Below are 72,089 nucleotides of genomic sequence, written 5' to 3' on the forward strand. Positions count from 1 at the left end.
CTGACGGCACGTGAGGAGCGCTACATCAGCGCTTCGCTGCATGTGAGAGCCGGCCTTTAAGGTGTGCGCTATACTCACTCACATCTTGCCACTTTAAAACTATGAAAAAAAAAAAAAAAGAAAACAGAAAATATCAGTTACTGGCAAAACATTTAAAGTGTGCGACAGGACCCCGTAGCGGAATGCCTTGCAAACCAATCGTGAACTCTCCTGTTCGCAGGGCCAACTTCGTTGGAGGTTCGTAGATGTGCTGAATTCAAAGAAAGATTGTTTCAAACATATTGTTCCTTACTTTTTGACGGTGCAGGTGAGCTTTCGTGATATCAAGACCGCCTGGATTTCACCCGTCCAAGTCTGCTTACATGGCCCCAGGTATGGCGGTGCCTTATGCGCTCGCAAGGTACACTGTACAATGAAGTTACGGAACGCAATAACCTTGAATAACATTAACTTATGTGCTCAAGGAGAGTGAAATCAGCTGTTTGTAGTGGCCGGGGGGGGCCTTATAAACGGACCTCACAAGCTCTGCACGAGGTGGATAGTTGGGTTGGGACTGGAACTGGTCACCATTACTTTCCTTACATAACACTGTGCCTTGAAAGCCAACCCCTTTTTCAGTTGCTTGCACGACGCAACACTGAAGTGACGATTATGTGACCGAGTCGACGGTACAAACTGATGCTGCGTTGGCGGTCTGTACATTTTTCAAGGTATGAAGACGAAAGAGGTCATCTGTATCGTAGACAGTGGGTTTCATTAATCCTCCAGGGCATCGAACTGAAAAGAAAACCAAACATCAGAAAAAAAACTTCAATTTGTGTACAAGCCGGAGTCAGACTGAAACATTATAATTTTTTTCATTCTGGAAAAAACTTGAAGTGGAAACTGAAAAATAATCTTTGAGGTTTCCAGTGGAAGGGGAAAAATTGGGTACGTGAAACATACAAAAGTTTGACGAAGTGTGAAGAAACTTTACCCAAATCATATAAGGTCTTAAATATTAGTAACACAAAGATGTGATGGTGCCACCAACGACTCGCTTTGGGGTGGCAGCCGGCCTTGTACCTGGAAGTTTTTTCTCCTGCTTTCGCACAGAGCCTCTACCGTGTAAAACTGCGTAGGTTGCCCCAAAGTAACCTGCAGGTTTCTTGTCTTTAGGTTGGAAATCCGACAAAGGCACTTGTCTGGGTCATTGTTCATAACCCTAGCTGCTTTTTAATGCAAGTTGCCCGATCTCCTCCGGTTAGTGGCTGGTTGGGGAAAGGCGCGCACTGAAAGTGACACCGACTCGTGAGAGGCAACACTGGATAGGCACTTGATCCGTTATCAACAGTATCCGCTTGCATTTTAAAGCAACTAATATCTACTCTTGTTTTCTTATTTTTCTAAGAAGGAAAGCGCGAAGAACCAGCTATGCAAAATCAAATCTGGGTGTTTTACAAGCCAAACCGACGACAAGCATTTGGAACACCTCAGCAGATGACTGACAATTAATTTGGACCACCTGGGGATCAGACGTGCAACAGAAAGCTTGATTACATGACCTTTTCCGCAATAAGCCTTTGTCAAATTACAGGCACCTGGGCCGGTGTCAGAATCCGCCACCTGGTGTCTGTAGGCCGGTGCCTTGCCTTGGAGCCACTGAGGTGCCAAAGAAACCGGCAGTGTAGTGAGCCTGATGCACGACCGGTCATTACCTCATCAGCTGTATCTTGGGGGGCGGGGGACCTGCGAGCTTTTCTGGTTGCATGCTCCTTGGCCTCGAGCTCTGTCGGGTGCTGTACCTGCGTGGAGTGTTCTCTCTGCTCCACGGGCCATCCCACTGGAAATAAATGCCCAGAGCAACTACAAACTTTCGTGAAGCAAGATGTTTTTGCCTTGGCGACTTTGTCTGCACGCATCAACTTGTTTATATTTCGTTGTCTCATGCCAGCATCTCATTTAGGGGTATTCAATCGCATTGCTTCCAGTTTGCAAAGAGGTAGCAATTCCTGATGCATACTAGACCGCCTCAAGGCTTGTCGCTGAACCATTCAATTCAAGGCTTGTTTCATAAATCATGATAAATAACGAGAAGTATCACGAGAACCTGATACCGAGAAGAAAGTAGTGTTTATGGTACAAAATAAAATGTGCAACATTTTTAGTCAATTTTGTAGCACTTTCACGTTTTTTCCACTTGAGTCCTTAAAATCTTTATTTTATATTGTGGTATTTGATCTCGTTCCTCGAGATTCAAAAATTTAAATTCGAATTCTTTGAACTTGAATAGCTAAGAAATTAGAAATTTTCAAACTTTTCATACTCAATCTGTAAAGAGAGTTGGAATCTTCAAACCTGAACTTTCAGAAACTTGACATCTTCAAACTTTTCAAATTCAAAACACAGCAGGGTTTGAAATTTGCAAACTTTTCAAGTTCAAACCTTAACTCCTGCAATCTCAGCAGGTTTGCAACATCCCTAGTTACGATTTTATCTAGTCAGCTAGTTGGGCTGAATGGATGTAGAAGTTGCGACAGTAGTTTTTCCGTCTGCTGCTAAGTTTCCGATGTCTGAAAATAGCTAATGACACAGCACCGTCTGAAACCACCACGCTGCAGTGACGTTATTGAGTAGCAATCGTCGCTCAGAATAAAGCAGTGGGGAATATGTTTGGCTGGACAGCAAATTCGCATGTCGAGACATTGTACATACGCTCAGATGTCATCATAAAGTATATATCTGTCGCATTATCTACATCTGGCTCACAACGCACTCATTATTATACATTCCTAAATGACACGTTTCGTGCACATTCACCCCTGTGAGAGGTTCATTCTCCGGTCTTAGACAACTGAAGGTTCTTCAGTTGTCTAAAATCGTGTCCTTCTTTACCCTGTCCGTCGTTTTTGCGCTGTTTCAACCTTTTAAACTGAAGGAAGTTCTGTGCCTTACTCACTTTGTGCTGCTGGGTAGCCTTTGACAAAGAAATGTTCTAGCACTGCTAGGCATATAGTGCTTCATTATAGACATTCAGGAGAGAAACCAGAATTTAACTCTCCTCACGTAGACATGGTACAGGCTGTAACGTGGGTTCGCTTTACAGAATTGTTTTGATCTATAAAAGAACCTCAGATTATGCCTGTAGCCTCCTTGTCACTGCCAAAATAAAAACATGGTCTGCCTTTGCAATGCAAAACTATAGAGACCGCATAGGTAGATTGTCCCATTTCGTCTGAACTTGCAAGTATGCACACATCACGTCTTGGTCAACGCAGGGCTAGGGAAGAGAATTGAGATACACAGCCCTGTAAAGGCAATGTTGCATTGCTTTCATTTTTTTTTAGTCTCCTTGTGTAGAATTGTGTGGCATGTAGACTAGCTTGTCTGACTGTTCAATTTTTTGGCTAATGTATTTATACTCTTGTCATACCAGCTGCCATGGCGATGGGCTACTCTCTGACGGGAATATGCACATCTGAAAGAGACCTGGCCCAACGAGCATCACAGCTACAACATTGCTGCCATAGTACAACTAGATACAATAGTTAACGGCTTATTCAAGTGACCAAGTGGTGACAAGGGAATCTCGTGGCCACCTTCAGCAGGTAGGTTTGTCAACAAGGTGGCAGATTTCACTCTTTGTTCAATTCTTATGGTGCTGTCACTGCCGTTCAATGAAATGGAATGAGGAAAGAGGTACTGTAAAAGCCTTGAATCAATGTTTTTTCAGCACTCAATTTTGATGAACCTAAATAATGGGGACATCAAGCGGCACACAAAAATTCCAAACAATATTTTTTACAAAACCATGCTGCTAGTTGCGAATCAGTTTTCTCAACTTAATGTGCGGGTTATTGCAGAACCACCATGCACTTTAACAGATATTAAACACAAGCATGATGTTGTACTGCTTTGTCATTTAATGGCATCACATATCGCCATCCCACACCTTCGTTTCGGGTGCTGCGTGTGTGTCGTCATGGATAAAGGTTTTATGGCTATTTAGTTCCATTGTAGCTCATGAGGGAATTAAATGTATCTCATTTCCTTCCAGTGGGACCACTGTGAATCGTGTCGGAGAAAAATGAGATGGTCTGGCTCCTTCCTGGGTTATGGCAGAGCTAAATCGCCATAAACCTAGACGACACGGGTTCTGACCTGGCCTATGTACAGTCGCACAACTGGTATTTTCCGTTCACCCCCAAGCTGACGGTGCATAGGAAGCTACGTGCTTGCTGGACCAGTTGTACGCCCATCATTTGCCATCTGATCACATTGCCCCGCCTACATCCATGCGCCAGGAGCAGGGTCCAGTGACGAGTGGAAGGCGGTCGATAGGTCCAGTGAATGTGTAGCTCCCACCGCACTGTCAGCTTGGTAGTGAACAGACCATAGGAAACAGCTCATTGCATTAGCACTAAATGACAGAGCAGGTTTATATGGTTTGTAGGCTTATATGAGGCCTCTTATTGAGTGCCACATTGGAGACCTGTGGCCAGAATCAAAACATTTAAGATGGAACCAGTAATAACTAACTGGATTGATTCCCACCTAACAAATTGAAGCCAAAGTGTGGAAAGCAGCGGTAATGTTGCGAACCCTCTGCCAGCATATTCGGCTGTAGCTCACAGTTCTGTTTTGGGGTCAGTCTTGACATATATAAATGACGTACTACACAGCATACCCCCAGAATCACAGGTCAGGCTCTGGGGATGAATGTATTATTTACTCACTGATGAGCACTTTTGGATAAGCAAGCATCATTAAATAGGTATGCTAACCACATAAAGGAATTGTGTCTAATATTTTCAAGCTCTCAAAGTCTATCATATAGGCGAGGGGTGGCCAAAGTGACATGGGGTTAGAGCCGCAGACAAAATAACAAAAGTTCAAAGAGCCACAGGAAAAGTAAAGGGGGGAGGCTACTTAAAAAGAAAAAAAAAAAAAAAAACTATGTGGAGGGAATAGTGCTTTCCAAAAAGGACAAGTATAATTGTTGACTACAACAAATAACACCAAGCAGCAGAACGTTACTTTAACCGCTCAGCAAAAATTAAAGCTTCGGCTGGTTTGCTAGCCAGCCACTGCCCCTGACGTTTGTTATGCGTATACGGTTCAAAATTTTCTCTAGAACAATAAAGGAAACAGTGTCACTGGACACATCAATGTGTCAAAAACCAGCCCTGCTCTATCTACGCAGTGTAATACAAGGGTGCCAAGTCTGTGAGCTTTTTCTTATAATTCTAAAAGTCTCTTCGTCTTTGGGACACAGGAGTTGTAGGGTGGCACACTTACCCAAAACCAGCGAGCCACACTTGGACCCGCAATGAGCCGCATGCGGCTCGCGAGCCGCAGTTTGGCCACCCCTGATATAGACTAACCAGATTTTTATTTAGCAAAGTTTACTGCAAGGTAAATATCACATCAGCATTCACCAAGTTCCCTTTCCTTTCACATATATATATATTTTTCTAATTCATGCTTTGTTGTCCATCTTTTCACCCTGGAATAGTGCTTTACCCTTAAAGCGATAGTGAACAGAAATTTCGAGCTCACAAAACGAAGCTGGACGGATAGGCGGGACGCTGCAAAACCCCAAAACAACACTCTTACAGCGATATCTCCAACGGATCACTGTATTTTTGGAAAAAAATTGTGTGAGTGAACACGGCTGACGAGACAGGTCTCGTCACGAGTCCCATTCCCTCTCCTCGCTACGTCCCTTCGAGCTAGTGAACCGAAGCGAGGAGGAGAGAAGCGAGGCTGCTTCCCCTCATTCTGAAATTCTGCCGGAGGACAATGAAGTCAAAGACCTCGCTCGATCACGCCCTTCTTTTCCAAAAGTGTGGCCATCCGGTTGAGATATTGATGTACGAGTCATGTCTTGAAGTTCCTAGCGTCTTGTTCAACGCTCATGCATCCTTATTTTGCAAAATCCAAATTTCAGTTCAATATCCCTTTAATGGGGCACTAAAGTGTGTTTTGAAAGTCTCGTTCTATGGTCATACCTCAATCTACGAGCACTAATCATCCTAAAAAACCAGAAATTACATTCATTTGTGGCCAATTCGTATCTTAAGAAAGTGATGGTTCCAGACACTTACCATCGTCGCAGAATGACAGATGGCGCTACCGAACCTTGCTGAATATGGTCGAATGACGGACGGTGCGTGTCAGCCACTCGCGAGCGATGGGTTCTTGCGTGGACGAGCACGATTGGTCGGCAGCTCGTCCACGGTGGACCCAATTGCCCGTGACTAGCCGACACGTGCCGTCCGTTGTTTGACCGTATTCACCAAGGTTCGGTAGCGCCATCTGTCATTCTGCGCTGACGCCAAGTGTCGAAAATTTTGATCAATTGTTTTAGTATGAAAATTGGCCGCAGATGAATGTAATTTTTGTTTTCTTAGGGTGGTTAGTGCTCGTAGATTGAGTTATAACAATAAAACGAGGATCTCAAGAAGCACTATAGTGCCCCTTTAAGACAAGGCTGCGCTGCGGCAAAGCGACATATGCAGAATTGCAATGCCTACTTTACGGGTGTAGCTTCTCGGCAGTGCACCAGTGCGTGGTGTGAGAAGCGCAATCAATGGAGATAGACTGCTGAACATACCACTTACATTGAGAGATATCACGAAACATCCGAGTACTGAGTCATGTTCGGTGTGTAAATCTAATCAAATCACACGTTATTCTAAGCGATAACCGGAAGTTCTGAACGATTCGCACAATGTTACAGGAACAATCTGGCAGTACTGCGACGCCTGAACTATTAGTTTCGGTAGTTATAAACGGAAACTCCCTTATGGTGCAATGTAGGCATAAATTCATCACATTTTGGTGAAATGTAGCAGGGTAAGCACTTTGGCGGAGCATACACATCAATACTTTTCGCCTTGGAAGGCATTCTTGCTCATTCCGATCCATATTTCCCATCTTCAACTTTCTTCCTAAGGTAGCATGCAGCAGGACTTCAAGGGATAACTTGCTGGTTGGGAAGTAACTTTATGGCTAACTTAAAAGACCGCTGAAAAGAAAAAAAAAAAGTTTTTTTTAAACAGTCTAGTGGGACACATGTGCTAAAAAAAAGTGCATGAAAAAAAAAAAAAAAGATTTTCTAGAGCAATATTGATTGCGAGATTTAATTGAAATTGTGCGCGAAATCCATGACGTCACGGGTCATTCCAAAGTGACCATCTTGGTCGTGAAGGCGAAGGCGATCTACCTCTGCTCCACGCGCCTGAAATGCCGAGAGAGAAAACAAGCAATAAGGGACGTGACTGCCGACTAAATCGCGTCTTGCGCCGTCAATATTGGTCTAAAAAATTTTTTCCCGACGTTAAATTTTTTTTGACACACGTGTCCCAACTATAGTCGGTGACAGGTCAAGAACGAAGTGGAATCTCCTCCCATCCCTTTCCACTTGAGCGGAGCGAACGGTGGAGAGGAGGTCGCCCTCTCTCCAGCATTCGCACTGCTAAAGTGGAAAGAAATGGGACAAGCTTCCACTTCGTTCTTGACCTGTCACAGACTATAGATTGTCAAAAAATACTTTTCTTTTTTAGGGGCCCTTTAAAAGGGCGTCTCCCACTCCCACCTAATGGATTGATCAGGACACACCCAGAACAAGCAGAGCGACCTACAATCTGTCTTGACTACAGCATGTTTCATATCTCTATGTTTGAATTTCCTTTTCTGCACATTGGTTCAAGAGTGGCTTGGATTGACTGCTTGGTCTTTCTTGCCCCATCAGGCTGGCAGTCTGCTGTACTTCAAGCATCTGCAATGCTACACAGTAGAGGGTATGTGCCAAAGGCCTGGTTGATGGGCAGGATCAAGCTGCACCATCCGGTTCTACGCAATCGACCTCTGGGAAGCAAGTGTCTGCATGATCAAGTGTGGTTTCTTGGCAGATGTTTGCCTGCAACACTGGTGTTCATCAACCTATGTTGTGAATGTCTCGAGAAATATTTCTTGGATGCAAGACCTTGAACTGCACATGGACCTCTGACGTAGCTTGTGCATGCTGTTTTGATTACCTTCTGAAGACTGTGCCTAAAAGAACTGCTGGAGAATGGCGGTTGAGATGAAGGCGTTACAAGATGGGTCATAGGAGCTGCCATGTACTGGTGCAGATTGTCTCGATCCCGGTGTGGCTCGTTCTAGAAGTTCAAGCAGAAACCAAGCAGAGGGGGGAAAATGTTGCTTTGGTCGCAATGTCCCAACTTGGAGTTCCTTGAATCTCCCTCGACTGACTTGCTAGTGAGACGCAGCAGAACAGGCATCTGCGGTGCCCACCTTCCACTGCTGTAACACTTCCAGGATTGAGACCAGGGGTTCATCCATGATTGTCAATCTGGGAAGGTGTTGCTAATTCTGGGAAAGGCCTCCCGAGGGATAGATTTGCGTACTTTGAGTAGAAAATTCTTATAGCGTCGTCCCACTAGAGCAGGGGTGGCCAAGCTGCGGCTCGCAACTTCGCGTGTTAAAGTGCAGCTCGCGGTCCCCCCCCCCCCTCCTCCCCCTCCCCCTTGCCCTCCTCCCTCCCTATCACACGAGCACTTCCCCAAAAAAAGAAATGGAACACGTTTTAAGTCGAAAGACAGGTTGCAGTTTGGTAGTCTTGTGCTGCTGCTACCTTACGACCAGTTGGAGTGCTTTTGACTCGGATAGATTGAAAGTAGTTAAAGTTTCGTTAATTGCTCTAGACAAAAGCCCCCCCCCCCCCCCCCCCCCGCGGCTCTTGAAAGTTTCGTAGTTTTGTTTGTGGCTCTTAGGCCGGGTCAGCCTGGCCACCCCTGCACTAGAGCGACAAACACTGATTTTTGTCCAGCAACACCACAAAGGTTTGTGTTGCTGATGCTGTTCCACTGCAATGACCAGCACCCGCAACAAACGCCGACAAACCATCGACGACGTACGAGTTGTTGTCTGTCGTTGAACTTGAAGCGCAGCAAGCAGTCCCACCGAGGAACATCACTTGGGGACAAACTTAATTTTCTCGCCCGCTTGTGCCTTCTGTTGCTGTCTTCCCCACCCTCCTCCTACCCTTCCTCCCATTCCTCCCTTGACTCAGTCCTTGGCGGCCACTGATTGTTCCCGCTCCCGCAGTTTCGATTCCTGGATTGCTCGTTGTAGTCGCGGGCCCGGCTTGCTTGCTAGATGTCGTGTTGCAAAAGGGAATTTGCTGTGGCTGGTTTTGCTCACGAAAACTTTGTGCGCGAGTTGGTGCTTCAAGATGCCGAAGTCTGCGCCCCTGCATCAGGATGGATACACCCACGTGTGAGGACTGACCAAAGCAAGACCGCTTACCATGAAGTAGGACACGACGTTCCGCCAGTTCTGTGGCTAGCCATTCCGGCAAATTGAGAGACTTGTCATCCATTCTGTGATTGTCTCCCATAAAACGCCTGCCATTCGGTCATTCGGATATGAAATTAAAAACGTCCTCAAATCGACGTGAAATCCCGTGGCGCTCACCTTGAATGCTTCGAACGACCCAAAAAAAGGAATGATTCAGGAATTCTAGTTCGGAAAAAGTTGGGTGTCGATTGTCACGACTGTTTTCAGAAAGCCGCCAACGGCAAATGAAGACAAGTGGAAGCTTTAAACAAGGAATAAAGTAATCGTCTCCACTTTCATAGTGTTTGTTGGGGCATTTGACGCCCAGAGAGCAAAACAAGAAAACCGCTTTGCCATACTCTGTCTCTGTATTTTGAAGTGTTTTGTTGACAACTCCAGTCCCACTAGCAAACAAGTTTCCTTGTCCCCGTGTTCTGTGTCGTGTCTGCCAGGTGGGACAGCGGACTCCGACAAACAGGCCGTTTGTCGGTGTCGTATGTCGCTTGTTGCTCTAGTGGGATGCGGCTATTAGGGACTCGACCTGGGGCATGTTAGGGGTGTGTGCGTATAAGTCGCTGGTCGTAAGAACCAGCAGCATTGCATTCGTTGTGCTCAGTGTTGTGGATCTTGTGTGGATCTGCCTGTAATTTATGGGGCCTTTAGAACTTCAGCATTACACAGTGATGACATCAGCAGCTGGAAATTGATGGGACCGAAATAAAGATGACAAAACTAGACTGTAGCTGGAGTCTATCACTAGCATGGAGAAGCTATCAATAGCATGGACTTCAGATTCACACAAGAATGTCCCGTGGGTAACAGGATTTGATGCACAAGTAATTCTGAAGATGGCATTAATGCTTCTGTTCTAATTCCCATGGACCTCCACAGGCTGAAAGGGAAGGTGACATTCCAGGTAACTGAACAGGTCACTATGTATCAAGTGCAGAGAAGGGAACAGTGAACAAAAAGGCACCAGGAAAAGGTCCCTATCTATTGAAACCGAGTTCTGTATGGGTTTTTATTCTCTGCTCCTTGGGGTTAAAAAGACATTGGAGCAGTCCTAGCTCACCTCCAGTGATGATCAAAATAACACGACGTGAAATCATGATAGGCGTAAGAAACAAACAGCTTGAAACCAATTCGCTTCCTTTTAATTTCACAAAACTTGGTATGCGCCAAATAGCCTAAAACCGGTACAAATCAAAGCAGTCTGTGCAATAAAACGTGAAAATACGGCAGAAAAAGTAAACATTTGCGGGGCGTAAAACCGCGGAAGTAAATCCGTTCATGGCAATCTTGTTCAGCACAAACAAGTGTTCATTCAACTGTGAAGCATTGAAATGGATATAAAATCTGCATAGCGTTTCAGAGCAAGAAAAACAGCGAATTAATTGAGCAGTACGATTGACAACATTGCGGGCGCTACGCGGGCGCGTAGGAAGGCGACAAGGCTTACTTTGATAAGAGCCACACGGAAAACGTTGACACCAGCCACACGCTGTGCAGGGCTATCGTTCTCGCTTCTTGAATAACGGTTGAAAAGCACTGCGCATTAGCACTGCAAGCACTCCACGTGTACACGGTTTCAATTACGGAACAGAGCAGCGAGGCCTACTTCATTCGAGCTTGGGTAAAGAATCGCCGAGGTTGGAGCAGTCGAACTGTGGACATCGGCATGCTCGAAACTTCTGCTACCGACTTTTATGCGCGTGATATGCGGAATAACTCAATGGATATGCACTGGCAGACGAAACAACACGTATTCTACACAACAGCGTGCCCACCAAGTCACCACAACACCAAAGTTATCCGCCGGAGTGTAGCAGACGCTCCTGCCGGCGACCGGCGCCGTATGTGCGTCGCCGTCAATATTTTTTGCGGCGGTAATCTGGCCAATCAGAGCACACCGCTCCGCGGCAGATCTGGAAGGGCCAGGTTTTGGAAATACGCCGCCGGGCCGTTAGGCTGCTCTGATAGTACCCGCTGCCACGCGCTCCGGCGTTCCCGTTAACTGTGATCAAGGTAGTACCCTCTGAGAGTCTCACTATAGCTCAGTAAGTTGTCCACTTTTTTTTATGCTACCACACGCTCCTTCAGGACGAATGAGAATATCCTGCATACCATGCTCGTAAGCGTCAAGGTACCGTATCTGCGCAGGTGCTGATAGACTCTCTCCTCCTTCGGGTACAGGATCACACGGACGAGTTTCCAGTTCGGTGGTGTCTTCTGTTCCACAGAGAATGCCAAGGATAGGAGCTAACTGCTGTTAGGAAAGCCTGTCTCAAAGTCTTGAAATATTTTTTGGGGGATACCATCCAACCCCTTGGACGCATTTCTCTTCATGTGAGTCAGTGTGCGTACCACACTCACTACGCCGATTTTCTACTGATTGGCAACAGAGGGGCCTTTGGCTGTCCATTGAGCTTTTCTTGCAGTAGTTGTGATTCTTGAAAAACGTATTATTTTTATGAACATCGTGATGCATGCGCCCATGCCTTCCACTTTCTTTTACTGTACATTCATCTAGGATGAAAATGCTCTGCCCTCGGCCCACCCACAACTTCAGAATTTCCCCTCGGCATACTTTCCACTGGACCGGATGTCTCTGTCAGTTTGCAAGAAAGATGATCTCACTTTCTCCTGTATGTTGCTTGGCGTATTTTGTTTGTTTTGTTTTTAGAATATTTTCTATTTCTTGTGTTCATGCCGTCATTATCCACCTATTAAGAATACACTTACTACAAAAACGAATGTTACGTACGATTGCTAGAGTGCCGTTCTGCTCGCACACAAAAAAACCTCTTCAGAATGTATAACGTATATAGTATCTATAACCTGTATAATTATATGCTTTCTAGAAGAAATGTTTAGTAACCGTACTTACATAATTGACTGTCTCGTTTAAACCGACGTGTTCCCAATTATCAATTTTACAACCCTGAATACTGGAATATACCTACTTGCTGATTAAATTTCCTAGGGGGAAAAATGTCATCCTACAAGTTACTAACTGCTTAATTGTTTTGTTCTCAGTGACGTTCACTTACATACCATAAACATGAAAGAGTTGAGTGCTTTGATGTCTCATTTTGTTGTAGTCGACTAATGCTTTTGGTGTGTGTGTGCGTGTGTTCTTAGTTCTTTGTCACCCTGTCACTGCTGTAGAATGCGATTCGGGGGCCGAGAGCTCGTCAAGCCGTTTCGTGTGACATTGTTCTCTCGGCCTCCACCGTTGCAAATGGTAAATAAAGATATTATTATTGTGATACATCCGAAGCGACTGCCGATGTTTCCCGTTAGCGGCCCGCCAAGCTTGAATGGCTTTTTTTATAATTTGTCATGGCTTTCCCTTTTACTGTAAAGTCTATGAATTACGCAATACTATTCAATTGGAACCGATATTCGCACACACCTATTTTATTAACTTCAGAGCCTCACCAGTGCTTACTGCGTCGGTTGGGGCGCGTTTTCAAATGCCGCTTTGTATGTAGTACGCTTAAAGGCCGACGACCAGACTCGAGATTCTGCAAGGCAGAAGATCCTCCTCACCTTGGGGGAGGAGGAAACAGACAACGGTGGACAGGGTGGAAGGGGGAGAAGAGAAAGCGAGGGAAAAGTGGAAAGCGCGAACTGGTCGTCGGTCTTTAAAGGCATCCAGCTCCGGCGGTATTTATTTTTAGCTATCCTAATTAGGCACGTCTTTTGAATGTACTGGCCTTGCTCTTCCTGGAGCAATATTTATAACATCTGAATCTATAATAGCTATGGAAAAAAAACGTCAGAGATACATTTACTTTTTAAAGGCCAGGGCCTGGTTTAGGTAGAACAAAAAGAAAAGTCAGCAAAGCAAATGAACATACATCCAGATTCAGTCAAATGAGTGGGCAGTTTAGTCCTTGGGGAAAATATACCCGTCACGCCTCCGAGGCAACTCGTTCCACTCGCAAACGGTACGCGAAACAAAAAAATAATTTAAAACATCTTTGCTGGAACGAACTTCACGAATCCGTTACTCGTGCTTTTGCCTTGTGTCACGGCTCACGTGGTACTGAATGTAGACAACAAAATTAAAAAAAAAAATGCTTTGTGATATATTAATGCATGTAAAATGCATGTAAAATGCTTTACTTTCTTTTGACACGACAACACCGGCAGTCCAGACGCAACATATACAACAGTGAGATACGTGATTCTTTGCCATACAAATTATAAATAAACCTAAGAGATTTTTAACACGCTCCAAATGGTCTATATACGATTGTGAATGAGCGTCCCATAAGTTGTCTCCCCATTTTAGTAAAGGACGGGTTAAATATTTATGCGCAATTAGCATCGACTCGAGCATTAGTATTCATTACTGCAGCAAGATTATGGACCTTGTGGAGAAGTTCTGTCACAGTCCAGCACCCTCTCCGGAACCCGTGTTGATCATTTATTCTAAACGCTGCAGATCCTAGAAAACGTGTGACGTGTTTGAAAATTGAATATTTAAGAACCTGTACTACTTGCACTGAACAACGACACTGGCCTATAATCGCAACACTTTTTTTTCTCTCTCTCTCTACTCTTTTATATATATATAACGGGCATGGTGGCGGGAGGCCGAAGGCGTGGGTATATAACTAAGAAAAAAAAAAATATACATATACATGGTGTTTTTTTTTAAGCTTAACAGATTTGTTTAAAAAAAAGCCGTGAAAGTTACACTTATGCCGCTTGTGGAGGTGAGTTATACGGCCAGGGGGACATATTATAGGGGGCTAATCGTAACAATCAGTCGACTAATTAACTAAAATTCGTTAATTAACTTTTTAATTAATGAAGATAGACATATGGTTCCAATTAGAAACTTGCTCAGCGTCATCGTAAACAACTAAATCGGTCATTTTCAGAAAGACTGAGCGCGTCAGAAGCGTAGTAGTCCACTAAAGTTACCACTTGTGGAGCAGGTACAAAAAAAGCTAGCGGTTGCGATAAGGCGCCCGCGCGATTTTTCCGACTCTTATCTAGCCCCAGCCTTGTACCTGCTCCACGAGTGGTAACTTTAGTACAATACTACGCTTCTCACGCGCCGAAAGTCCCTAACTTTAATGCAAGAAATTCAATAATCACCTTCTCCCCTCTTCGTTCACAATATATATATATATATATATATATATATATATATATATATATATATATTGTGAACGAAGAGGGGAGAAGGGGACCATTGAATTTACACACACACACACACACACACACACGCACACGCACACGCGCACGCACACGCGCGCACGCACACGCGCGCAGGCACACGCGCGCGCGCACACACACACACACACACACACACACACACGCACACGCACACGCACACGCGCACGCGCACACGCACACGCACACGCACACACACACACACACACAGACACACACACACACACACACACATATAGATGAGCGCTACTTTGGTTCCTCTCCAATCTTGTGGCACCTGACCCGTTTCTGCAAGAGTAAATCATATGTCAAGAAACTCGGAACACCATTCGGCGTACCTTTTTTTTAGGAAAGTGTTAGGAATTTTATCCTGGCCGAACGACTTTGTAATGTCCATCCATAGTAGACTGTCAAGGATCGCTTCTGTAGGGTCTGCCAAGTCACTGATTCCATGATTATCAAAAGTGAAGGATGGCAAGACAGAGTTACCAATGGTGTATACATAAACGAAAAAAAAAAAAAAAATTAAAATCTCAAAACCAACATATTTTCCCTAGCACTCAAGTGCGATGAGGTCACATGTTGTATCACTTGCAAGTCGAGCAGGCAGTCTAAACACCACGGCATTTTGATTATAATGCAATTAAATGCAAAGGGGCAAGCGAGCTGGACAAGAATGATGAAAATAATCCCTGGAGAAGGGGAACAAGAGGGACAAAGGACATTGCACTTTTTTGAAACTCTGAGTTTTAGCAAGACTAACTTCACACCATCAAACATTTTCTTACATGTGGGGAGCAATCTGTACTGCCCCCATATTACAACATCTGACGTCATGTTCTCAGGGATGCCGATAGAGCCTCTCAGCCTCTCAAACCAAATTCACAAATTCAATACCCTCGCCAAAAAAAGAAAAAAAAAGTTTTGGTGATTTTTAATTTGGGATAATAGTTCAGATGTATCTATCAATATGTTAAACCAATTTTCAGACAAATCATTTACTATCGAAGTTTCACCGGAGCAGCGGAGCAGCTCGATCTTCTAGAAGGGATATACAATTTTTGCTACCATGTCCTCAGTAACGTACACCCTCATAAAATCCTTGCGATCTTTCTCTTGACGTTTTCTGAGTTGCCCTTCTAAGCACCGGCTCCAGCCGGTTGTGCTAACTGTTAAGTCTATGCTCGCCATACTCTTGCTTCCAACGCTTCGAGCGATCGGACATGTATACTCTGTACATATTCTGTCCCTTGCACACCAGGAATATTTTTCTTTTCATGGTTCTGGGAGGTTCATCACTTCCAGCTGTAGATCCTCTGCTAGTCTCTGGTTATTGGCATCTAACTAATAATTAAATGAGTTGATATGTTCATTAAAATCATTAATTATGAGCACGTTCTTGTCCTAGAACAGTCACATCCCTTCCAACATGTTCCATGGTGTCCTCATGTCTTTTCTGTCTCGCTCACTTCTCGGAAAGAAACAAAAGCATGTAAATCGGAAATGTAAACGTAATATTTATTCCGTATAATCGTTTTAACATTTTATTACGTATAATCGTTTTAACACACTAAGCCTCAAAATAGCTCTAACGAAAAAGCTGCCTCCAGATAGTGAGCCACTAGTACGGTTATCAACGCACCTGTAGTTATCTCGAGGCTTGACGCACAGGCATTCTTGGCAACGAATAGAACAACACAAGAAAAATGCAATCTTTCGACTCACAATTGGTATCAGGATTCCAGGTATTCTAGCATCCCTGTACCCATGATCGGTGTCACAAGCAGCATTGTCTCACAGCAGCATTCGAGGAAATGGAGGGCAGCACACGTAGATAACGTACTCTTTAAAAACACCACCAGAAGCGGCAAATTGGGTACTTGGACTTCAGTCACCATGATTTCACTACGGTCAATTATTTCGCCTCTGGCGCTAGCTTTTCTTTTTTTAGTTGCAACCGGAATTTTCATACCTACCTCTAAAGCCCAAGCGAGTGCCGACGGCAAGCTCTGGGCCCTACTGGTGGCAGGGTCTAATGGATATTACAACTATCGCCACCAGGCAGACGTATGCCACGCGTACCATGTTCTGCACAACCATGGCATTCCAGATGAACGCATCGTGGTTATGATGTTCGACGACATCGCTCACAACCCCGCCAATCCGACGGACGGAATCATCGTCAATCACCTGAACGGCTCCGACGTTTACGCAAGAGTGCCCAAGGACTACACGGGAGACCTCGTCAATCCGAAGAACTTTTTGAGCATCCTGCAGGGTAAGAAAATCAAAGGAGGCAGCGGGAAGGTAATCGCAAGTGGTCAGAACGACCACGTGTTCGTCTATTTTTCTGATCATGGTGCTCCTGGAATAATTGGTTTCCCGTACGACGAGCTCCAAGCGACAGACCTGAACCGCGTCATAAAACTGATGCACGAGCAGAAAAAGTTTGGAAAGCTGGTCTTCTACCTCGAGGCTTGTGATTCCGGGTCGATGTTCGAAAACCTCTTACCAGACGACATCAACTTGTATGCGACGACGGCGTCCAACAGTGACGAATCATCCTACGCCTGTTACTATGACGATTTCAGACAGACATATTTGGGAGATGTGTACAGCGTCAAATGGATGGAAGACTCGGATCGCGAAGATCTGCACAAGGAAACCCTCCTGAAACAGTTCAAGATCGTCCGGTCTGAGACCAACACGAGTCACGTCATGGAATTCGGTGACTTGAAGATAGCCAACCTAAAGGTCAGTGAGTTCCAAGGCTCCAAGTCTGCTGCCCCCATAGTTTTGCCCAGAGCACCCTTGGATGCCGTCGACAGCAGGGATGTGCCCATTGCCATTGTTCGCAAGAAACTTCAGAGGGCGACGGACCCTCAGATCAAGCTCTCACTGAAACACGAGCTCGACCAAATGCTTCGAAACCGTGCTTTCCTGAAGGACAAGATGACGGAGCTCGTGTCGTTTGTGACGCACGGTGACGCTGAGAAGACTGAGCAGTTGCTCAAGGCGAAGATTCCGCTGAGGGACCACACCTGCTACGAGCAAGCCGTGCGATACTTCGACACCACGTGCTTTGAACTCTCGGTTAACCCTCACGCCCTCGCCCACTTGCGCTTGCTCGTCAACATGTGTGAAGAAAAAATATCCGTTAGTGAGATTCGCGAAGCGATGGACAATGTCTGTACCCATCCAACGGTCGTCGGCATTGTCTAGTGTTATATTCCCGTTGATTCAGCCTTTTCATTTTTCAAGTTGATGTAACATACTAATCAGTAAATTGTCCACAAGCGCTAGGGTCCCTTATTTTATGCCTTCGCTTTGCTAATTGGGAAAGGCAATTAGGTGAATTATTTAGAGCGTAATCTGCTTTGAAAGAATAAGTCTATAAACTCCGTTTTACTTTAGGTTCGACCGCAGCAGACGCCACCATCCGTTGGAGCCAATCAAGCAGCGCCAAAAGTGTGACGTAACAGCGCTGATCGCGTTTGTCCGTTTGTTTGTTTGCTATCACCAACTGGACCAATCACGCACAGGCAACGCGCAGCAATCCTGCGCCAATTTTTTGTGCGTGATTGGTCGCCAAGACCGTAAATTGTGGGCTTTGCGCACGCGCAATGAGGAACACGCAATGTTAACGCAAACACACGGTGCTTGAGTTCGCTGGTATACGCATTACTAAAACTCGCTACTTTTTCACCGGTCTTCCAACGCCAACAGAACGTGCTGCAGTGAGCAGACGAGCCAGCGTCTAGGCGTTCCTTCGAACTGCGAAGGCTGAGATTGGCGAAACGTTGGCGCATAAAAATAAAATAAAATAATTTTTATTTATTTTTTTTAAATTTTGTAATACAAAAAAAAAAAAAAAGCGAAATTCATTTTTATTGTAACATTTTTATTTTGGGGCACTTGGTCCGGTAGGTTTGGAGGCAAATTCGAAAGTTTTGCCGATTGTCAAAAGTCACGACTTTGATAGCACCATATGCTATACCCACAATTAACATCATTTTACATGAATTTATCCGACTAGCTAAAATGTTTTCATTGATTTTACACTATTTTTATTTTCTAACCTGTTAAAATTAAAATGCTAGAGTTGGCACCAGTGATGATAATTTGGCAACTTTGGAATGCCATAGTTGGTCGCGCCTTTGAAATTATATCATAAGCAACAAACTATATTAGTGCTTCCAAAACTACATATTAAAATCGCTTAATTGTTTTAATAATAATGTAAATTGCGCTAATTTAGGCCCCCAATTAAACGCTACAATCACGAAAATACGCCATCTAACCATAATGATCTTTACAAAGAGGTATCGTTTTTTTATCATGTGAAAAACTCTGACATCGTTATTAAGATAGATATAAATACTTGATGTAATATAAAGTTCTATGCGTCAAGCGTTGCCTTAAAAAAGCAACAAAAAAAAACTTCTGTTGTCTCTTTTAATTTTTGGTTTTGAGTTTTTGGAGTAAGAACAGTGATTCTTAATTTATACGTTTTCTGAACATATTCTGAACTCATCACTCGAGGCGATATTTCGTAAAATTTTGATTGATTCTATTATTCTTTTGCTGGGAATAATGCTAAAGCAATTAATTATCTAAATCCCCCAAAACCCATTAAGGGGCCCGCAGTCATTATTTCACATTTCCTTTCATTTCATTTATTTAGTTCAAAGACAATCCTTACAGGTGCAATACATGAGCGAGGATTTTACAACGAAAAAAAGAGTACACTATAAAAATAACTTTATAAAGAAAACAAGAACGGCAGAGTAACAAAGTTCACATTTTCTGGTTCAAACATGGTACCACATCATCATTCACATTCAAGCATAATCAAGATTGCAAATTTTTAATTTCAAAAGTCAAAAAGCTCATGATAGATCTAAGAGGGAAAAGCCACGAGAAGCAAGAGAGACTGATATCGCGTGAGAAATTCACGTTGGCTAGTCCACACATAGCACAACATTATTGGCCACGTTCAATGATTCCAAGTTTTGGAGTACGTGTAAAAACATATGTTCACACTTCTTTCTAAACAACACCTCATCTTGTTCGGCTGGAACAGATTCTGGCAGGGTGTTTTAGTCGGAAATGCACAATAACAACGGTGATGAAGAAAACAGATTCATACGAGCTGTATAAGGTTTCACTTTCTGTGCGTTATCAATTCTGGCTGAAATACGAACTGCGGGTCTACATATTGACTGTTTGAAGGGGGAAGCACTGTAATAAAGGCGATGAAATAAGCACAAACGAGTAATTTTTCTTCGCATCTCTAGAGAAGACAAACCGATATTTTGTTTTATGCAAGTAACGCTGGTATGACACGAATAATTTCCAGAGATTCGCGCGGTTTTATTTTGCAGTGATTCAAGACTTTGACTAGGTAATTTTGATGCGGATTCCAGATTATATTTGCGTATTCAAGCTTGGGGAGTACGATAGTTTTATAGGCAAGCAGACACGGTACCCTGGGGTGCCTGGCGCAATGTACGCCTTAGAAAGCCCAGTTTCTTTGATGCGCTTTTTATGACATAATTAATATGTACGTTCCAAGTTAAATTGTGCGCAATGTGAATGCCTGAATATTTATATGACGTGGCACCTTCAAGTTCGAGAGAAGGAAGGTTGTATTGAATCGATTCCACATCTGACCTTTTGGTGACTCATTTGCTGACAGTTTGTAATATTGACGTTGAGTTGCCATTTCACGCACCATGTGCCAATTTTATCAAGGTCATCCTGTAGGGCGAGACTATCATCGAAGTGGGCTATTTTCCGATATAAGGCGCGGTCGTCCGTAAACAACCTGATGGTGGACGTTAAGGTTGATGGAAGGTCGTTGATGTATATCAAGAATAGGAGGGGAGGCCTATCACGCTACCCTGTGGAACACCTCTTGTATGGGACATTGGGATCAAAGTGTGTTATTTAAACTCGCTGACTGCGTTCTGCATCGTAAAAAGGCTGCTATTCAGTCTACAATAAAAGGGTATATTTGAAGGTGTGAAAGCTTTAGCAGTAAGCGACAGTGCGGAACTGTGCCGAATGCCTTAGCGGAGTCGATGAGGATGACGTCAGTCTGGGTGCCAGCATGGCTGTTGAAGTGCAGATCAGTGATAAATTCGAAGAGCTGAGTATTACATGAGAAGTTTTGTGTGAAGCGCCATGCTAATACGGGATTGTAAGGATACTATTCTCCCATTCTTTCTTGTGCACCGGGGGGTCCACCAATGGAAAATTGCCCTCTGAGAAGGGGGGAGGGGCGGGGGTCAAGTTTGTTTAAGGGCGGCCGCCCAAGTCGCCCCCCCCCCCCCCCCCCCTTCTTGGATCTGCCACTGGGAGGAAGGTGGTCACCCCCAGGCATCCCGCACAGCTTTCTAAAGTAATTAAATGGTTTAAAAGGCGTGGCCAAAACGAGGAGAAAAATCCCACGAATACAATAGTCTTCTTTGTCTTCGTCTTCGTGTCTTTGTTCTCGTTTCGTTCGTGCTTTTCAAATCGTTTAATTAGTCTACCCAAAACCAAATAGACCTTCTGCCGAATTACCCAAGCATCAAAGAGAATGCCGGGAACGTAGGTACAGCAAGCACGTTGCGCGTGCTGGCGTGTACAGCTGTAACTCTTCAAAAGCAAGAATCTAAAACAAATAACATTTCGCACGCCCGTTCCAGAAAGTCTTTATTTTGGTGATTTACTTCGAATCTTTTGTATAAGGAAGGCAAGCGCGCGAAGCGCTTGCACCTGCGTTCCCAGCATTCTCTTTGATGCCTGGATAATTTAGCGAAAAGTCTATTGTTTTAATGCTTTCTAAAGTAGTCGTCACACTTGCACTGGTTCAAGAGATTCAATACCCAAACCTGCAAGATATAAAACAGATATATTTTTGTATATTCGCAGGTTTATTTATTTTGTATTTCGTTTATGTTATATTCCGGTGTGAACTTTTGCCTGGGAAGGAAAAAAAAAAAAGAACGGGTGAGCATTTGTACGGTGAAAATTGGGTGAGGTTTTGGCCACAAAACTTCTGTCCGATTACCAAAATTACACTCTACCGAAATGAGCGGCCCTAGAAAACGAATGCCGGCGCAGCATTAGCTCGCGGTACGTGTCTCGCGCGTTCGCACAACAATTGTTGTTATCGGTACTTGTAAGAAACGCCGAGTGTAACTTTTATCAAGGGCTTAATTCGGAGTAAAGTGCCTCGATGCTAGCACCTCTTCCAGTGTGAAGACACCCATTGACCAGACCATTGACAAATCCTGAGTAAAGCCCCTCCACCGTCGTGTGTGCGTTTGTCTTGCAAGTAGCGTCAAATTCGCCCGTCCAAGGAGCCTTTGGAACCAAATCGTGACACAGCACTAAAATGAGCGGCCGTTTTGATGGAGTGTACAGAGCGCGACACTGTTAGCGCGAACAAGCGATCGCCGGTTTTCCCAGTTTTTCTCTTTGAAACCAAGGGATGTCATCCAAGTTATTATTGCTACGGAAAGAGCTCATTTAGCTCTATAATGTAAGCGATAAAATTTCATGCTCGCTAATACTATCTAGAAGTAAAATGCGAAAATCCGCCGACGCCGTGTTCGCGCTAACAGTGTCGCGATGTATACCTTGGAAGCGAAGGGCGGACGAGCATCGTACTGGCGTGTGGTCGTGCACCACGACCCCAGGCTAGCGGTTGTACTGCAGTGGCTAAATTGCTCATCTACAGCGAGTGACTCGTCCCAACTTTGAAATGGCTGTTCATTTCAAAGTTGTACACGGTGTATAAATATCCACACAACCCCAATTATTACTAAGCGAACGGCGGCGGAGAACCCGCTCGTGGCACGTGTCTTGCGCATTTCCACAATAATGGTTGGCAGTACTTATAAAAAAACGCCTTCATCGAAGGGGTTTTAATCCCGAGTAAAGTCTCTTGATAAAATTCACAATTTCAAGTACAGCCAACCATTATTGTGTCTTTGTCTCGAGCGGCCCTTGGAAGCAAATGGCGGCACAGCACTGAAATGAGCAGCCCTTGGAAGCGAATGGTGGCGGAGCACCCGGCCCGTGGTGCGTGGCCTAAGAATCGTGAAATATTAGCAGCGCCTTCTGTCGATAACAGTTGTAAACCGGCTACTTCACACCGCTCCTCATAGATGGCGATAGTAGTCCAACGGTGGACATAAAATGCATTCCCCAAAGCATGCTAGAATGAACGCGCACGTATTGTGAGTTATCGCCATCCTATCGGCCATCCATAAGATTGGTTCTGTATAGCGTTTGTTGCCGACCGAGGACGGTGTTATTCCAGTAAAAATAAATAAAGTCGTCATAAAATGACTAGCTTTAGATTCCTGTGATATCTTGGGCTGAAGCCTTCCTCCTGGTAAAGTGTAGGCGCTCAACTACAAACTCTTCACCCATGAAAAAAAAAAAACAAAAAAAACGAATGCATGTATTTAAGAGATTTTCTAGGTTACAAAAAAAAAAAAAAGACATCGCAAAAAAATTTGTTGCCGACATACTTAAAAAAATATATTTAGGTAGTTTTAGAATGGCCAATTGCAATTTTTATTTCATTTCAGATCTACGAATTCTGTACTCAAAAATAAGTAATGACATCGACAACTACTCAGCCTTTTTTTGTACATGTTGGACGTGCTCAAAACGGTCAAACTCGAATTTTATCCTGCACATTTATACAAAAAAAAAAAAAAAAATAGAGAATAGGGTTTAGATGGAAGTTTTATTAGTGTGTATTTGTTCTAGTTTCCCACACCGATTGTAGTATACTGAAAACCTTCGCAAAGGGAGTACTTATTTCTGTTTTAAATATATTGTAACTGCGAGTATCCACCCTCCCAATAAAAAAGCAAATAAATAACTGTATAAAAATTAAATGCCACAAAAAAAAGCTAAACAATTTATTTTTGTACGAACTCCCGTGATTTATGATCGGTTTTCAACTACGCGTTAATTTTCTCAAGTTTCATGTAAGTATATTCCTTAATAAAATGTTGAACCTTCAAAACTAACTATGGGAATCTGTGGTCTGTATTCGCAGTGTAGAATACACGCGAGGGGAGGAAGGACGGTTAATGTTTCATCCGACAGTTGCAACACAGATAACGTTCACATTTAAAATTTTTGCTCTGCCGATTTGACTAGGAAAATTTACGTCCTACCACAATTAATGCTTGCTACGTACAGATGTCATGGGTGTGGTTCGGGATACGTTGCGAACTTGATTTTCAGACGTGCGGTCCATGTTAGGGCGCACGTACCAAAGTTTTTTTCTATTATTATTGGACCCTGTATACTCTGCCAATAGGAACACGTTTCTGCTGTTTGACGCGCTATGTACGTTTAGCACGATTTAAAGTTTCATTTGAGATGTCTGACTCCGTGTTCCCTTATGTATAGCCCTTTTTCTACATGCACTCCTTTACAAGGGTAAATAATAAGTATAAAGGAATGGGGGGGCTGGGAAGCATGGCGTGAAGAAAATGCCACATTTTGTTTCACCATAATCATCTTTGAAGTAAATAAACGTTAAGGACACCGATTCAAACTGATTCACTTTCTCAGCAAAATAAATTGAAATTTTTTTTTTTTACATTTCACAGTTTGTTTAGGAACTTAATGTTCATTTTTCGCCTGCCCTAAACAAAGTTATTTTTAAAATAACTTTGCTAGATAGCTAAGTTAGGAAAAATTCGGGAATTCAATGATAAAGTCGCATTTCGAAATTTAGTCAGGGTATCGTGGTCGCTGAACTAGACGTTTGAAGAAAGTTGCAGCTAAATAAAATATTTGCGAAATGATTTGACGACACGGAGTACATAACCAACGGTATTTTGTACGTTGTAACATGAGAACCTTTGCCATTCCACATTGCCAGCGCCATATACACGTATAGGGGGCGCTGTACGCCCGGTGCGGTAGGTGACTCTCTTCTTGCTATGTGGCTCTGGCGGTATGACTAGGCCACCGTTCGCGTTTTGCTGACAAATCCCTCAAAATTTCCATCCACATGTAACTTTTTACATGAACATTGTGAATTATAAAGTCGATGTCTGTCTAAGAATTGAGGTCTGCTCTAAATCCGACTCTACCGATGCTTCCAGAGAAATAAAGAACGGAATTCAAGAACGATCTGGCAAATGTCGGGCATACGCTTTGGGCGTAGAAAGATGATAGACATTCACATGATTACCGGGACGTATTCGTTGTCTAAGTTTGTAACCTGAGCTTACAACACAATACAGCGCTTTAGGATTCATACTTGGGCGCAAAAAATAAGATATTACATTGTATACTGACTGCTTCGAAGAAGCCAACATTCCACGTGTTTGCATTTTATTTTTTTTTCTCTCGCATTTTTTCAAAGCTGGTAGCAGCAGTAGTAAAAATTGATGACATCACCTTTTGTTGCAATTGCACGGCTGGGTGATGGTGCGAGCAAAGTGAGCACGAGAGGTTTGAGGGGGCAAAAAAGAATACATAAAATTTTAGGTAACGCTATTGATATGTTTCAAGAAGTGAGCGTATCGTTAAAGATGATTCTAGCTTCTGACGTCCACGTCCCTGTTTTTCTTTGTTATTCCAAATTTGTTCGCAAGCTCGCAACAATAAATTTTTTCCTCTTAGACTCGTTTACTCATCTAGCGCAATATCTATTTAAGTCTACCTCAGATTCACTCGCGATTCTACCGTCACGAATTCAAGATTAGCAATCGCCGAGAGATTGACAACTATGACTGTCCAACAATGTTAGCGGAAGCACTCCGTCGGCGATTTTTTGTTTTGTTTCATTTTTACTCAGAGGGGTTGTTTACAAGCTCCAAATGGTTGCCTTGTAAATTGTTGCCTATGATTTGCACATTCCAACACACTACTAACTGTGACGGCAGCATTTTAGGAGTGACAAAATTACAAAAAAAAAAGAAGAAAAAAAAAATTGGCGGTGTTTGGTTGTTCACGTTGTATCTGGCTTTGCACTAGCGTCTCCCTCCGCGACGGCATTTTCTTTGAGTCTTTTCCGAAGAAAACACAACACCATACAGCAAAAATGATCACACAAAAATAAGTAAATAAAAAGGATTGGAGAGCGTTCATTGGACCTTCTTAGTCGTCATCCGGGCATCAATCAGGGCCTACAGTAAGAGGCCAAATCGGCCTTAGAGCCATTTTGGAGGGTACTTCTTTTCTAACGATGACCTGCCTCTCTCCTCTTCCTTGACTGGCTGCGACTCCGCGTAATCTACTGCACACGTGTGACGGAAGTTTCACTCTTTCTCTCTACGCGCAGCTGGTGCGGTTGCGCACTCTTTTCGACAGCGGAGGAGCGCACTACTTTGTCTCTGTTCGGAGTGCTCTCCATCAAAAAAAGGGAAGTGGCGGAGAAACACATTCTGCTCGCGCGAGAAAACAAAACAAAACATAAGAAGACGCCGTAGAAAATGAGAAGGGGTCGCGGGGAAGGGCGGGGTGAAGGCAGCCTGTACTTCCATTTGCTCCGTCAAACCTCGATCACGTTATCTTGTTGCCCCTGCCGTCTCTTGTTTTTTTTTTTCTTTTTCTTCTTTTTCCTTTACTACGTTTTTGTGCGACACTCCTGTCTCTGGAAGTAAACGAGCTGAAGAGGCGAAAAACGGTAGATTAAATGAGCCATAAATGTGCACGAAGCAAAATATTCTTCCATCGGCCCCCTATTGTCTTCGTATTTCTGGTACTTGAAAACGGACAGTGTCGAGTCGTAATAGCGTATTTTTTGTGTCCACGTCAGTTAAAATTGTATTCTTATAATTTTGTCAGGTCTTATTAAATCTTAGAAATGCCATATGCAAGCGCAAGTTTTGGATTAAGCGTAGTAGGTTGTTAAAATTTGTAGCTCCTTTTTCGGCTCTCTAAGGAACAAGTACGAAACTCTAGTCAACCTTTTACTAGTAGATCCCAACATTTCGGAAGAAACTCTGGCTCGGCTATTAATAAATTGGTAAAAGTTTGTTCTGAACAAGGTTAAATTACGTACCTTCATAAATGGCTGCTGCCACTGTGACTTCAGTTACTTTTCTTCTTGGTTGTGCATCAGCGCAAAGTTCAGAGTTACTGAGTAGCACTGAGGTAGAGCTGTGTTCGATAGAAAATCATAATATTTTTGTATGTTCTCCCGGCAAAAGACTCTAACAAAACCCTTCTTGAACACTGAAAGCTGCTACCGCCGACAAACAGGAAACATAAGCCTCGCTCTGGTCTCTAAGCTTGACCCGGAAAGTACAGATCAAACCACCGTGCACTAGTCAATTGAAGAACGACAAGCGTTTCCAGCCTGCACTTCAAACTAATAGCGGAAATTACGTCCAGGGTTTGCAATTACGTCGACACCGCTAAAAGAAATGCGGGAACCACATAAAATCATAAGCTTAGACACACAGAACAACGCAGATAAAACAAGAAGCAGATGGTTTTCCATAACTTTAATACGTGATGTTGCAATCGTAGAGTTGCGTGCGTGCGGTATGTCGGCTACCCGCTAAAGGAGCTGATAACGTCATATTAATACCTGTTTCGTAACGTTTCACAGGTCCATTTTTTTTCCAACACCCCTGACTGTTATCGTGTTATGTCCACCTAAATGAGTATCGGACATTTTTCTTTTTAATGTAATCTGAGTGGAGTTGTCCTTTACGCTTCCCAACTTTATTAACGGTAATGATGTTAACCCTTTCTGGTCGGTTAATTCGCCGATTATATGTCAAGGTTTAGTAATCGGGCACAGATAATCACTATTAATAATAACGAAAAAAAAAAACCTTTTGCAGAATTATTTCTAATCAATAACTCGACCATAGACGGCGTGACAGAACATGATATTCAATTGTTCAATTACCCCAAAATAGATATATGCACCATAATAAACCGAACGCCGCACGTTTCTAAAAAAAAAAAAAAATGAAAGCAACTTTTTAATGTTCACGCATCTTGATAGTTTACGAGGGACGAATAAAGTCAGAACTTAGCGAGATATGTTAGCAAACTACATCAGTTACTAAAGTCAGAATGATAAAACTATATATTTACAAGGACGTAAATGGGTTTTATATGTTTCCAGGGTTCTGGAACCTGAATACATGTAAGTATAGAAGCCACTTTTACGTGATATCCGAGAAACTCTTCCTTATTTTTTCTATTTATAGTTTCTTCCCGAATCTTAAAAACGTATCAAATTTAAGTAAAAGTCAGAAAAAAAAATTAATACATCCAAAACACAAAACAACACAAAAGGCTTCTTTTTTTTTTATACTTTCTGCATTCTCCTCTTTTTTGTTTTTTACATGTTATTCCATTCGGTTATCGGGGCAAGCGTACCCGATGCGTAATATTGCAGATCTTATGGGAAGTGTATTCGGTTTCAGAGGGGTGAATGTTGATAACAAACATTATTAAACAAGAAAACTCGCTACATTCAAGGATACAGTTGAACCCGATAGGGGTTTGGTGCACCAAAACACAAAAATAAAAGTAAAGCACGAAATTCCCTCATTGCCGATTTGACGAAAGCCAGAACCCCCCTGCAGACGACGAAGCAACCCTACGTCCCCCTTTCTCGGGTGGGGTTCTTTTTCCTTTATTTTTTTGTTTGTTTTATTTTTGACACTAATGATAACTGCTCCTCGTTCAAAATAATGCTTAAAATATCTCGCTTTTTTTTTTTTTTTTTTCTCCAAGCGCACATAGCGCTTTCGTATCAAGTCGGAAACTAAACAAAAAAAAAAAAAAAAAAAAACACGTACGCAGTTGAGTTTGAGAAAATATTTTATTTCTCATTATGATAACACTAGAAACAACCCAATTCAGTGTCATAGAAGGTCTAGCAACGCGCCACGATATCACAAAGAAAGGAGTAAAATTAAATAGAAAATAATAGAAATTCCTTCCCGAATATTTACCGCATTTCGATGTGGCGTCGCTGAGCTTCTTACAGGATTCCTTTTTCATCTGGTTCATGTACAACACAAAATCGAGTGCCGAGGCGTCACTTTGTTACTATTTGATCAGTTTCACGATATGTTAGCCAAATCTCTCCTGGAAAAGCTACGCATCACAAAAAAGAAAAAAGGGTAATGTCATATGATTTTTTTTTTTAAAAGGGCCCATTGAAAAAATGAATTAAAATAGAGGTAATTAGGATAATAAGTATTTTTGAGTATAATTAGCTTATTAGTGAGTAAATTTAAACTAATATATATGGCTTCGGTTAGAAAATTTAGGCATTGCGAAACATCACAAGATCCGTCCACTTTAAATAGATATAAGACACTTGGAGTAATTTACACCATTCAAAAGTTAAAACAAACATAAAAACAAACAAACTTACATTTGAATGGAATTTTGGGTTTCGATTTCCTAACGGAGCGGCATCTTGGCGCCAGGGGCCATGATCCCCGTAGCCGAAACGCGCAACCAATGTTTGCAGCCACGCATTTTTGGCATGGCGAAGGAGATCCCAATGGTCAAGGCTTATATTAGGAAGTTTTTCGTAGACCGCGTTTTCCCCACCGCTAAGCCCTCCGCAACGAAGAAGCCGAAACTGCGCCTGGGCGCCAATGGCCTGGACGGTAGAGTTCCGGGTACCGTAGCGGGTTGCGGTGACCGTTACGGGACGGCCATAACGATTCTCGAAACTTATTCCTAATAGGTCGTCGATTTCACCGGCTCGCGGCACACTTCCTTCTTTCCTACCAGGTAGGCGAGGCCATAATTGCGCTCTGTGGCAAAAAAAAAAAAAAAAAAAAAAGAAGAAATAAAAAAGCTTCTTAGGAAAATAACTAATTTAAGAACGCGTTTAATTGAGTTTACTATACACAACCAAAAACTGAAAATAGAAAAATAAAGCATACGTTTATCGTTAAAAAATGTGAGACGGTGATTGTGTGCATGTCCGTTTTTTTAGATCTATTTCTAGTTTTGGATTTTTCATTATGGAGTTAATTTACCAGCTTTCACCTTCACCAAATTGAGTGTTTTTTTTTAGAACATCGTATATATATATATTTATATATATACGATATATTATATTTTTGCAAAGTACGCGGTTGTAGTGATTTTTCATAACGCCCAAAATGTTTCTAATTCAAATCCTACCTTATAATTTTTAAAGCATAAAATGTTTTTAACGCTACTCTAATCCCACAATTTTATCCACCCGTCCGTCCGTCCGTTTATCCGTGCATTTTCCGCTAAATTTAGCGGAGGAAAGTGGCGCCACGTGACGCCACGTAAGGTATACACCTTGGGGGAATCGACGGCACGTGACCTTTACGGCACCTCAGTTTCCCCCCTAAATTTAGTGAGAAAATTCACGTCTTGTGGCCAATAGGTCAATTCAATTTTCCCGCTAAATTTAGCGGGAAATGAACGTCATGTGACTTGTACACCAATTCAGTTACCCGCTAAAAGTAGCGGGAAAATTTTCGTCTCGTTACCTCAGACACCAATTCAGTTTCCCCGCTAAATTTGGCAGGTGAAATCGACGTCACGTGATCTATACAACTATTCAGTTTCCCCCGCTAAATTTAGCGAAAAAATATACGTCACGGGACACACTAATTCGCTCGCCGATTCCCCCATAAGGCATTTCATGCATTATAGAAGTTTGAAAGTAAAAGTCGCTACCAATTATTTTTTTTTAATAGTTAATCATTCAAATGTAGTTTTTAGATTTTCAAACGCAAATATCTGGTAAAAACAAAATTATAAAAAAGGTTACCAAATGAAAGGTCACGGAGTGTACAAAAACTATATACCCACTGCCAGCTAAGAAACACATGGCGCGGCTTATTGTGTTCATGCTTCTCGCTTCGTGATTGGTTGAAATGTCCCTTATCGATAAATGTCGCAATTTCATTGGCTGTTGAACGATAGCATATATATACGTTTGCAACGTGCGGCCTCGGGGCGCACCCCAACCGAGCAAGATGGCGGCACACTGAGGCTGCACTTGCAAACGTGTACAGGATGTTCGGAGCTCGCCATATCCTGCAGTTGTCAGTGACTCGCCACCAACTCCACTCACGCTGTGGTGGCGCTGCTGTCGGTACTGCGCAGACGCTTCCTCTCGCGCGAATCATAGCTTCTGTTTTTAGACAGTATTTTTGTAGACAGCGTGTTGGCGCATGACCTGCACGCCAATTCAACTTCCCCGCTAAATTTAGCGGAGAAACTGAATTTGTGTGTTGGTCTGAGACGTCCATAATCCAACACTGCGCGCTTTGCATGATGGGACGTCACAGGCGCCCCAGCTTTCACGAAACGCGGCTTGACTCAGACCGGAGCAACTAGCCAATGATCGTTTTACGTTAAAATGGCCGATGCTTGCTTACATACGTATCGACGTAGACGCAGGTCGGTTGCTATACGCAGATAGACGCGTACACGCAATACAGCGAGAAAGAAGCACAAAACGCCTTCAAGCACTAAACGCCTCAGACGCTTTGGTGTTCGAGGCGTTCGGTGCTTGAAGTTTTATCTGTACTTTAATGATTGCATATAAAGAGATTTATTGTACGCCACTGTATTCTTGCGTTGGTTGCTAAAATAAAATTATACATATAAAAAAAGAAATAAATGGTAGCGAAGAGCGAACACCACACCGTAGACTCAAAACAGCTCCCTTGAAAAAAACTTGGCTGTACTCTATCGGAAAGTGTTAGGAAATCTTTCTTATCAACCCGTTTTTTTCTATTTCTTTGTTATTACTTAGTGAAAAAAAGGGGGCTTTTACAATTTAGCTGTTTCAGACGTCTGGCGCCCTAACATCATTAAGAAGGGGGCCCAAAGATTGCGGGGCTTCACCAGTTATAAGCCCAGAAGTCTCGTCAGGGGTGTGTGCAACAGCTATCGCCATACTCCCCCGGTTTAGAGTGTGGGGATTAAATCTTCAAAAGGGAAATTATCATTTACCACCCCGCCGTTAAAATTCACCCTTCTTCTCGATGGTATGTAGTTTTGTAGCTTTCGGGTGGGATATGCCTTGTCTTGTTGTTACATTTGGCGTACACATTTTTTTTGTTCTAAATAAGAAGCCTGCGCGGACCGGAGACGCCTCACTCGTAGCGTTGTAGTCTGATTCGTGTATATAATGGTATATGTAGGGGGCGCTGTGACTCAATCTAGATCGTATTTTTTGTCTAAGCAACATTTGCGGAGAATGATACTATGGTTTCCAGCCGTCGCAGCTGTCCCGACCTATCCAGTATTTCCGGCGAATTTTGGTTTTCATACCGGGAAGGGCAGCAACGCATGGATATATTCGGAGTTGTCAGCGACGTTGTCGCCACCTCGCGGATTCAGAAAGAAAGATCAAAATGGTATCGCGGAAATGCAGTTCCCACGTCGTGTGCGTTTCGGAAATGCACTAGCATGTTTACTATAGCGAAATTATACAGTGCGCACTTTCATGGTGGTATTCGCTAAACATACCGGAGTAAAAATATATTAGGACACATCGTGTGTCGTGACATTCGACGCAATACGTGTGACGCAGTAAGCAGTACTCATTTCCTACATATCAAAGTAAAGAAATTTCATCCGATTCCGCAGTTCTGTAGTCAAATATCTCCTTAATATATAAGTAGTATTTCGACGTGACTACTTTTTAAGGGCCACGACATATACACTATCCAGAAGGTTCGGGCGGGAAAGCTATCAATGTTTGTAACGCAGATAAATACGAATTACGTACCTTATGATGACCTGCGGAAACTCTGACAAGAGCGTAAATAAAAAACTGACGTTGGTCGAATAGCTTGATTGTTTCATAGCTCGCCATAGAAGCCGCACAAGATGTTTGAGTCTTCCTACCAGAAGTGTTGCACGCCGAGAGCAGACATTGCGAATGTGTGCAATGCCTTTTGAAAAGACAGACAAATGGAAATAGGCAGACGTGAAGGTGAGGATTAACAGTTCGTGAAGAGGATTAGCGATGAAAAATGAACCCGCACAAAAAGAAAGTCAGAGAACACGAGGAGACTTTCATGCGGTCGCATTTTGGGCGGAGATTATCCGGTCGTCCGCTAATCATGTGGGGATTGGATCCGGCACGTAGGTTTTCGAACGGCTTAGATAATGCGGGGATTAAATACGAACGAGAAAAAAAAAAAAAAAAAGAATCTCCACGAATATCTTTGGGGTGCTGTATTGTTTTGTATGTGCATGAATGGTTTAACTTTTGATAAGTCGCAGATATTACGTGAAAGGTCAGGTAAAATATGTTGCCCGTAAACTTAGGAACTCTAACTTTATATTTGAAGTGCCAGAACAGGTTGAGCTTAAAGATTGACAAAACATAGTAATAAAAGAAATATAAATATCACAAAACATAAGAATTCAATTTATCTGGTGGACGTTAACAACACAAACAGACAGACGTAAAAAAAGAAATCGATAGTTGTTTTGTGTTGTCTGCACACTAACCAGTTTTGATTACGCTATAGCGAATTTAATAAATACGATGCAACAATCAAAAGGGCAATCTTATGCGAAGCTAAGTTCTAATAAGTTACTTTAAATAATTTTATGATAATTTTTTTTTACTAATTTGAAAGAAGAACTTGTCTATATAACATGGTCGTTAACACGACGAGCAATGTTCTTACAGAAACCGAGTTCCTCAAAACAGCCAGTTCATCGTGGGTGTACCTAACACGGTTTTTGTTCCTTGCGCTCAAGGTTAAAATACACTCGAAACAGAATAACAAGAAACGTACGCTTTTTGTTTTTCTTAAAAAAAATAGTGCGCTAGAACCTTCGCGTGTTGCAATTTCCAGTCTGCTGCAGATGTTTTTTTTTTTCTCGTTTTTTTCGCGTTGCACGAAATTTCTGAAGTGTCATGATTTGTCGCGTTCCTTTTTTATTTGCTGGATACCAAATGCGTTGCGTATACGATTGTACACCTTTTCCACAAGGGCGCAGCCATCTTGAAAATTCGTCACTTCTGCTACGCGGTAAAACATCGTTTAAATCTCTCCAAGCCGCTGGAAGGTGTTTCCGTAAAACGCGTAATTTTCACACATTCTTGTTTTGTCTCACCTATATTTTCTCGCAAGTTCCGGGTCGAAATGTTTTAATATTTTTCGTCCCGCATTCCAGATACGAAACCCACGTGACCGAGAACGACAGGAAACAGGAAACGTCTATACGCGCGGTTCCGACGTCAGACCGCCATAGTGGCGCTTCCGTCATTTTCAGTGTGGCCAGGGCGTGTGAAAAAAAAGAAAATTGTAGCCGTGCTTTTTACGCAGACTTCTCAGAACATTCAACGCCTGGCGTAATAGTGCGATGGAAAGGTAGGGTCAGCGCGGGTGACTAACACACCTGCGTAATAACCCGATGACCCAACGGAGTTTTCGTAACGTCTTTAATTAAACCTTACCCACGTCAAATACGAGATTCTCGCTTGCTTCCTTGTTCAAGGAGGAAGTTTTCAGCCTAATTAAAAGAGCCCAGACATTTTCTGTCATAAATTTTTTGATTCAAAAGAGAGAAGGCAAAATCCAAAGATCAGAGATGTGAAAATGTTTTCACTATTCGCAACTACCAAAAAAAATAACATCTACGGCAAAAAAAAAAAAAAAAAAAATTGTTGATTGCTATAGAGAAGTAGCCGCGCCTGTCGGAATGAGCAGCCAAAATGTCCACGGTCTGGCGGCGGAAATGTGAAACAGGGGAAAGGGGATGAAATGCACACCGGTGGGGTCGCGAAAATCGAGGTTCTCCCAGCGCGAAGGTGCCACGTTGGTTACGGATACTGGGCTGTCACAGAGTGATCACCAAGCTTTAGGCCGGAACATTAGAATTTCTAACTTTACCACGGTCGCATGTACATGATCCTAATATCTATGGTACAGAGCGCGACGCATCGTGTTTTGTCCTACAAGAATCGCTATGAAATGTTAATTAAAACAACGCGCAATTTTTATAAATATAATTTGAAGCAAATCATTCATGGGTAACGTCACCTAGTGTCCTTCTCGATAAAGTGTTTAAGCTGACTTGTCATGTGTTCCAACTCACACATATATTCATTTTTAGGAGGAAGTTGCAACGAGGTATTTATGTCATTGGGCGTTCAAATGACTAAACCTCAAAATCCCCAGGGCTCAAACATCGCAGGAAAGCACGTACTGTGCCGGACTTCAGAAGCTATACCTCCAAGCGGTTATCGCTTCGTATTTGCAGCACGGAGCGCTCGTAGCTCGCATGTTCTAACCAATAATCTCCCGCATAGTAGAGTACACGCAACGTTTAAATCAGGTTCTTGAGTTGCGACAGTATCTGGGTTCCAAGCCGCCTAATGACAACAGTGGGTGCGAACCACGATCACACCAACCCGGTACGCAAATTGTCCCCTCGGCTACCACTCACACGTTCCAGTTAACAGCCGCGCGCAATGTAGAGACTGTTCCTTTGACTGAGAGCGTGTAACGCATAAAAAAGATCAAGCTAAATTTCGAAACTCTCGGCCGCTTTCATTTCCTGAAGCTATCTGGGATTTCTCAATCCTCTCCGAGACGAGCGAGCAGCGAAGGGGCTCTGCACGGAACGAGGCATAGGCGAGTTACGGCCTGACACAAACTTTATCCAAACTTAGTATACCGAGCAGGGCTTCAAATCCACCAACTCTACTTCCTACCTTCTTTACTTCGCATAAACAATAAAAAAAAATGCAAAAATAATTGGTTATGTTACGGTATTTTACATCCGGGTAAGCGCGCGGAAGCGCCTTTTTTTTTTAGGGGGGGGGGGGGGGGGGTTCTTATTTCGGTGTCTTACAGCGCAAAACGCAGCTCGACTGTTTCCGAGTTCGTTCTGCAAGGAAAGGGTCGTTTAAAGTTCTATACCATTTCGCGCGCACTGACTTTTCATGTTCTTGCTCCCTGAAGGAAGATCGCGCGTGTCTGCCATCGCAAGGGTGGGAGACTGCGAGGGGCGAAAGTAATTTACGGTCAGCGAAGAACTCGTGTTGGCGACACACTGGGTTCTCTTGTGTAAACATTGAACGTTTCGCAGCGTGCCCCGGACGAGTCGCGTTGAATTACTACCACGTCGTCCACAATGGCACCGTATAATTTTATGGACGCGTGTTAGAGGCAATTTTCATACACTTTTGTTGTCTCGTACATTAGACGATATACGGCTCCAGTCTACTCTTACGCTGTTTACACTTTTTTTGTTGTCGTTAAAGCTCTAGGAACGGTGTTATTTGAAGTATTGTTTTGGCTGGGGACGATGTATGTCTTACGAAAATAGGCTCAGTAATTGAAGCTGGTTTGAAGTTGGACTCGCTATATTGTTTTGAGGATTTTTTTCCCCATGGGGAGCAACACACATCAAAAGGAGCAGTTCGAGATGATAAATGCTTGCATAACGTAGAGCTTCACTTTTTACTCTCTGGATAAAGTGTCTGGAAAGTGAAAACTGGATGCGGTTTGAATCAACCGAGGCATTCGACCGCGATCATGGGCATAATGCCTTACCTCCCACAATGACAGGATAGCGTGGACGTTGACCTCGAGCACAACACGGACTCTCCGTAAATATGAATACTATGTTTGAGTACCTGATGGTAATTTTAGTCTTTACCTGTCAGACACAAGAACGTGACACGAACAGCCATGGTTACATGCTTCACAAGTCAAATGACCATACCGTGTGCGTCACGGGGTGGCATAACGTAGCATTGCGTGAAGCGTCACATAACCACGTCACGTGACCACGACGCAGAACTTGGTATGCCGTACAGGTGATGACGTCATGCTGACCACGTGATGTGATGCAGCATGGATCTACAGGTTTTTGTCTCGCCAACGCTGGTGACGTACCCTATACATACTAGGTACAATAGGTTCGTCAAAAATGACCAAAACGGGGTGTATGTTTTCTAAAGCGTCCGTTTTATAGACTGACGCGCAGTTTACAAACAAGGCCGCATTAGCCCGGCCGCACCAGGTGTGGGCACTGCGCAAGTGCAGAAACCAGATATACGTGAGGTGAAGCTTCTGCGCATGCGCCGTGGCAACAACAGCGCCACCGCAGAGGCGTGACGTCAGAGGCGCGTGCTGGTCTATAGGTTCACTCAACCTCAGGGGTCACGTAAGCACGAACGGTGTACGTTAGCCAGTACGTAGCCGCTAAACGATCTCGAAAGAACGCCAACCGGTGCCAGGGATCGAACCCCCGTCACCAGCGTGGAAGCCGAGTGCGCTGCCGACTGAGCTACGGACCCAGCATGCAGGAACGGGAGGAGCAGAAGCAGGTGGAGGGAGAAAGCGCGAGGATCGGAGAGGGGTGGAAAGGGCAAGAAAGAAAGGAGCAGAAACAGGTGGCGTAGAAAGAATGCGAGTAACGAGGAGGAGGGAAAAGGGAAGGAAAGCGCGCTTCTACTCTTTAGGTGAACCAGAGAATTCAGCGCAGAGGCTTTGTATCTGGGTGGTGCTGAAGGGAAGCGCGCACAGCGTCACAAAGAGACAATTGCGTGACGTAATTTCTTTCCACACAAAACCCTTCCCTAGGCATTCTCTAAACTAAGAGCACCAACCACCCTAGGCATTGAAAGACTAAGTGCCATCCAGCCCCAGGCACCACCCTAACTGAGAGCACCACCCACCCTATATGGCTACCGCATTTAAAGGCGTTTAGCAACATGACCAAACATGAAGCCATTTTTTTTCTTGTACCTCCCACTCTCCACTGAAGAGAAACAGCAGTTTTTGTAGACCACTCTTCTCATTCCGCTGTGCTATCAGCAACGAAAACGTCGCAACTGCGCAAGCGCGCCGCTGGCCTTATTTGCATAGTTCCGGATGTCGAAGCGAGTTTTTGAGGGCGTTGCAGGACAGTGGAAACAATCTACAAAAACTCCCCAATAATGATGACGTCTAAATTGAAGTTAAATGATCGTTTCGAGCATGCTCCACTTTTCAAATAACGATGACAGTCTATAAAATAAATATTCGGTCCGTTTCGGTGTAACACAACCTATCCTATCAACTTCCTTTACACCGCCAAAACAAAGAAAAAAATTAAAAAAAAAAGGGGGGGGGGGGGAGATACGAGAATCGGCGCCGAAGGGAGCGCCACTTAACAAGGACTCGAAAACGTATCGAGTGAGGGGGGGGGGGGGGGGGGGAGTGATACAAACGACCGGTTCGCTGACTTCGGACGGACGGAGCGGTCAGGATCAGGTGGTCTCTGGACGAGAACCTCCAAACTCAATCGAGACATCCGCCGGCAGAAATCGAATAACCGGTACACCGCCAACTTTTAACCTCGTTTGGAACGAGAGAAGCGCTTCGTTGGGCACCCCCGCGCCGATGGAGTTCGCTATAGGCCCCCGCGCGTTCTGATGGCCATCAAAGATTCCTCTTTCCCCGCCTGCATTTCTGCTGATATCGGGGTTTGGTAGTGCGCACTTTCACGGAGCGCTCCGGGCAATGTTGCCTAATGTAAAGGTCGTCGCGATGGGGTAGGTATACGCGCATAGTGCTTCTCAAGCGGTGACTTATAATGCGCTAGAGCGGACCGATCTTCTTTGCTATCGTTGTTCGAGGGCGGGTATATGCGCTTGAAACGCACGAAATGATCCGGTGATACGGCACAGGGAGTGTCTCGTTGGAACTATGCTGTTTTGCTGACACGTGGCGAGTGAGACTGACATTGGTGCATTGTCGTTAGAGCGTGTTCTCGTTAAACTAATGCAAGGACATCGTATAAAGCGTGGGTATACTAAGCCAGATCCGTCCCTAAGTAGGGTTCGAAGCGTCGAGCGAGCGGGCTAGTTTATTTAATTGGGGATTATAGAATTCACGCCTCGTGTAGCCTTCTCCGGGGATATGAAGTAGTTAGAGAGTCGTATTGATAGTGTAATTTCGAGGTTTAACCGAGCTCGTTAAGTTAATATGGGAATTCATGCGGGTTTCCGTGGACCCCGTGTCGACGACATGCTTTTGTGTGAATGTTCGGACACTTTAATGTACTTTAATTAAATGTTAATTATTATGCCTTAAAGGCCCCAGTATGGCATTACGTAAGGTATGTAATATATAAATAGATTTGACACATGTGAGGTTTGTACAAAGATAAAAAACAACTTATAGAACGCTGTTCGCCTTCAATGATTATTTGAAACATTCTAGTGAGAAAACGCACGTCGAGTGAGCTCTGCTGAAAATAACGGACGATCAATTATTCTTACAAGGCACTCTGGTAATTCATTCCAATTGCTTATGAACAAAATGAAGAATGAATTTGTAAAAGTTTTAGTTCTGGCCGAAGGCAAGAAGTCGAGGCTTATGACAAAGGTCACGACGAAGAGAGATACATGATAAGCTGGCGAGAAGAATTCGCGATCACTTGAAAGTTAGTAAAACACGTTATGAAAAAAAAAAAAAAATAGTTTGTCTACAGCTCGCCTGTCTTGAACAGAAGGTAATGAGATTTAGTTGTTTTTAGCAATGAAATGCTTGAGGTTGAAAAGTCGTGAAGAATGAAGCGAGTCTCGCAGGTTTTGAATTGATTCTAACAAGTTGGAGAGATAAGTCTGATGAGGTTTTCAGATAATAGTGGCGTATTCCAGCTTAGATCGGACGAGGGTCCAGTATAGCAGCTGTTTGACTTTTGGCGAAGTTTGATAAAAATGGCATCTTAGAAATCCTAAGGTTTTATTTGCGCTTGAAGCTACATGCTCACTATGAGTTTTCCGTGACAGGTCGGAACTTAAATTAACGACAAGGTATTTAGAAGAAGAAAGTTTTTCTGATGATAATGCAAATAATGCAAAGTTGCAAGCGAGCTGGAGAAGAATGAGAATAATAATTCATGGAGAAGGGGAACAAGGGGAACAAAGGACAAACACACACAGCTAGGTGACAAGGTTCGTGACCGAAATAATCCGCCTGGTCCTGGTATCGAACCAGGGACCTCTCCATTTCCAGTGGAGCGCCCTACCAACTAAGCTAACCAGGAGTTAGACGTAAGTAGAGCAAACGGAATATAACAGCTGCCACCAGTCTAACACCAACATGAATGAAAGGCCTGTATTTTAAGCTCACAATGATAATGCACTTAATGCAAACATGCATTTTGCATTAATTTCTCTGACAGTCTGACGGACTGGGTTCTTCATTAATTAATTAGTGCTGATTTCATTTTGAATGGTTTAATTTTGCGGTACGTCTACAGTGGGGGTACCCGATCAAAAGCTTTTGAAAAGTTAATTAGCAGAGCGTCTGTTTATTTAAGTCTATTAATGTTATCATGAATATCAGTAACAACTCAAAAAGCTCCATTCTACAAGACCGTCTATTTACGAGGTCCATGTTGATTACAAAATAAAACATTGTGGGAATCTATAAATTTCGTAGCGTTTATAAAAAAACACACAAAAAAAAAAACATTATGCTCCAGGAAATTAAAACACATACTCGTTACAGAAATATGCGTATAGTTGCTAAGCTCGTCAAAGGATCCGAACTAATATGAATTACGTCAGCATGCCTCCAGTGAGTGTCCACCTGTGAGGTGGGGCTGATTAAACATTTTGCTCAAGTAAAAAATGGAGTGAGTGTGCTCGGCCATCTTTCACATTCTGTTGTTAACAGGGACGGGCAAAATACATGCAAATATGTATCGAAGTACAAACACAAAATACTTCGTCAAAAATGTATTTAGTTACAAATCTAATTACATTTACGAAAAAGCATTTAAATACAAGATACAAATACAACCAAATGTTTTTGGTCTCCTCCAAATACTTTTCCAAATACATTCTTCAAAATTTGCGTCAGCGACTTCAGGGCACCTGCAGCGGGTTTCTGGGTATCTCATTTTAATTTTGCATCGCACACTCCAGAATTAGTGTACGAGGCTCTAGTAACGTAATAGAATTATTATCACAAAAAAATATGTAATCAGCTTGGACGTCATAGGTGAAAAAAGTAAAGAGCTTCAAGCAGCTTTTTTTGTCGATTACATTTTGGCATACACCAACAAAGAACCGAGACGACCAAGACGCGCAGCACTAGCTAGACAATTTTTTTACAGTTGCAACTCGCACCAGTTACGAAAATCTGGACGACCCGCGCATTTAGAATGTTCCAGGCAAAAATATGCATGGAAATAAGGCTGGAAAGCATCACAAGTTGTCACAGGCACTTATTTAGCCAGTCTGCCTGTGAACGTCGATTTCGTCACTATTCTTGCCCTGGACTAGCACCGTAATCACTAAGTCACTAAACGCTCGTGCTTGATTGAGAGACAGTGCATTCGGTGCAGAACGTAGTTTTCTTCCTGCTCTGGACAGTGAGAAGAAATTTGAGGGAGGTATTTTCGCCCACAAAATTGTATTTAATTACAATTGTATTTGAAATACCCACGTTTTAGTATCTAAATACACACGTCAAATACATTACCCAATTCGTAATTAAATACAAATGCAAAATACACAAAGTATTTGGAATACGTATTTCAAATACTTGTATTTGAAATACTGCCCATCCCTGGTTGTTAATATCGTCACAGACAGGAGATGAGCTGATTGTAAGTTTCTCTATTAAACGCAAAATTCGTTCTTGAGAAATGGTTATAGCTCCATTTTCACTAAAGGAATGCTGGGGAGGCAATAGTAACGTGGGAAAAGTTTCTCGAGTGAAAACACTACTGAAATACTCAATAAAGTTATCCCAGACTTCATTGCTACGAAGTTGTAATCCATTTGAGTGTAGGATAACCGGGTATTTTTCTTCTTAAAAGGGTTAATAATTGTCCAATTTTGTGATTAGAGACCAGAATAGTGCATAGATTGTGATCGAAAAAAATTCTTTACGGAATTTTTCTTTTCATTTAACAAGTTTTAGCGTAATCCCAAAAAACGAGATCAAAAAGCATCGCCATTGTCTTTTCTAGCGGACTGGAAGAGTCTTTTATTTTTTTCTAAGCATTCTTCTTATATTGATATTAAACCAATTGATAAATAATTAAAATAATCCGACGTTTAGGAATGTATTGATCTATAAGATCATGAATGATTTTCTTAAAAATACTCCTGCTGTGTTCCACTGAACGTGCATTAAACGAACGATAAAAGCATGAAAATGCCTCTAAAAACTAGCGTTGATACTGACGGCGTCGGCCCTAGCGAATTTCCGAATTATTTTTTCTGACGTTTCAAACAGAGAGACATCAACAAAGAGGTTATATTAAAAAAAGCGTAATCACGAAAAAAAAAAAAATAACACGTTGTGCCCGTCACTTACGCAATCAAGATGGGTAGTAAAGAATGAATCTAGAGTTGAGGCATCCCTAGTGGGTACTTTAAAAACTTGGAGGAGACCGAAACTGGTCATTGCATTCATAAATTTAAGACACTCTTTTTCATAAACACATGAGGGGCTTCAGAATTTCAGATACTCAGTCAATGCCTGGAAAGTTAAAATCCCCGGCGAGAACCAGTGATTTCCCTACACCCCCCCCCCCCCCCCCCCCTTGCATTTCTGAAGGCACACCCTTAATTTACAACGACTCCTCTATGCTGAATGCCCCCCGCCCCCCCCCCCCCCCCCCCCCCCCACCCCATGAAAATTTAAACCCCTCCGAACTTCAATACCTAGGGAAACCCCTGGCGAGAACAACAATTGCACTACGGTAATATACAATACAATACAATACAATACAATTTATTTTTCTTTTTTGAATACATTTCGCTCTGTGCCCACGTAAGCCAAGAAGGCTTGTGTGTGGGACGCGGCAGGTGGCTAACAACCAGATTTTGTCCAGTTTTAACTCTTTCTACGAGTTTAAACAAACCAAACAAATCATAAGAAAAGAAGCAGCTCCTATATACACGTGCATTATAACCGGTGGAACAGGCCTCTATTAGTCACATACTGCTATTTAGTAATATATCTCAAAGCACTGTTTCAATAATCCATATAATTCGTACAGTGGTTAAGGTCGCATATTGGCACTTTTTATTAATTCGCACTTTGTTTAATTTTTCTGTTCATTGATCCATATTCTTGCCATTTTTTTCATTGCATGTGGATTTTTGCACTCAATCAACTCCTCAGGTAGTTCGTTAAAAAGTTTAGGCACATAATATTTTCTTGTAGACTCTCCATACTTTGTCTTTATTAATGGCTCTAAATATTTCCTATTTGGTCGTAATGTTCTTTCTTTAACAATTTCTATTTTGTGGTTGTTGATTAAAAAGAATTTTGTGATTATGTCATACTTCAATTGATCACTAAAATAAAATACGCCTATTTTTTTATGTATGTCATCTATTAAATCGCTTCTCTTTTTGCTTTGGCAATCGATTCTTCTGAATATCTGTTTTTGGAGAGTTTCAACTTTTCTTTGTAGGTATTTGGCACAGTGCCCATAAACAGTTATTCCATATTGAATTACAGATTTTCCTAACGAGTTATAAATCATTTTCAGTACAGAATGGGGGACCATATCTTGCATGTGAAACATATAGGCCATCAGTGTCCTTAATTTTTTGCAAACTTGCTCTATGTGTGAATCCCATTTAAGATGTTGGTCTATATACATTCCAAGGTATTTTACATTTTTTACATACTCAATTGGTAGGCATGAACAGTTATTACAATTTTTATTGTGCATTTTAATAGGTAATTCAGTTAATAGTTTTTTTCTGGGATCTCTAAAGCACATTATTTGAGTTTTAGAAGTATTTACGGTAATTTGATTTCTACAGTACCACTGAAAAATATTGTGAATGTCTTCTTGTACTTCTCGAACGGTAACTTCATAATTTTTGTGGGCGTATACAATTACTGTGTCATCTGCAAACTGAAATAATTTGCTTGTTAGTTTTACTTGCGCAATTTCATTGATATATAAATTAAACAATAGGGGGCCCAGAACTGTACCTTGCGGTACTCCTTGTTTTACTCTAATTGTTCTACTATATTTCGATCCTAGTCGCACTATTTGATATCTGTCTAGAAGGTAATTTTGTAACAAGTCATGCACTTTTCCCCGAATCCCTATGCTGTATAATCTGTCTAATAAAATAGAGTGATTTATCGTTTCAAATGCCCGTGTAAAATCTATAAAAACAGCTAATACATATTTTGTACAGTCAATGTTTTCATATACGTAATCAAAAAAATCTTCCAAAAGATCTGAAGTTCCCATTTTTTCTCTGAAGCCATATTGCGTGTCAATTAATATGTTATGTTTCGCGATAAAACTCCGAAGTATTTTATTGATGTATTTTTCCATTATATAATTAACTACCGAGAGTATACAAACGGGTCTATAATTAAGTAATTTATTTTTCTCGCCCTTCTTATATATTGGCCGCACAATAGCAGTCTTAAGTTTTTCAGGAATGATACCACTTGAGAATATGCAGTTATATAGCTGGATCAGAACTGGTTTTATTATGTGGATGTGGCACTTAATGTCCCTTGCCCTTATTTGATCATATCCCACTGCTTTATTAGTTTTGATTTGGCCCACGATTTCTATTAGGTCGTTCTCAGACATCTCCGGAAGAAAAAGTGAGTCAGAGATTCTGTTTTGATTAGGTTGCCTTTCTGTTGGCATAGAGCAAAGTTTTTCCATTGACTGAACATATTCTGTATTGAAATCATTTGCAAGCGTTTCCATATCATGATATTTACAAAGTTAACTTTAATTACGTCTTCTATCGATTTTTTCCTTTTTCGTCCTAGCAGTTGATTGACGAGTGACCAGCATTGTGCTATGTCTTTTGTTTCTGAAAATTTAGTCCAGTAGTAATTTCTTTTCGTACATCTTATGATGGAAGTCACCTTGTTCCTAATTGCTCGATAATTTGTTTCATAAGTTTTATTATTCGGAAAACGCTTCAAGAGCTGCCAGGCCTTCGTTTTTTCCTTTATTAGGTCGTCTATCTCTTTAGTTATCCATTCATTTTGTTCTTTACGCCTTTTTACCTTACTTTTTTGTGTTGACTTTTCATAAATCTGTTTAAATATGTCTATAAGTTGGTCGTAAAGCTTTACTGGATTTTGTTCCTTAGAAATTTCTTTCCAGTTGATTTCCTGTATGTATATATCTACTTTTTTATTATTAATAAACGAACTCTCAACAAACGCTTGTTGTGTAGTTTTAAAGAAGTTTGAAATAGTTACTGCCACAAAATAGTGGTCGGCTACTTTCTCTGAGATAACTTGTCCCTCAGATTTCCCTTCTTTTGTCCGTGTATGTATATGGTCTATGCATGACTGAGTTAGTCTCTCTCTATATATTTCCTCTCTTGTGAAATCCTGTATAATCGGTTCCAGACCGGATAGTACCATGCTATCAAGGTAATTATTTGTCGTCGGATTCGATCTATGTGTGTCAATGTTTATGTCACCTACTACAATCATATCATTGTCTTTATTCTCGTTTAACCATTTATTTATGTCATCTATGAATTCACCTATATTTCCTTGTGGTGCTCGATACAGACTTAATACTGAAAATAGTTTTCCGTTTTTTTCAAGTTGGACGTGAAGAGCCTCTGTTGAGGAGAATTTAATCTTTTTGCTATTCTTTATTTTTAATTTCTGATTTATTATGACCATAGTTCCACCTCCTTTTCGGTCGTCTCTACTATGTGACAACACTTCAAAGTTACCAAGAACAAACAGCGTCTCTTCCTCAGGCTTTATATTGGTTTCCGAAAATACAAGAACATCTAACTTGTCAAGGTAAGGTTCCACCAAACTGTTAATTTCATTCCAGTGCTTCTTCAAACTGCGGACATTGGCGTGTAATAGAACAAAACAACAGTCATCAATAGTAGCGGATACACTTGTCCACCACTTTGTAAAAGATGAATATGTTTGTTTTCCATCCATTTTGGCTTTATCTTATTTTATCGATATCACTGTGAGTCTTGATACGTATCGCCCGATCACCGTCCTGTTTCCTTAGATAGGTGCAACCCCCTCTGTGCCACGTGTAGCGATATCCCAGTGATTTAGCTTTTTCTCTAGCTTCGAAAAAAAGCTTTTTGTTTATTTCGGTTAGGTTTTCTTGTAAGTAGATGTTGTCGTTAGAATCTTCGGATCGCAGTTTCTTCTTGTTTTTTAGCCATTCGTCTCGTGTGCTCCGGTTTAAGAATCTAATCATTATCGGGGGCGTTTTTCCCTTTTTCGATGGAACGCGGTGCACTGCTTCAACGTCCTCTTTCTTTAGTCTCGTTACTTGTAGTTTGTCCGCGACACAACTCAGTTTTTCCATTAGGTCCTCGTGTTCACTGACAAGAATTCCGTGGACTTCGATATTGTTTAACCTGCCGTATTGCTCGAGGTTGTTAAGGTCTTGCTTTAATTTGTTGATTTCTTCGTTAGCTGGGCTAGTTTCTTCAAGTTTTTTCACTCTTGTTCTGATCTCGGTCATTTCTGCTTCCTGCACGGTTAGTTTTTTCATAGCCTCGTCGTATCTGTCTGACATTCTTTGTACCTTTCTTTCAATTTCTTGTACAGTTTCTTTTACACTGGCCAACTCGTCGACCTTCTTTTCTAGTGGACCGAGAACCACTAACATTTGCGCAATCTCTGCTAATTTCTTGTGAATATCAAGTTCGCCATGCGATGCATTTGTTTCTAAATCGCTTGGTTTCGATCGTTTTTTCGAAATGCGACATGTCTGACATACCCAGCTCTCTCTCAGGCTAGTTGATTCTTTTTTTTCTTTCACTTTACTCTTAGGCACGCCAGAGCAATTTCCTAAATGATAGGTGAATCTACATTCAATACACTGTATGTCCTTGCCATCTCCCTCCAACTTTAGGTTACAGTTCAAACAAATATCATTTTCACTCCCTGAAGCCATTCACAATACCAACACACCCCTCGCAGTCAGCAGCAGGTTTTCCTTTTTTTGAAAAACAGCGTAATGTGTGACTTGAGTTCTCACCTGTAAAAGTTTGGATGTTACTATCTGGTGTAGCTCCTGCCGCTGACTGCGATGGCTGCCTGGTGGGAAGCTTCTTTTATCCCTTCTAGATGACGTCACGGTCTCGTGATCGCTGTTGCCTTTCGTTGTTCCTTGCTGCTGCGTCGTCCTCGGCAGCGATTTCGTCAGCGATGATCAGTATCGGCGTCGTCTTTCGATGGCGGTCTTGGTTCCGCTACCGATGATGTATCTTGTCGGTTCCTTGTTGCTGCCTGGTCATGGGCAGCGTTCCCTCCGATACCAGTGTCGGTGGTTTCTGTAAAAGTTTGGATGTTACTATCTGGTGTAGCTCCTGCCGCTGACTGCGATGGCTGCCTGGTGGGAAGCTTCTTTTATCCCTTCTAGATGACGTCACGGTCTCGTGATCGCTGTTGCCTTTCGTTGTTCCTTGCTGCTGCGTCGTCCTCGGCAGCGATTTCGTCAGCGATGATCAGTATCGGCGTCGTCTTTCGATGGCGGTCTTGGTTCCGCTACCGATGATGTATCTTGTCGGTTCCTTGTTGCTGCCTGGTCATGGGCAGCGTTCCCTCCGATACCAGTGCCGGTGGTTTCTGTAAAAGTTTGGATGTTACTATCTGGTGTAGCTCCTGCCGCTGACTGCGATGGCTGCCTGGTGGGAAGCTTCTTTTATCCCTTCTAGATGACGTCACGGTCTCGTGATCGCTGTTGCCTTTCGTTGTTCCTTGCTGCTGCGTCGTCCTCGGCAGCGATTTCGTCAGCGATGATCAGTATCGGCGTCGTCTTTCGATGGCGGTCTTGGTTCCGCTACCGATGATGTATCTTGTCGGTTCCTTGTTGCTGCCTGGTCATGGGCAGCGTTCCCTCCGATACCAGTGCCGGTGGTTTCTGTAAAAGTTTGGATGTTACTATCTGGTGTAGCTCCTGCCGCTGACTGCGATGGCTGCCTGGTGGGAAGCTTCTTTTATCCCTTCTAGATGACGTCACGGTCTCGTGATCGCTGTTGCCTTTCGTTGTTCCTTGCTGCTGCGTCGTCCTCGGCAGCGATTTCGTCAGCGATGATCAGTATCGGCGTCGTCTTTCGATGGCGGTCTTGGTTCCGCTACCGATGATGTATCTTGTCGGTTCCTTGTTGCTGCCTGGTCATGGGCAGCGTTCCCTCCGATACCAGTGCCGGTGGTTTCTGTAAAAGTTTGGATGTTACTATCTGGTGTAGCTCCTGCCGCTGACTGCGATGGCTGCCTGGTGGGAAGCTTCTTTTATCCCTTCTAGATGACGTCACGGTCTCGTGATCGCTGTTGCCTTTCGTTGTTCCTTGCTGCTGCGTCGTCCTCGGCAGCGATTTCGTCAGCGATGATCAGTATCGGCGTCGTCTTTCGATGGCGGTCTTGGTTCCGCTACCGATGATGTATCTTGTCGGTTCCTTGTTGCTGCCTGGTCATGGGCAGCGTTCCCTCCGATACCAGTGCCGGTGGTTTCTGTAAAAGTTTGGATGTTACTATCTGGTGTAGCTCCTGCCGCTGACTGCGATGGCTGCCTGGTGGGAAGCTTCTTTTATCCCTTCTAGATGACGTCACGGTCTCGTGATCGCTGTTGCCTTTCGTTGTTCCTTGCTGCTGCGTCGTCCTCGGCAGCGATTTCGTCAGCGATGATCAGTATCGGCGTCGTCTTTCGATGGCGGTCTTGGTTCCGCTACCGATGATGTATCTTGTCGGTTCCTTGTTGCTGCCTGGTCATGGGCAGCGTTCCCTCCGATACCAGTGCCGGTGGTTTCTGTAAAAGTTTGGATGTTACTATCTGGTGTAGCTCCTGCCGCTGACTGCGATGGCTGCCTGGTGGGAAGCTTCTTTTATCCCTTCTAGATGACGTCACGGTCTCGTGATCGCTGTTGCCTTTCGTTGTTCCTTGCTGCTGCGTCGTCCTCGGCAGCGATTTCGTCAGCGATGATCAGTATCGGCGTCGTCTTTCGATGGCGGTCTTGGTTCCGCTACCGATGATGTATCTTGTCGGTTCCTTGTTGCTGCCTGGTCATGGGCAGCGTTCCCTCCGATACCAGTGCCGGTGGTTTCTGTAAAAGTTTGGATGTTACTATCTGGTGTAGCTCCTGCCGCTGACTGCGATGGCTGCCTGGTGGGAAGCTTCTTTTATCCCTTCTAGATGACGTCACGGTCTCGTGATCGCTGTTGCCTTTCGTTGTTCCTTGCTGCTGCGTCGTCCTCGGCAGCGATTTCGTCAGCGATGATCAGTATCGGCGTCGTCTTTCGATGGCGGTCTTGGTTCCGCTACCGATGATGTATCTTGTCGGTTCCTTGTTGCTGCCTGGTCATGGGCAGCGTTCCCTCCGATACCAGTGCCGGTGGTTTCTGTAAAAGTTTGGATGTTACTATCTGGTGTAGCTCCTGCCGCTGACTGCTGAAGACACGTTGTCAAAGACAACGTGTCTTCAGCAATATGAAGACACGTTGTCAAAAGCTGTGTTTAATTTTGATACAAAGAAGCAAATGAAACTAGGGGGCCGTAACACACGCTATAACGAATTCATATGCAACATTTTTAATTTGGCCCAAACTATTTCAATTTCGGCCTCAATATCAACTGCAGAGGCCGAAAGATAGCTTTTGACAGCAGAAGTCCGACTTTGTGCGAATTTGTCTTTACGGTAGATAGAATCCATGAGTTAGGATCTGCAGCCAACATGCAAAAGAAAACAAAGTGATCTTATACACATTACCTGGGGAAACGCAGGTCAGCGATAACTAATGACGCATACATTTGTCGGATTATTTTACCTTGGCTGCTAAATCATGTCCATCGCTAAGAAATAACGAAGGTTAGGTTTTGAGGTTTAAAAACTCTGTTCTTGAAGCTTTTTATAACAAAATTAGATGTTTCCTGTTTTAGCTTTAGAACTACTTTTCTCCGTTTCTTCAGAATGTTGTTTATATCTTAGGGCACAATATACCGGCTTCCAGTAGTTTTCTGAACGAGCACAGGCCATTTTGTAATAATTGGTCAGGTGGAAAGTGTTTCACATAAAATAATTACTCGTAAAATGTGGAGTCCTAGTGTGTAACGGTGATATGCGGAAGCATGCAGTTTGTAACTTCTGCAATTATGCAGTTACAGTTAACTTCTGCAGTTACTGGCAGAATTTAACAATTCGAGCTTTAATGCTGCCACTTCTAGTGCAAACGCATTGCCCCCGGAAACCTTACGTTTCGTCAGAACAGCACCGTGAAACAATCTGAACATCAACAGAATATTGTCACGGGCGGTGGCCAATAAACAAGAAATAAACAGGAATAAATAAACTTTTAATGTGGCGAACTTGTGCCAAAAATAAAAGGGTAAAAAAGATAATAACAGAGTGCCGCGGGCGTCGAAGTCGGCGTAGCAGCAGAGTCGAACGCTTGGGCGAAACTGACTCGACAATGTCGCGGGCGGCCTCTTATCTAAGGTGAGTCACTATCTCGAAGATTCGGCGGAGAAGGTTCGAGCGTAGCGCGCTCGGGGCGAGAATGAACACGCACTTTCTGGAGGTTCGTGATCGAGCGCTACGTCCAGAACAAGAATAAACGAGAACTTTCTGGAGGTTCGTGATCGAGCGTTGCTTTCTCAGCCCTGCGCGCGGCAATATCTTCCCTCAAGCTGTTGAATCTTAAAGCTTCCTCTAGTAAAATAGGAATACATAAAACACAAACAAATTTAATTTTCTCACCGAAGAAATTTAAAGAATCTTTTGAGCGAAAAATGCCCCGGCACGTCTTATATTATTATTCTGTTAAACGAGTTTTGCGCCGCATAAGGAGAAAAAGACTTTATTCCGAAATGTAAACAGCAAAAGCTTTTCATCAAAAGCAGTTCTAACACAACTTTTTTGTGACAGCCTAACTGCGGTTATAGATTCTTTTCTCCTAATTGGATTTCAGTGAAAATCAATGGTGCCTTTATACAACGAATGTCGATTGGGGATGTTGCGGTTACAGATAGGCTAATTTTTTGGTTTAATTACACTTTACTGGGACGCTTTTAGTTCAAGTTACGAACCTGTATAGAAACATTGAAATATTTACCTAGGGTTAATGGCAATATATTGCAGGTTTGGCTGACTATGCACAGTTTTCTAATATGCTTTTGCGCGACGTTTTTTTTTGCTTCTATTGCCTACCTGTGTGTGCAAGTTATTTTGCTGCAATAGATGTCCACATAAACCGATTACTGACGAATGAGACAACACGAAGGCTCGAAAACATTTCGTTTTGTTTTATAAAGCCGAATGTTCCCCATTGTTTGTTTTCGAATTAGTCGTTGTTTCCTAGTACTTTCAGCTTACGCAATTCCTGAAAAAAAAAAAAAAAAAAAAAGACAGTTCAATTTTGATATTTTTTAATTGCCATTCAAGATTGAAGTTTGTGCATGCTTGTTTTCAATGGCGTATGGCCTTGAATATATATTTGCCATTGAAATTTGTTAACAGACGTGGGCGTTCATACTTTCCGTTAATTTGTTTATTTGCTAGCGGTCCACAGCACCCATATTAGAGCGTTTTGAAGGCTCATTCGGGCGTTCGCTCGCCGCTAAGCTGTCTCAGACGTCGGTGGCCATCATTTGTAACACAGCGCTACCAGTGACACAAATCTGCTCATCCGTTCGGCGCACCACGACGAGCGCGAGCCGACGAAAGGGCAGAAAGGGTCGCACAACGCCCCGGACCAAAAAGGAAAAGGAAAACGGAGCCGGGGCCGACTCCCGGCGAAACAATGAAGCATGTCTTCCGCGCGAGCGGCCTTTTGTCACGGCAGCTGTCAACAGATGGCGTTGATAGCACCCTCCTTCCCCGGTTCGAACGTGAACGGCGCCGGAGGAAGCCCGAACGACTGCAACAGAAACGGCGCTCGTTGCTGACAGCTCGGGCGAGCAGAAGGGACGCCTTTTGCACTTAGACGAGAGGGTTAATGGACTGCGCGAACCTGAACCTGAAGGTTGGGAACCACGCGCCGGGAGCGTTGCAACGATGACTCGACTGTTTCGCAAGAAAAGAATAAAGTCTCGGCATTAAAAACAAAAAAAAGAAGGAATGTAATTTGTATTCAATTTAGTATTTCCTTTTTCTTTATGTACAAAGAAGGTACGCGCCGAAAACAAGAGAAACACTGCGTCAATCTTGATCTGGTTCGCGACAACGACATGCCGAGGTGATTGAAGCTGTAAATACGTCGGATAAAAAGAGACACCACATTTAACCGGAACATAAAAAAAAGAAAGAATATAAGCAACCTTGGGACACTGGTTCTACAATGTCAGTAGGTTGAGGAATCATCCTTCTGCGACACCTACATTGGCGTAAACATACACTGCTCGTTTGGATAGAAGCTGATATGCATCTTGGACTGACCCGAACAGCGAGCTGCTCCTCGTGATTTAGGCTAGGCAATTTTAAATCTGGGAAGCTTCACATTTTTGAGAGTGTGCCTTCAAAGGCTCCAGACAAATGAAGCACGAACGCCCGGTTGTTTAGAGTTTCGCCAGAAAAGAAGAAAAAGACTGAATGGACTCGGTGCCCTGTTCTAATCCGTGCCGGGGGCCAAGTGGCCACGCGACGAGATCATTGGATGCGTCGGTCCGGGGCAGCGAATAACTCGGAGCGACTCGCTTGATCCAAGTTGGATATCGAAAGACGTCCCATTGATTTCGCAGCGGACGAGAAAAGAAGAAGGTGGAAGAAATAAAGAAAGAAAGGGCGAAGACAGCCAGAAGCGAGGTCAGGACGGCTGACAAATCGGGCCGAGATCGGCGAGGGGGTTGAGTTTCCTGACACCTCTTCGATTGGGAGGAGCCCCCCGCTGATAAGGGTGCCGCTGAGATTGAGGCACGGGAGAGGGCGGATCCGTTGGGACCCGTCATGAACCCCGGTCACAGAGTCTATGGATAGTCGTGCGGATGGGTCCTGTGTATCCGTTGAGTCCGCTGCTTCTCAACGTTGTAAAAAAAAGAAAAAAAGAGAAAGAAATGCGTTCTGTGGAACGCGCTTACTGTTATGGCTAGGGATGTCACAAAACTTACTGAGGATTGAGTTTGACCAAGTTCGGCTTTGTAAAACTTCTGATGCAAATTTAGACAACAGTTCGACAGAAGTTTGGTTTTTGTGCGCATGTGCGAACATTAAAAAAACGTTTCCTCCATTACTCAAAGGAGTAAAGGTGAAATTTTTGTTGGGTATATTGTTTCAGTATTTTACATTGAGGAACCAACCAAAAAATTAACACTACATACGTTTGATCTTATATTACTACATTATACAGTGTAAAGTATTTGCATATTGCTAGTAATATACCATAAAGTAGTATATTACTACAACTACATCATATTGTGTCGGTTTCCTAAATGTCGAAAGTTTTGTGCAAAAGTGGGGCAACACTGTTTATAAGTCGAACTTCGTCGAACTTGGCAAAAAGTTAGGAGGTTCGCCGAACGGGTCGAGCCTCATGTTTGACAAAAGGTTATGATAGTACAGGGGTGGCCAAGCTGCTGCTCGCGAGCCGCATGCGGCTCTTCGCGTGTTAAAGTGCGGCTCGCGGCTCCCTCCCCCCCCCCCCCCCCCCCCTTCCCCCCCGCCACCCTCCCGGTCACACGAGAAACTTCCCCAAAAAGAGAAATGAAACGCGATTTAAATCGAAAGCAGGTGGCGGTTTGGTAGTCTTGTGCAACTGCTCCCTCACGTAGAGTTAGACTGCTTTTGACTGGGATCAATTGAAAGTAGTTCGAGTTTCGTTTATTGCTCGAAACAAAAGTTAACCCCCTCGCCCCCCCCCCCCCTCGCCCCCCCCCTGCCCCCCCCCTGCCCCCCTGCCCCCCCTGCCCCCCCCCCCCCCCCCCCCGCGGCTCTTGAAAGTTTTGTGGTCTTGTTTGCGGCTCTTAGGCCGGGTCAGCCTGGCCACCCCTGTGATAGTACTATAGTTATGGTGTTTCTTGGCCGCCAACGAGACAGAGCCAGCTCTTGACGAGTCATGCAAGTCCCTGAGGTTTAGACAAACATATCATTTGTACGGCCTGTTGATGAAACTGACCCGTGACAAAAAAGGTTCAGTAGATTAATTTTAAATATATGCAAGAAGTCTTCTTTATCTGTCGCGTCATCTGATGAGACAACGCCCTTATGATAATTGAAATCGCGCCACCGTTTCATTTGGAAGGAGCAAAACTAGCAAAAAAACATGTTCTATCTTTTGCACGCAACGTTTAGTAGACCTGCGTTCCTGTTCTTAATGTATTTGTAAATGAAAGCGTCAACCGACTCTCCGGAACATTTATCGACATAAATCGCGCCTAAAATACTTACTCTTAAATTGGAACTACGTTATTTTTGGGCTTTCGTGCTTACAACTCGTTTTCGAATGGCTGTCTTCGCGATAGGACAATAATAATATGGTTTGCCTAGTTTTTTATATCTAAGGGTGACACTAAGAGTATCGTATAAGAATGCTTGGTATTGACGTCAATGTAAGGATGGATGGCATACTGAGTGACAATAATGCATTCATTAGGAACAGGTAAGCCTTATAGTGAGAACTTGTTTGAAAGCTGAGAATGAATGGAGAGCAAGAATTAAGCCATTCCTATATTTGAAAAACACGCGTAACTTTACATTGCTGCTTAGCTCGCTGCCTCCGAGTTTTCATGTCACATGGTGTAAACATACCTTTGTAGATCGTGTGCCGCCAGCCTTATCGAAGATGGCGTTAGTAAAACTGAGCCCTTGAGAAACAGTTAGTGCGCTTTAAGAGCGTAATAAGTACAGGGACATTCATCATGTTCAATAGAAGTAGAATACAAGTAGCCTGCATTTGAGTAGGCATCTAACAGGTCTTTACTTGGAAGTTTACTAGATGTTGGGGCACCTGAAGAACAGTGATTTTTTCGCATTCGTACAAAACATCTAAAATATTTACATTCTTGGCATCGATGGCTTTCCAATACACCTTCTGCTCTAAATCTACGGGATAAGGGCGACACCGCCTTGCAGCACATTAGTAACCACTCCAAGTTAGAAAAAAATATAGAGAATTGGTTTAAGCTGGAGGCAAAGGGCGTCGCCGCCTGATACCGCCAACAGTAAAGTTTTATGAAACAGGTTAGGCCATGGGGCGGCGAATTGGTTACCGTTTTAATAGTAAAAGCTCGACTGCAATCATTTATATTTCCAGGGACGGATGCATCAACCCTACCACGTTAGAGTTTATGGCTATTGGCCCACCCCTGAATCTTTACCGCTTGCCTCCCCAACCGGAATACAACATCCGCGGTATTCTGCATGGCTTGGATGTAAGTGCGATAACAGTTAAAACATCGTTATCCGACAGTTAAAAAAATAAAAAGAAAAGCCAGGCGATCGCGGGGTTTGCAAGGCCTGCCGGGCTATTGATCAGAAGAAAGCTAAAACATTATCAAAGCTTCATCGGCTGTTAAATCTTTGTCGTCATTCCCCGCTTGATTAGCTGTCGCTGCGTTCACGCTGTTTTCACCGAAAATAGAGACCTTCCGAGACATACATTCGTCATCAATTGTGGCTGAATCCATCAACTCGGTAGGTTGAACGATCAGCTGTGGGGCCTTTAAGATTGTATCGTGCCTCCGGGGATTAACTGAGCAAGACGAAATAGGCAGGTTCCCGGAATACAGGCCGATAAGCGGTTTTTCTTTCATTTCACAGAGCGTTACTATACTTCGTTTCAGTTTACGCGTCCAGACGCAGCCGACGCTACAAGGTAACGGGACCAATCAATCGGTGTCAAAAGCGCGAGTCACTAAGCATTTCCTGTTTATGATTGGTTCAGCGATGATGGAACAAGTAGAGGAACACGACGAACTCCAACAGGGCGACCTTTTGACGCTGTCTGATTGGTCCCTTCAGCTCGTAGCGTCGGCTGCGTCTGGACTTAAAGGCAAAACTAAGCAAATACTATCGGTGTTGGCTCGGCAATCGTTTGCCAACCAAGTGGAGAGTGGTAATGAGAGAAAAATCATGAGCCCTTCCACTCTGTGAAGGTGGATCACCAGCGAAGCTGATTAGCACACGACACAGACCCGCCCCGAGGAGCCGGCGGAAAGTAGACACACGCGACGGGACCGCCACCCCGGGAGAGCAGAAGGAAAGAAAACTAGGCACGCAAGCGGGGGCTTGGAACGACGACAAAGAGAGGGCGGTGCGAGCGTAGACATGGCTGACGCGGGTTGCACAGCGGCAAATCTTTGAGAAACCTTTATTATCTACCTGAGAGTCTACTGATCTTGAAAATGGTACCTATTGATAGCTTATATACCGAATAGATCTATTGCTAAATTACCCAAGCATCAAGAAGAATGCAGAGAATTTCGTTCCACGCGCCTCACGCGCCGACGTCTTGAGCATAACTGTTCTAAAGCAAAAGCCTAAAACAAATGGCATCTTGCACGCGCGTTCGTGAACGTTTTATATTGGTTATTTACTTCGAACATTTTATAAGGGGAAGGCGTGCGCATGCGGACGAGTGCGGCTGCGTGAGCGTGCAGCTTTTAGTCACGTACACAAACAAAAATCGACGGAACCCAAGCCGTTAACAGCTTCGCTGTAAAAACGACAAAGACACTTAAGACTGCTGACGTGTCAGAATGCGAAAGCATTCGTATACGTAACGCATTCCTAAAAGCTGCACGCCGCGGTGAGCTCGGCCGTGCAACCACTCCGGAGTCTGCCCAGGCGGGCTCTGCTGGCTCCTGCGGCCGGCCGCTTCCTCTTACCGGCGGCCGGGCCGCTGCGCCGCCATGAAGAGGGTTTCTCGGTGGAGTGGCGTTCCTTGGAACTACACCGCGCGCCAGACAATGGGGTGGCTGCTGCAGCCTACAGCCTTCGCTCCATGGGATGGGAATTTAGGTGCCGTTTGGCGCGGCTTCAAAAGCTGAGAACCCCGGTTCGCTCCATGGGGCAGTTAATGCTTTTCTGTTAACTTCCTTTTGATGCTTGTGCTTTTCTGTTGAAAGGCTGTTGAAAAGAAAGTCATCAGAGGATATAAAACGTCGATAGATTTTCATTTGACTTTCTCTAGCTTTTCTGTTGACAATTTCTTTTGAATAATGGCTTTTTTTAAATAAAAAGTCAACAGACTTTCTGTCGCCTCCAAGGTGCTTTTTTGTAGCTTTTCAATTAAAAAAAAAAAACTACAGCCGTTTAAAAAACAGGAATTACACCTTAGCTATTTATTCAACAAAGTTTTGGAAACCTACTATGGCTTTCCACTCTGTTTCAAATTAACTAAAGCAAAATAATGTAAGAAAACACGCGACCTTTTTATTTCTTTTTTATTTTCGATTTTGTTAGGAAATGGTGCCTGTAGTATTTAAAAGCACAACTGTATCCCACAACTACATGTTAGAAACGAACACAAACACAATGAAGAACTGAACACTAGTCGCACTCCCGAAAAATGTTCTTGCTTTGTATGTTCATACGGTCTTGATGTTGGTACGCTTCAACGGGTGACCGGTCGCTTAAGCGTAGATGAGAAATTTAGCCAATACAGTATAACCGCTAACCTGGAGTATCTAACGAGCATCACACCGTAGGGATTACACGAACGCGTGCCAGTACGAAACTCCCCCAGATGGAAACAAGCGGGGGCGGTGGGGATCGAACCCAGGAGGTTCCCAGCGCAAGCTTACATAGCCTACATATAAAAGATAATCATTTAGCCGGTGACCACCTCAGCCCTTCTTAAGGTTCCAAGTATCCGATCTTCTTCCCTGGAGTCTATCAAAGGGAAAACAGTGTTTCGAAGTTCGTGGACGACATCTCTTACTAAAAAGCATTGGTTCAACTAATGATAATTCGGCGCAGTCGCTAAAACAACATCCGCAAAAACGGCTCTAGAAGAAATGTTATCGCTTTTCTGCATAGCACCACTCAGGACAAAGCGAGTCAAGGCGGTTTCTCTACTTTAAAAAAAGTTATTTTGCTTTTCTTTACTAGTTGACTAGTTTAATATTGTCATTAAAGTCACTATAGTCACTTACAAAGTCAGAACGGTAGGACATGCCTTTCGAACGCCTCGCCTGGCCAGCACGCGCCACATGCCTTCCGTCGTGCTTTGACTGCACTCGCGCGCTCGAGGTGCACGAACGCCGAAGCGTTGCCAAGGGTAGCAGGCTCCCGCTGGAGGCGGGACAACTGAAGCTCCTCCCTGCTGTTCTCATCTGGTCAGAGACTATTGAAAAACTTGGTGACTTTTGGCATCTAGTCGAGGTGTACTATGTTCAATACAAAGTCATCAGAAAGTCTGTAGATTTTCTATCGATACTGGCTACAGAGGGTCAGCTGAACATTTTCAACATGAAGTAAACAGAACGTCTGCAAACAAACTGATGACACAGTCAACAGGAAGTCAGCAGAAAAAAAAAATCAACGTAAAGTTAATGGAAAGTCAACAGCTTTTTTTTTTGACCCAGGCTGAATAAAATCAACAGAAAATTTTCAACACAAAATGAACAAACCTACTGTTGACCACGTCAACAGGAAGTCAAAGTCAAAAGAGTGTAATCAGAGTCAACAAAATGTGAACACGTCTTTAATAAAAAGTCAAAAATACTTTTTATACGGGTTGGGAAGGGACACGGCCTGGGGGCGTTTCTTAAGCCAGTCACTGACTATAAGGAGTGCAAGTTCGTCTGCTCTTTGATTACACTTTAAACGTGTCCCCCCACCCTTAGATTTCAGCCAATGACAGCGCGCGCTTGACTGCCTCGTCATCGCGCGTTCTTTGCGCGCTTTTTATGTTGCCAACTGATTACTTCTCCTTCCGTTGCTTTGCGCCGAAGACGCGTTTTCAAACGCCTGCTCTCCGTATAGTTTCTTGTCTCCGGTCACCCGTGTTTTGCTGATCTGTAAGCTAAATTTTTGTTTTGCATTTATATTGATATCTCTGATTGCTATCTGCCAACTGCGTGGGTTTCTTTTTATTTTTTTTTTGTCTTTTTATTGTGAGTTTAAAGCTCTTTTACACATTTTTGTAGTTTCTTAGTTTGGTCGTCCTTACGACCAGTCGTTTGGTGTTTTAGACATTTCTTGCACAGACGCTTCAGTACTTCTAACTACTTTGTTAGGGCTCGTAAAACTTTTCCGTTGCTCGGCTTAATTACGCGAGCGGACTTCCCATTTTTGTAGTTCGATTTTTGCTCAGTGCCCTAGCTTTCTTTTCTGAAAGACGCTAGTTTACGTACTGAAACCACCACAGTCGTCGGAACGGCGATGTATTTTGTGTGTTTAGAAGGCATAATTTTCGTTCAAATTTATTTTAGTTTCACAAAAGTATTTTTTAGATTTTCTTTTAATTTCAATTGTACCGTATGAACGAATAACTTTATGTAGTCGAACTGATTTTTATTCATATACTACTCAGCGCTTTCTACTGTGATTTCTGCTTTTGTCCGCGATGTTAGAATGAAACTCTAGAATGTTAAAAAATAGTTGTCTTGCTGCTGCCCATGTCACGGGCTCCTTCAAGCTACCATGTTGCACCTTTTTGTTTATAAGACCCTCCAGAGCAGTCGCAAAAAATAAAGATATACATTTTAATTTATATCTTGAAGCAGGATACACCTGAGCATTAGGACAAATGCTCAGGTATATATATATATATATATATATATATATATATATATATATATATATATATATATATATATATATATATATATATATTACAAGCAGAGACCATTAGTAGAAGGAAATGGCGACAGACAGTGCAATTGTGCAGCTGCAACGAGAATAAAAAATCGTCATGTTAAAAAAAAAATCAAACTTACCTTTTTAAGGAAGCGGGTATGAATGTGCGTCGTACACTGTCGCTGCTTGAAAAGCTCTCTCAAGCCCATCCACGTGAGGATTAAATATCACGATAGTCCAGACTTTATCAAATGGGAGTCCGTTCAACGGGGTCTTCTTGCGAACCCTTCAACGTTCCACAAGTTTTACGGCACGGACCAGAATGACAATTAAATCTTTCTTGTGTAATTATTTTTCTTTTTTTCTTTCTCAGTCCCGACTATGCCGTTTTGTTTTATTGCCCGCAGACGCCTCAGGATTCATTTCCTATTCACCGGTATACTTTCATAAACAAGTCGAAGTGGCAAGTGACGTGGTAAATGACGCCAATAGTTTCACAAAAATACAGTTTCAGAGGTTATGCACTAAATAAACGAGGGACATTATAACGAGATCAGCGTGAGGACTGAGTTCTAATCTCGACCACCTGGTGACCTTTTCCGACCAATAACTCAGTTCCATGGCGCCTTCTCAGCAGTAAGTCACCGTCGAATTGAGGACACTTCAGCCGGAATTTTAACCCCTTAACCCAGGGTTTGTAAGCTGGCGTTTTGATTCAGAGCCACCGAGGCGGCTGCTGCTATTCCGGTCACAGGCGCTTCATAAACACCTTCTGTATAAAACCGTTGGCACGAGAACGTCATGTTTTGAAACGCGTTACGGCGAAGCGAGCTATCCCCACTGCCTGAAAGCAATTCCTTGCGTTTCTGCCCGATATAACTCGATAAATGGAGCGGACGCGAAATAATGGGAGCCATAAAAACGTAGGATTTAAATAAATAAAGAAAAAACTGATTCGGTCCAACATACGCTAGAAAGAGTTCGTAGAGGGGAAAGCTCGAGTACCCCCGTTCTGTATGCCCAACTACACCTTGTCCCCTTTCTAAAAAGAAAAAAGAAACACAAAAAAACAATAAAAAGTGTGTACCAATTCCGTGTTTGCAGCTTGTCACGTGGGTTTGCTTTGCTGTCAACGGGCATGTTCGCCACGAAAGTCACGTGATGTTCAGAAGACGGCAGATTGGCCCGTAGCCCTGGCCTCTACTTAAAAAAAAAAGACAAAAACACACGCGAAGTTTTTTTTCTTCGTTTTTTCGTTCTTTATTATGAGGCGGAAGTGCTCGTTTATGAAAACTGGCAAAGCACGATGGAGATCAGATGGCTTCGCAAAAACACAAGCACACAAAAATAAAAAAAAAACAAAAAAAAAAACAAAGCACGAATGGATACGCAAAAAATTAATCCGTGTGATGCAAACGAGGTGCCAACTGCTGCGGGCAAACGACACCCCCCCCCCCCCCCCCCAAAAAAAAAAAAAAAAAAAAAAGAAGATTGTTAGAAGACAAACAGCGCAGGGATAAAAATGATATATAAAAAAAATAACCGATTATGCATTTTAGGGCTCAAGCCTATTGTGCAATTCGGTCTGTTAGTCGTCTAAATACCCGGAAACACAACTACTAAGTATTCACACGGACAGCGTAAGTAATTCAGGGCGTGGAGCATTCCGAGCATCTAATTATCACGCCGCAGCCAATGAGAGTGCGATATTACGCGATAAGAACGTGGAGGAACCAATCAGAAAGCAAGAAGCGCGAACGTATAATAAGCCCCGTCCTGAGTCTCTTAAACTGTCGGCGACTATGCCGGGAAACCTTCTTTTTTATATAATCTATGCGCACGCGGGCCGCGTACTTCCACATAATTTGCAGTTCCTAAGAATGTCTATATAATTTATACTCTATAGATTTTACAGGGATCGACCGAGAAAATGAAACAGTATTTTCCGGCCAGCATGAATAAACTATACCATAGCCTCCTTTATACGGAGAAAGCCTGGCGCGTCGCGTGAAAAGACGGCCGCCGTAAATGGGAAAGGAGGGGCGGAGAAACGGGAGCGGAGAGAACCTTGACCGCTAGCGCCACAAAAGAGGGAGCGGTCAAACGCAGAAACAATCTTTTTTTTTTTTTTTCTCTCTTTTCTTGTCGCTATCGTGGAGAGGAGAAACTCAACGTCCCTTTCCCGTTTCTCCCTGCGCCCTTTCGAATCGCCGCGCCCGTTTCTCCCGGAGTACGAAAACGACGGTGACGAAAACACAAAAACAAGCGTGGTTCGGGGAGCGGCCGCTCATGACCCAAGCGCTCGCTGTCTAGGTCTGCCCTTTCTGCTCTGCGCTACCATATTGGTCACCGTTCGGCGCTCTCCTCCTCTCCTTTTTCCTGCGGCCGCGCGCCCTATGGCTAAGTCGTCGATGTGCCAGGCTTTCTCCGTATAGAGGAGGCTATGACTATACGCATCGCAGAAAGCTGAAAGTACGTGAGAATTTAGCGGTGGTGATAACATACGAAAGTGGGCGTATTAAGAAAGGGTACCCTGCAGACTCAAACCAACTTCTTCAATGTGCACGACGTTTCGAAGCCGGCTGGCTCCTTGTTCACGGGTGACTGTATGTGGGCCCAAAGATAGCAATCTATTGTTTTTTTCTTCTTCTTTTTTTTTAGTACTGTTTTCTTCTTCTGTTTTTGTGTGTGGCGCATCGTTGCCCGTGTTATAGAGCTGCTTGGAAGCGTTCCAGTGGATCAGTTCAGATTGTTGTTAGTATTTTGTATGTTCCAAGATTCTAATAAGAGCCGCTTTCTCCTCCCCAGGTGGCGGGTTCGAATCCCGACCGAGGTGCCCGCAATATGACGGAGGCTTATTGCGGAGAAGGCGCCGTGTAACCGAGCTTTCGGTTGCACGTCAAAAGATCCCGAGGTGGTCGAAATTAATCCTCAGTCCTCCACTGGGGCGTGCCAGATGCCCGTCGTAGGTTTGGCACGTAAAACACCCAAATTTGACTTTGACTTTTGCCGCTTTCTCCAGCTTCTTTCTCTGTCGAGGATGGAACTGCTCTCAAAGCCGATAACGTGGCCGGTCTTCTGAGCATGTTCCGCCAGCGCGTTGCCTTGGATGTCTTTCTTCTTTACGTCATACTTATGTCTGCATGCGTAGACGTTCGGGAAAGTTCTTCGTTTCCCCCACGTACGAGGCGTCGTTTTCAGCACAAGGAATTCGGTTAATCAGGCCTTGAGCTTTTTACTTTGGGGGACGATCCTTCGGAATAGGAAGAAAATGACCTTTGGTTGATACGGGTTTATGTGTAACTGCGATGTTGTGCGGTCTTAGAGCGCGGGCCAGGACCTCGCTCGTGCCATAGAGGTACGGGTCGCAAATGCGGCTGGAGCTGTTTTTTTGTTCTTGGATGTAGGAGGATGACGATGTTTCTTGTGTATCTTGATGACGAATCTTGTGGGGTATTTTTTTTTCGAAGGTCTGGTTTTATGAGATCGACATAATATATACAGGACGTTAACTGAATCAAAAGATACAAGAGGGGGAAAAATGCCTTAGTCCACGTGTACCTGAGCATAATATTCGTAAAGTGTAACTTTAAAATTGCGGCCGTCCGTATCCTTTAGTTCAGGGGAAAATAAATAAGTAAGAAAGCGTATGAGTGAAAAAGGCGATATCCTCCTCTTTCTTCCTGACGATCTTTTTTTTTTACTGAAATTTATGTTACAGGCACCCACAATCTTAAGTTTCCATTTGATGGATGGGGGGCTTGGGTGGACGTCGGCTTATAGATACATTCTTCTTTTCTTTTTTTGTACCTTTCGGTACAGGTAACTTTACGTGCTCAAACTTTCGCATATTATCATAACCGTTAGCGCCACATTCTCACTGTGTGGCAGCTTTCTACGGTTTGTAGACTCTTTATCCGGATTGAAAAGCCGGATTTCATTTCTTCGATTGACGCTTGTATGTAATATAGTTAGGAATGTCTTTAAAAAGTAACTCAATGAATCTAAAAACCCCGCGTGAATTAACAAAGTTTTTTTTTAGTGAGAAACTTTTGATTACTTCTTTGCGTCTTTTTATTCGTCATTTAAAACCCAATTTTTGTATTGCCAATTTTTAATATTACGTTTAATATGTCGATCTTACTTCCTAAACTTAAGCCATCAATCCTAGGGGTTCCCTCAGACGGGGTTTGTTGAAAAACGCGGACACAAGGTTTGCCAAAGTTTCGGCGAATTGTGATACAATTTTAAAGGAAGGACGAGCGTTCAAGGCTTTTGACAATACAAAATACATAGGGGAGGTCTCGACGTATATGGCGCAATGCATTCTGCCAGATTTCGTACATCAAATCCTTGAAGTTTTGGTAACGCAAATGACTGTACGCGTAGCACGGCAATTCGAATGATTAAAATATACAATACTAGATTATAATCACATAAAGCAATTGTTGCGATTATGTGACACGTCGGCCCTCGATAACAGGTTAGTTGTGATTCCCGGGAGACGGTCCCCAATATTGCAACTTTCTAACAAGTAATACAGTCAAGTTATCTTGATTTTGTGAAACTACGATCTCACAGATATCAAATGACCCTAAGCAGAAATGACATCTAACTACAGATGCCACATTCGTGCACGGTTACAGCAATTGGAGTGACAATAATTGGTTCGCCATTGCATTGACAAACTACTCAGTATCTTACTACAGGTTCCCATCCGGATACCATAATGCTATGCACATTCTCGCAATTTATTTATACGAAAATAACGTTTCGAGTTTGCTTCTAAACTTGACCAGCTCAGCTATAGATATCGCAGTTCTAGGTATGTTCATTCGTTTATTGGGCAGTCTGTCCGAGTACATACCACATACGTGCGATAGCATCATTCAAGGTTGGCAGCACTGTTGTATTAATATCAACGTATTGTTTAATATGTTTTTGTTCTCTCCAGTATGCCTCGAAGGCTCCTGGTTATAGAACAAGTGATGGAAGAAGCTGATCTACGAATGCCGGAATGTTCGTTTTTTTTTTTTCGTCGCCGAAGGAAGGTTTTTGTTTGGGTGTCCGGTGCGCTTACCCAGACATGAATGCCAGATGACCTTTATGTTCTTATTGACATAATTAAAAAAAGGATAACATTATGCTTTGTTCATCCTTTTCTGCTGATTATTTTGCGACACTTTAATTAAACTCAATGGACAACAGAAAATATATTGTACGGTATATTGCCGTGTGCATGGCCGAGAAAGAACGTTTCTCCGTAAGGTTTGGCTTAGAATATTCGGGGTTGAGCTAAGGCGAAACTGACTGGGCAAGGTGAGTCGCGCCTTGCCTAATCAGTCTATGGGCAGGTCGAGACTGACCTCGCTGAATAAAAGATTAAAAAGCGCGAACGAAGGGGACAACGAAGAAACACGGACGAGATGACAGGCGCTTGACCTGTTGTCTGTGTTTCTTCATTGTCCGTTTGTTCGCGTTTTTAGAGCGCAGCTCCTAGGCGCCCGTTTCCGGCTTGAGGGACGTCGCCGTTGCCGTCGCCGTTGCCGTAACCGCGCGTTGCATTATGGGAGTTTCTTATACTGACGTCACACGTGACGTCACGTGTGACGTCACGAGGGTCACGAGTGACGCCACGAGGGTCACGAGGGACATCACGAGTGACGTCACTCATAACTGTGCGTTGCATTATGGGACTTCCCATCATGACGTCACACGTGACGTCACGTGTGACGTTACGAGGGTCACTAGGGTCACAAGTGACGTCATGAAGGTCACTCGTGAAGGTCGTGACGAAGGTCATAACCTTCACGAGTTATTTTCATGTGACGCCACGAGGGTCACTAGGGTCACGAGTGACGTCAAAAGGGATGAGGGAGGGGGAGGGACGGAGGGGGAAGAGGAGGGGGAGGAGGGGAGGAGAATAAGAGGAGGAGGATGGAGGATGGGGAGAGGGAGGAGGAGAGGAGGAGGAAGGAGGAGGGGAGGAGGAGGGTGTACGGAGGAGTTGGAGGGGTCGCGGTCATTCATGAAGGTCACGACAAAGGTATGCCTCCTCCTCCGTCCCTCCCCCTCTTCTCGGTTCATGACCGAGAAGAGTTCCTTCTCGGTCATGAACGCAGCAATATACGTGGCGCATCTGCCGCTCTCATGATGTGCCAGGGCACCTTTTTACTTCAGAAATGCATCAAAAATAAAAATGTTGACTTTGAATTTAGGTGTCAGAAAAGGTGGTGCTTTTAAAGCATACTGCGGCAATGTATACACTAGACCTAGATGTCCTATGATATTTTACGTAATGCGACTTAAGGAGAACTTTACGAAGTATTTGTTTGTTGGCATTGAACTTATAATCTTCGAACGTGACCTTCGCACCGTGCTCGGAAGCGAAATTGCAACAACTGTCGCCGATGACAGAGTGAATCATCGTAATATTGCGTCCACGCTTTTCAGAAGCGAGGGCTTCTCGCGAGCGGTTCGCGATCGATTTACTGTGACGTTAAACATAAAATAAATTCCCGGAAGTAAACAGCATCGGAGAAACGCAGTGTGAAACCGTCTCTGTGTCCTCGCCGTAAAAAAAAAAAAAAGCAAAATACATTTTTAACTTTTTTTTTTGCGTGTTTTGGCGAGCATGGCAAAACGAAGCGACGCTGCAAAATTGAAAATGGTTCCCGTATTGTTTTCTTTTGAGTTTTGGTTGTCGTTTTGGCGCGACTCCACTTACCCAAAGCTGTCGTCTCCGTTTACTGTTTCTCTTTCTGTCCCAAAACAACGTTGATGTTTTGTTTTTTTTCCGCCCGGTTTCCTGGGTTCATTGGGAACCTCTGTCGAGCTTTTCACTTCCCTAACTTCTACATGACGACCGACTCCGTCGAGGGTAGAGAATGCAGCCTGCGAGTCATCTCGCGCGAACAAGAGCAACAAAAAGAAAACAACGATAAAAACAACAAGAAAGACGCCTTCGAATGCAAACAAACATTCGCGGAAGTGGTACGGCTGGATGACGGGTGCATAAAACGGCTTCACTGAGCGGCAAATTGCGTTTTATTCTGGGCGCCCTCAAAAAGTGTCTCACCGGAAACACTTTTGAGCGGGAACGTAGATATCCGGCCCTTTTTCCGCTTCGGGCGGGAAACGTAAAATTGGAAGCTGACGAAGTGCGTGTCCCCGTGTGTGTTATGGCGACGCCGTTCCGTCTGATGGTGTGCGTCTTCTGCAGGCTGGGCGCTGGGGGCAATTGCTCACCATCTTTCGGGACGCTGCCGTAAAGCGTCCGCGCTTCGAAGATCTCAGCTGTGAAAATGAATAACTATATGGACAGCTTGGTCTGCCGAGTTCATAACGGTGAAGTGGCTGCTCCGAAGTTTGCGCATTTAGGACATTTATTGATTCTTTTTTTGTTTTGTCTTTTGTTTTGTTTGAAGCATGTCACAGAGAGTTTCGTAATGCTAGATATCCAAAGTTTTGGATGAAGCCAATATTTGAACTAGAGGCGGTCCAAACCTGTGAGCATGGCCATTTGGTACACTGGAGCATGTCTCGCGAATACTCGACTGGCACAACAACCTTTCGCTGCGTGAAAATGTGCCTAAAGTAAAAATAAACTTGACAACGACAGTCACTTCCAAGTATTCAATAGAAGGCAGTATTTAAAGAGCGGTTATTTAAAATCGTTCAGAAGAAATTGGATGGACGCGACGTTATGTTGTCAAGTCATGGTGCCACGCAATATTACATGACGTCACACCCCATGGCACGTGACGTGACATGCTATGGGTTGTGCGCGGATCGAACACACGTCTGGGAGTGTTGAGCGCTCTTATAAAGCAAATCGCGCCTTCATATCTTTGTAGTGTCTACCGGAACTGCACGTACCGTATAAGCTGAAGTTAAACATGATTTCGTCAACATTATCAAATAAGCAGAAATAAGTGATTAATTAGACACGTGAGCCGTTATATCTCTTTAAAGCAACAGTTCATCGCAGAAGTTAGCAAGGGTGAGTTCGACAGACGAATGTGTTTACACACTGCAGACCAGCTGCACGCCGATCGAAAGCTCACTATACGAGCTAAGATATGATCAGCTTAATTCAACGTTCTGCCGGTCTCGATATTGACGGCAACTGTACCAGCATGGATTTGTGTGGTAAGTCCCGAGCGATGCATGTTGGAGCGCCGTCGTTAGTAATCATAATGCGATTTCTCTCCGGCAGTTGACAAAACAATGAAGATAATAGTAGTAGTAGTTTAGTTCACGGCAATTTGAGCATAAAGGCCGGTTCACACAGTATCGTTTCCCTACATTGAGCTATGTTACGGGAGCTTAGGTGTGCTTACGTCGAGAATCACCGGGACGTCCGTGGTTCGTATAAAGCGTGGCGACCAATTTGTGGTGTAGTTTTGCACGCCACGCGCACAAGGCATGGATGTTCCCTTGACTCACAACGTAACGTGAGAAAACGTAAGGAAACGCGGCTTTGTGAATGGGACTTCATAGTTCCGCTTTCTCTAACGCGTGCGAGCGCTTGTGCGCGGTACCACGACACCCAGCATCACGCGCAAAACATTATCTACTACACAATGGCGACAAAAGTAATGACAACATCGTATATCACACTACATCACAGTTTCGGTTGCAGCTCACGTCAAATTAAAATGTCGGTTCCTTTTTTTTTTTTTCGCTGTAGCTTGAAATGGTGTTGGTGCTTGTTCGTTTTTTGTTTTTTCGTTCCCGGTTTCAAGTTTTTAAATTTTTTTTTATTATTATGAGGTTTGTTTGCCAGAATGCCTGAGTTTTGGTTTTACTTTCATCGGTGGCTTTCCGGTTACATTTGCCGAAAAGATTCTTCCCTTAAGAGGTTGGGACTACGGTTTGAGCCCCTGACTACGAAAGACGCCGCCATTTTAAGCCAGGTTGATACTCCTCGAAGATTGACACAGCTAATGTTAAAAGAGGTTACAACGTTCAAAACCGAACCCATAGCGTGCGGAAGGCGAGTTTCGTCAAACGTCGCGCTTGTTCCATGGCAACGCGGCCCAGCAAGTTTCGATCACGCCACGACAGTTCCCGGGCGCGCGTAGTCGGGACGTTGTCCCGCAAAGGCACTCACAATAGGACTCTCTTATCTCTTCCTCCCTCGGATGCAGTCGGGGAACATTGTGATGTCCTCTCCTCAATCCGATATCCGAAGGGACGGTCGTGCTCCCAGTGCACCCCTTTTGTTTCCTCCCGATATTTTCGGCTCTTTTGTGGCGGGGAATCTTCTTATGCAGCTTGTCCGCGAATGCTGGCATCAATGAGCTAAGAGGAAAGCGTGTGCGACCTTTGGTTGAGGTTAGAAGAACAGTGGAGGTTTATGCTTTAGTGTAGGTCTAGCGGGTTTAGAGTATGCTATCGATATGTAGTTTACTGGGCATCACCATCTTGAGTTGGGTTGTGGTTGCGTTATGCGGCCGGAGCTGCACCCAACGGTGGAGCATAGACGCTGCGCAAATGTTTTCACTTGGCTGTAATGTTCCTAACACACACGAAGCAATGCTCGGCAGCTATAAACCAAAACGGATGCGAAAAAAAAATTGTACCGTACAAAATGGTGCCGTGCAAAATGGTCTCGGACAATATGGCACCGGTCCAAGCAGTCTAGGACACCAAAATCCTGCATAAAAAGACATCGGACAGGATGGTTTTGTGTAGATTCTTCCAAAATTTGGACGCTCTTTCTTCGCTTTAATAAATTGCGACTCTGAGCTTTACATCAACAGGAGTTTACCGTATCCGCTCGCTGACATAATTTAGCATTTTGTGATGTTTCTTAGGAAAAAAACTTGTGCAGAGCTCTTTTTCAAGAGTGAGAATTTATTCTCAGGGGGCTTCAGTGCTTTTGGATGGGTGTAATACAGAAGCATAATTAGCTTATTCGTGACACGCCCTTGTTTATATTTGTGCACGATTTTTTCTTCCCGCGAGTGTCAACCATAGTATGTTTTAAAATTATGAAATAATCGCAGGTTAAGACAGCTAATCTTTCATCACCAATTTATTTTGAAAATTTTTAAATGTTTAATTTAGATTATAAACAAGCAAATCGACCAACTTACAGTGAGCGAGCAAACCATGGCGAAAAATTCAACCGGGAATTTGATCCGGGCTCGCGCTTGGGGCCTCCTTCACCGGGACCATTTTAACTAGACACATTTTAATCGTAACTATTTTATCCCGAGCCATTTAAACTCAGTAATATTGCTGGATATCATTTTGTCCAAGATAACGTTTTATCTTAGACCATTTTGTTCGGGATCTTTTTTTTTTGTTTATCTATTTCGTCCGAAATAATTTTTCTAGGATCATTTTGTTCGGAATCAATTTTGTTTCGGGACCATTTTTTTCGGACTCATAATTCTCGGCGGCATTTCATCCGGGACTATTCAGTCCTGGTTCCATGCTTAAATATACTTCAAAAGCGCGCGGCAAGTCTACACTATTAAAGAGCGGACCAAAGGCACGAGATACGATTGCGAGTGTTTATCGGCTACAGGATCTAAATTCTTCCTGTAACCGTTCTAGCGGCCAGTCCAACTCAGGCCCACAAACTATAAGAATCACTTAATACCAGGCTTCTGAGGATAACGACAAAATTTCTACGCCTTCGGGAAGGGCTTCGAATCGAAAGTTGGTAACTTTTAAAAGCACGTGCCGGTATTATAATAGCCCGCTATTTCACGCGTTTCAGGCAAGCCGATACAGAAGTGACAGCGAGTAAGACGACAACGGGGACGTAACATCGCGAAGAATGGAAAAAAAAAAAAAAAAAAATGCGCGGCGCCAGCGTTAATTTTTTTTCGTCTTGTCGGGCATTAGCTTGCAGAAAATGAATTCTCGAAAACATTACTTGGCCCCACTCTTTCTGTCGCGCTATTTGTAAATTTCTTCATACTGTCGCATAAAGCGATCGCGTTAAATTAAGGAAATAAAAACAAAAGCAATAAAACTCGTTTCTAAGACACACGTCGTTCAATCGGACATTTTAAAGGCGAAGAGGGAAAGTGGTAGAACGAGGGGTAAAGCGACAGCGGGACTGGGTTGAAGAATAAAAAAATAAAGTAAAAGAAAATGGAAGATGTAGCGAAACTTATTTTCGGAGTTTAATTAAATTCTGTAATGCCTTCGAAGATGGCGCTTTTCTTGGAGCTGGGATTGGGGCCGATTAGGGTTAGGGACACGAAGAGAGGGCGCTGCGGACTTCCGAATAGATTAAAGTCGGGAATGAGGGTGTCGCGTGGAAATTACCTACTTGTCCCAGCGAACACCGGACGGTTTTTATGCGCCAGATTTCTCGCGCGCTTGCTTCGATTGAACGAGGACAACTGTTTTGTTAGTTTCGACGATTTGGCAATCACGCTTTGCAAACTTTGGCTTAACGTACTCAAGATAAGTCCTTCATGCCCGAGTATAAATGAATATTATAAAACGAACAATTAGATTAAAAAAAAAATTTCAGTTTTTTTACTCTGGTGAAGAAGGAAGACCAGCGAACCTGTAGTGTGGTGGGAATGATGTAATGGGCCAGCCACAAGTTGGAAAGCCAGAGTGGAAAGGCTGGAGAGGTTGCCGCCATCTATGAGCGGCGGCGACAACCGGACAACTAGCAAGCCGGTTGTCTGGTTGCCGCCGTCGCTTAAGATGGTGGTAGCTGTCCAGAGTTTTGTCATCATTTGTTTGCTGACGGACGCGATACTAGGGAAACTATTCCTTAACAGCTGCGCTGTAAAAGAATACTTAAAATTAACAAGTTTCAACTTGAGCAAAAGCTCCCTGGAACGCTAAAAAAAAAAATTGGTCAGCTGTTAAGCGTTGTGACGGCTTGAAGCTGAGCTAGTTGGTTCATGGTTGTTAAAATGCCAGCTGAACGTTTGAAGGGCACATGCACAGAGACCAACAAAAAGGCACACACCGCTGGTGTGTCTGCCTTCTTAATATAACGGCTAAGCGTTATATTTAGTTCTTCGGTTCACAAGTGATATAATGTAGCTCTGGGAGTGTGCAATAAACTTAGTATTTTTTTATCGTAAGCTATTGCTTTCAAGAAACTCTACAACAAGTGGACATATTAAAAAAAATTAAAGGAAGATTTAGAGAATGCTTTAGCATGACCGTTGGGAAACGCCACACACGTTCCCCCTTTAGGAGACGCTTACGCTGACCCCTTCACTTTTCTGTTTTTGGCTTTCTCTTTTGCGTCCTTTATTCTTTTGCTGCCTCTGTTCAGCTTCGTTATGCGGTCACTGGTAACATTTCCCAAGGGTCATGCTAAGGCATTCTCTAAAGTTCCACCAATGGATCTTCCTTTAATTTTTTCCCGGCTTCTTTCGCACGCAGTCCCACGTCAGCTTGCCGCTTCTTGCGCTCCATTTCGGCCAGCCGAGCAGGGCGCTGCTTCCGCTTCTGTCTCGTTCGCCCGCCTTGCACGCTCATAGCAGCGGCATCCAGTGCCTGAGGCTGCTTTCGCTGTTCATCGGTTTTCCCCAAGCGCTCATTGGCTTCCGCCCCGTGACGTCACTTCCCTCTCACCTCGCCCCGCCGCGCCAACGAGACCTCCTGGAATATAAAGCCCGAGTGCTCGGAGAGAGCTAGCCCAAGCAGCACGGAATTTGGCCAAGCATCGGCCAGTGGCTGGCGATGGTCTTTTGGCCAATAGCCAAAGAGTGGCCATTCATCGGCCAACGTTTGGCCGATGGCTGATGGCCATTGGCCAATGGACAGAGAAAGGCCAGTCATCAGCCAGTGGCTGGCCACTGTCTGGCCACTGACCAAAGGACTTTTGCCAGCAATTTGCCAGTGATTGGCCAAGTCTGTGCTGCTTGGGGGGACGTCGAATTTCGTCAGAGCTGAC

The 72,089-nt window shown here is 43.6% G+C and overlaps 1 protein-coding gene, 1 long non-coding RNA gene and 1 other non-coding gene across 3 annotated transcripts; 2 read left to right on the top strand and 1 right to left on the bottom strand.

The window, feature by feature from the left end:
• Nucleotides 1–306: 306 nt before the first annotated feature.
• On the top strand, nt 307–10,056 carry LOC121834996. Its single transcript, XR_006077417.1, has 3 exons — nt 307–372; nt 3,416–3,587; nt 7,736–10,056. It is a non-coding gene; the product is annotated as an uncharacterized LOC121834996 (long non-coding RNA).
• Nucleotides 10,057–16,376: 6,320 nt separating this feature from the next.
• Nucleotides 16,377–17,793, top strand: LOC115327823 (legumain-like). Its single transcript, XM_040205658.2, has one exon. The coding sequence runs from the start codon at nt 16,414–16,416 to the stop codon at nt 17,737–17,739; it is 1,326 nt and encodes a 441-aa protein (XP_040061592.2). The 5' UTR covers nt 16,377–16,413; the 3' UTR covers nt 17,740–17,793.
• A 21,680-nt stretch (nt 17,794–39,473) lies between these two features.
• Trnas-gga lies at nt 39,474–39,546 on the bottom strand. The gene has a single exon. It is a non-coding gene; the product is annotated as a tRNA-Ser (tRNA).
• Nucleotides 39,547–72,089: the final 32,543 nt, after the last annotated feature.

Source organism: Ixodes scapularis, unplaced genomic scaffold, assembly GCF_016920785.2.
Source record: "Ixodes scapularis isolate PalLabHiFi unplaced genomic scaffold, ASM1692078v2 PGA_scaffold11__112_contigs__length_91849675, whole genome shotgun sequence".
Taxonomy (NCBI): domain Eukaryota; kingdom Metazoa; phylum Arthropoda; class Arachnida; order Ixodida; family Ixodidae; genus Ixodes; species Ixodes scapularis.

Bases quoted from the DNA above. Each gene is read 5' to 3' on its own strand.
- LOC115327823 (XM_040205658.2), top strand. From the start codon at position 16,414: ATGATTTCACTACGGTCAATTATTTCGCCTCTGGCGCTAGCTTTTCTT.